This window comes from Podarcis gaigeae, assembly GCF_964106915.1.
Source record: "Podarcis gaigeae genome assembly, chromosome: W".
In the NCBI taxonomy this organism is placed as follows: Eukaryota; Metazoa; Chordata; class Lepidosauria; order Squamata; family Lacertidae; genus Podarcis; species Podarcis gaigeae.
The window spans coordinates 14,200,168-14,272,256 of NC_139695.1; the positions used below are offsets into that span (position 1 = coordinate 14,200,168).

Genomic DNA, 72,089 nt, shown 5'->3' on the forward strand with positions numbered 1-72,089 from the left:
TGTACAAATTGGGTTTCAAGGGGGAAAATGGCTGATTGTGGGGATCTATGCACCAAACGATAAGAAAGCTGAATTTTATACAAAGTTGAATGAAATAATGTTAGAGTATTTAGATCAGAAATTGATACTACTGGGAGATTTCAATGGAGTGGTGGTACCGGATTTAGACAGATTAACAAAGAGGCGAAATACATATGAAGGTAAACTGCCGAAGGCCTTCTTTGATATGGCCAATACATTGGGAGTAATTGATATCTGGAGATTAAGGAATCCAACAGTAAGACAATTTTCATTCCACTCTGAACCAAACCAAAGCTTCAGCAGAATAGATCAGATCTGGGTTTCTAAGATTCTAACACCGAGAGTAACTAGAATTGAAATCCTCCCCAAAACCCTGTCAGATCATAATCCGCTATATATGGGATTAAAAGGAAAGGACCCCTCTACACATAGATGGAGAATGAATGAGAGCTTATTTAATGACCAGAGAGTAGTGGAAACTGCAAAAGAGATAATAACAGATTATTTTAAATGGAATCTAAACAATCTAAACAAAGAAACACCAATTCGGAAGATAGCAGAGGAAGCTAAAGAGATTGCAACTGCAACTGACGAAAGACTGCCACCGGTCATTAAGAAGTTGGGGGACCATGATCTGGCGCTCTCGATGATTGAGATGCAGAGGAAGGAGAGGAATTTAAGGATCAGAGCAATACCCGAGAGCGAAGGAGACAACCTGGTGGATTATCTGACAAAAGAGTTTTCGGAGTTTTGGCAAAAGGACTTGGAGAAGGAAGAATTTAAGATAGAGAGTGCTTTTAGACTTGGAATACGGCAAAGAAGGAACAAACCAAGAGACTGTTTGATAACGTTAAGATCAAAAGAAGAGAGGGACAAAGTTTTGGATTTGCACTATCAGAGAACTCTGCAAATTGAGGATTCCTTCGTGGAAATTTTCAAGGACATTCCGAAGCAAATTTTGGATGCTAGAAGTCAGTTCCAGAATTTGGTGGTCCTGCTGAAAAGGAACAGTATACCATTCAGGTGGGAATTTCCTCAAGGCCTATCTTTTAAATATAAAGGAAAGAAAAGGAAAATAAAGACAGTGGAAGACAAAAATAAGTTCTTACACCAACACGAAGACGATCTCCGTAAGGGGGCAGAATCAGGACAAGACTATCCTGGAGGAGGAACTTTGGACAAAGACAACCTACCACATAGACTGAAACCACCGACAGAAGAAGAAGAACTACTAGGAGCGACAGGAGGAGAAGATAAATAGATTGACCATGGCTCTGCAACTTCTAAGTTGGAATTGTAACGGTCTAAACATTCCTCGAAAGAGAAAAAATGTTTTTCACATATTAAAAAAAGAGCAATTGGACTTGATTTGTCTACAAGAAACTCACGTGACGAGGTTACACAGGAAACTACTTATCAATAAAAGATTGGGACAAGAATTTATTTCATCAGATAAAGTTAAAAAAAGAGGAGTGGTAATATATGCAAAGGAAAAACTACAACCGAAATTAAAATTTAAAGATGACCAAGGAAGATATTTGGTTATCGAAATTCAAGTTCAAGGAGAGAAATTTTTGATCGTAGGAATTTATGCACCAAACGAGGGGAAAGTTGAATTTTTTAAGAAGTTGCATGAGACACTGATGGACTATATGGACACAAACTTAATATTGATGGGAGATATGAACAGAGTAGTATCGACCAACATGGACAAATCTCAAAGACAGGTAGTCACAAAAGATGGAAGACTGCCAAAAATCTTTTTTGAAATGACTGACAATATGGATTTAGTGGACATTTGGAGAACAACACACCCACTTGAAAGAGAGGGAACTTTCTACTCTGAAGCTAAAATGACATGGACTAGAATTGACCAAATATGGATTACTAGAGGAATGGCACCTAGGATAAAAAAAGTTGAAATCTGCCCAAAGACTTGCTCCGACCACAACGCAGTAAAGATGGTGATGAAGTTAACAACAACTGGTACCTTTAGATGGAGGATGAATGACACCTTATTTAGAGATGAACGAGTTTGCAAAAAGGCTCAGAAGACTTTAAAGGATTATTTTGAAATTAATATGAGGACCAATATAGAAAAAAGAATTATCTGGGATGCAAGCAAAGCAGTGATGAGAGGATTCTTGATACAACAGAATGCAATTAAAAAGAAAAGCCAGAACGAAAAAAGAGAGAAAATTTGGAAAAAATAAAAGAAGGGGAAAGGAAATTGAGATCAAAGCCAAAATCACAGGACATCTTGAAAGAAATTAAATTATATCAGACACAATATATGGAGCTGATGAACCAAGAAATAGAGTGGAAAATTAAGCAAATGAGACAGAAGACGTTTGAATCGGCTGATAAATGTGGTAAACTGCTGGCTTGGCAAATAAAGAAGAGACAAAAATTAAATACTGTTACAAAGCTAGAAGTGGAGGGAAAGACTATTTATAAACCAACAGAAATTAGGGATTGCTTCCAGAAATATTTTAGACAACTGTACAAACAAGGTCCTCAAAGCGATACGGATATAGAACAGTTTTTGGAGAAAAATGGATTGAAAAAGATCTCTCAGGAAAGTAAAAGGATTTTGAACCAGAAAATAACAGAGCAAGAAATAGAAGGTGCCATCCAAAACATGGCATTGGGCAAATCTCCAGGACTGGACGGATTGACTTCTAAATATTATAAGATCTTGAAAGAATGGCTAATACAACCTTTGAAAGAAGTTTGCAACGAAATTTTGGAGGGAAAGAAGGCACCAGATACGTGGAAAGAGGCTTTTATCACTCTTATACCAAAGACTGAGATAGAAAAGACTCAACTCAAAAACTACCGCCCAATCTCCTTATTGAATGTGGATTACAAAATTTTTGCTGACATTTTAGCGAAAAGACTGAAAGTAGTTTTGATGGAGGAGATACATAGGGACCAAGCAGGCTTTCTTCCGAGAAGACATTTGTCAGATAATGTAAGGAATATAGTTGATATATTGGAAAAACTGGAAGTGAATACTAACACTAAAGCTGTTCTGATATTTGTGGACGCTGAGAAAGCCTTTGATAATATTTCATGGAGTTTTATGATAAAAAAACCTTCGGGGGATGGGGGTAGGCCAAGGGTTTGAAAATGGTATAAGTGCGATATATTCTGAACAAAAAGCAAAACTAATTGTAAATAATGTGGTTACAGAAGAAATTCCTATTGAAAAAGGGACACGTCAGGGATGCCCAATCTCTCCATTACTTTTTATATCGGTCCTGGAGGTCCTGTTGAACATGATCAGAAAGGACCAGCTGGTTAAAGGAATACAGGTCGGAGCCAAACAATATAAATTGAGAGCCTTTGCAGATGATTTAGTACTTACATTGCAAGAGCCGGAATCTAGTACCAAAAGAGTATTAGAACTAATTCAAGAGTTTGGTCAAGTAGCAGGATTTAAACTAAACAAGTTTAAAACGAAGGTTTTGGAGAAAAATTTAACAACATTGGAGAAAGTAAAGTTTCAGAGTGAGACAGGGTTAACTGTGGTTAAGAAAGTGAAATATTTGGGGATAAATATGACATCTAAAAATCTGAATTTATTTAAAGATAATTACGAGAAAACTTGGACGGAAGTAAAAAAAGACTTAGAAATTTGGTCAAATATGAAGCTTTCCTTGTTGGGTCGAATTTCAGTTATAAAAATGAATGTATTGCCTAGAATGTTGTTTTTGTTCCAAACATTGCAAATAGTGGATAAGATGGATTGTTTTAAGAAATGGCAGAAAGATATTTCTAAGTTTGTCTGGCAGGGCAAGAAGCCTAGAATAAAATTTAAGATATTAACTGATTCGAAAGAAAGTGGCGGATTTGCCCTGCCAGATCTTAAATTGTATTATGAATCAGCAGGTTTTTGCTGGTTGAAAGAATGGCTACTTCTAGAAAATACTGATGTTTTGGACTTAGAAGGTTATGACAATCTTTTTGGATGGCATGCATACCTGTGGTACGACAAGGTAAAAGTTCACAAAGGTTTCAAAAATCATATTGTCAGGGTTTCTAATACAACAAAATACGATCAAGAAAAAATTCTGGAATGAAAAGAAGGAGAAGATATTGGAAAAAATAAGAGATGGAGAGAAAAAATTAAGATCTAGGCCAAAGTCGAAGGAGGTGCTGAGAGAAGTGAAATTCTTCCAAGCACAATATTTGAAACTGATAAATCAAGAGGTGGAATGGAAAATTAAACAAATGAAACAAAGATCCTTTGAATCAGCAAATAAGTGTGGGAAACTGCTAGCATGGCAGTTGAAAAAGAGACAAAAACTTAATACAGTTACAAATCTAGAGATTGAAGGGAGAATGGTTCAGAAACCTGAGGAAATTAGAAAGTGCTTCCAGAGATATTTCAAAGAACTTTATTCACAAGGGCCACAGAAAGATTCGGAGGTGGACCAATTTCTTAAAACCAACGGATTACAGAAAATACCTCAGGAAATGAGAACAACCCTGAATAGTAATATCACACAGCAAGAAATTGAAAGTGCCATTCAGAACCTCCAATTAGGCAAATCTCCAGGCCCCGACGGACTTACCTCCAAATACTATAAGGTTTTGAAAGACTATTTGATACAGCCTTTGTTGGAGGTTTGTAACCAGATTATGGAGGGGAGGAAGGCACCGGAAACGTGGAAAGAAGCCTTCATCACATTGATACCCAAACTAGAAACTGAAAAGACTCAGCTGAAGAACTACCGCCCCATCTCACTCCTAAATGTGGATTACAAAATTTTTGCAGACATTTTGGCAAGTAGGTTTAAAAAAGTGCTTAATGAAGTGATCCATAAAGACCAGGCTGGCTTTCTCCCTGGTAGGCATTTGTTTGGCAACACAAGAAACATTATCGACATTTTGGAACTTTTACAAACAAATCTAAACACTAGAGCGGTGTTAATTTTTATTGATGCGGAGAAAGCCTTTGATAATATTTCCTGGATGTTTATGAAGAAAAATTTGGAAGGGATGGGAGTGGGGCGGGGGTTTGAAAATGGAATAGAAGCAATATATTCAGAACAAAAAGCGAAATTGATAGTAAACAATGTGGTGACAGAGGAGTTTAAAATTGAAAAAGGGACACGGCAGGGGTGCCCCCTATCCCCCCTATTGTTTATTTCAGTTCTGGAGGTGCTATTGAACATGATTAGAAAGGACCGGTTGGTACAGGGAATTGAGGTCGGAGTGAAACAATATAAATTGAAAGCATTTGCAGATGACCTGGTATTAACATTGCAGGAGCCTGTCTCTAGTACTAAAAGAGTGTTAGAATTAATTTCGGACTTTGGTCGGGTGGCGGGATTTAAGCTGAACAAGCAAAAAACTAAGGTTATAGCAAAAAATTTGACAAGTACAGAAACAGATGAGTTTGTGAAGGAAACAGAATTAAATGTGGTTAAAAAAGTAAAATACCTAGGGGTGTATCTGACCTCCAAAAATTTGAATTTGTTTAAGGATAACTACGAGAAATGTTGGTTAGAAATCAAAAGAGATTTGGAAACATGGTCAAGATTGAAACTTTCCTTGTTGGGCCGAATAGCAGCTATAAAGATGAATGTATTGCCAAAAATGCTATTTTTGTTTCAGACCCTACAGGTCGTGGACAAGGTGGAATGTTTTGGAAAGTGGCAGAGGGATATTTCTAAGTTTGTTTGGCAGGGCAAAAAGCCCCGAATAAAGTTTAAGATACTAACTGATGCGAAAGAAAGAGGGGGATTTGCCCTGCCAGACTTGAGGTTATATTACGAAGCTGCAGCCTTCTGCTGGTTGAAAGATTGGATTTTACTGGAAAACACTGATGTCCTAGATCTGGAAGGGTTTGACAATGCTTTTGGGTGGCATGCATATTTGTGGTATGACAAGGTTAAAGTGCACAAATTGTTTAAAAACCACATTGTCAGGAGAGCAATTTTAATGGTCTGGACAAAATATAAAGACTTATTGGAGAGTAAGACTCCGAGGTGGCTCTCACCGGTGGAGGCCAAGGCACGTAAGAGACCTAATATGGAAGCCAATTGGCCTAAATATGGGGAAATCATTGAAAAGATTGGAGACAATTGGAGGTTGCAGAGCTTGGAAAAACTAAAAAACAAGGTGCGAGATTGGTTGCATTATGCACAAATTCAAGAGGTCTTCAAAGTAGATAAGAAGGTTGGATTCCAGGTGGAAAAATCGAAACTAGAGACAGAATTGTTAGAACCAAAAAGTAAACTACTTTCGAGAATGTATAACCTGCTGCTTAAATGGAATACTCAGGATGAGACAGTCAAATCCGCCATGATAAAGTGGGCGCAGGATTTGGGGCATAACATTATGTTTGAAGACTGGGAAAGGTTATGGAACACCAGAATGAAATTTACGGCATGTAGTGCCTTGAAGGAAAACATTATGAAAATGATATACCGGTGGTACATGACCCCAGTCAAGCTTGCTAAGATATATCACCTGTCTGATAATAAATGCTGGAAATGTAAAGAGGCGGAAGGGACATTCTTTCACCTCTGGTGGACCTGCCCGAAAGTGAAGGCCTTCTGGGAAATGATCCATAATGAACTAAAAAAGGTACTGAGATTTACCTTACCTAAGAAACCAGAGGCCTTCCTTCTGGGCATGGTGGACCGGAGAGTGTTTAAGAAGGACAGAACTTTTTTTATGTATGCTACTACAGCAGCAAGGATTCTGATTGCAAAATATTGGAAGACACAAGATTTACCCACACTGGAGGAATGGCACACGCAGTTGATGGACTATATGGAACTGGCCGAAATGACCGGCAGAATCCGAGACTTGGGAGAAGAAACATTCGAGGAGGATTGGAGAAAATTTAAAGACTATTTGGAAAAACATTATAAGTTGTATGAATGTTAAAAAAACACACCCTCTAGGAAATTCTAGCTTCAGTAATGTTAAATTAAAGAAATGGAAATTAAGGTACAAGGAGTCAGAGATAGAATAATGAAACAACTTTATTGTGTTAAAATGAAAATGTACATGATTTGGGTTATAATATATTTGAAATTGGGTAACATGATAAAAAGGAAGATATAATAAGTATTGAAACAAGTTAACAAATTGCAGACGTTATGCATCACAGAGAATGCAGGGTTGGGAGGACGTGGGGAAGTCCAACAGATTTGGAAAAAGGAGTAAGAAAAATTTGTAACCTTTCTTTTTTACTTTTATAATACGTTCTTTATTCTTTTCTCTGTATTATATAAAACTAATAAAAAATATTATTAAAAAAAACAAAAATCATATTGTCAGGAAAGCATTATATAATGTCTGGATTAGATATAAAGATTTGTTGGAAAGTAAGACTCCAAGGTGGTTGTCGCCAATGGAGGCAAAAGCTATTAAAAAACTAAATATGGAGGTTAACTGGCCGAGATATTGGGAAATTTTGGAACAAGAAGGAGACAGACTGAAATTGCAAAGTTTTGAGAAGTTAAAAGGGAAAGTGAGAGATTGGTTGCATTATTATCAGATAATGGAAGCTTTTAAACTAGACAGGAAAGTCGGCTTCCAGGTGGAAAAATCAAAACTAGAAACTGAATTGTTAGAACCTAGTACCAAGAACTTGTCAAAAATGTATAACTTGCTGTTGGAATGGAATACACAAGATGAAATGGTTAAATCTGCAATGATTAAATGGGCGCAGGATATTGGTCATGACATAATATTTGCTGACTGGGAAAAGTTATGGACCACCGGGATGAAATTTACGGCATGTAGTGCCTTGAGAGAAAATATTATGAAAATGATTTATAGGTGGTACATAACCCCAGTCAAGCTTGCGAAAATCTATCATTCGCCCGAGAACAAATGTTGGAAGTGTAAAGAAAGGGAGGGAACATTCTTTCACCTTTGGTGGACGTGCCCAAGGATTAAGGCTTTCTGGGAACTGATCTATAATGAACTGAAAAAAGTACTTAGGTACACTTTCCCTAAGAAACCAGAGGCCTTTCTCCTGGGCATAGTCGGCCAATTGGTTGTAAAGAAGGATAGAACCTTTTTTATGTATGCTACAACAGCAGCAAGAATTCTTATAGCAAAGTACTGGAAGACACAAGATTTACCCACCGTGGAAGAGTGGCAGATGAAAGTGATGGACTACATGGGCTTGGCAGAGATGACGAGCAGAATTCGAGACCAGGGAAAAGCAACGGCGGAAGAAGATTGGAAAAAATTTAAAGACTATTTAAAGAAATATTCAAAAATCAGTGAATGCTAGATTGATGTTGAATGAGAAAAATAGGGGTTAATAGCGATAATGGTCAAGTGGAAGAATTTGAACTATTTGTATAATCAATTTGAAAATAAGGGAGGGATTTGTTAATTAACTAATTCGACATGAGAATGCAGAAAGGGGAGGTATGAGGAAGTCGGGAGAGTAAGGATCATGAAATTAAGAGCCTGAAACACCAATTGAAACAGTCTGGGACGCGAGCAAAGCGGTGATAAGGGGTTTCCTGATTCAAAAAAACAGCTTCCAGAAAAGAGGGAGAGAGAAGAAGAAAGAGGAGATCCTATCCCACCTCATGGAGAAAGAAAAACAGCTTATAACAAAATCTAAAGATGAAATAATAAAACGAAATATAAAAATGTTGCAGTCTCAGTTCTCCATGGTGGTGGGACAGGAGATCGAATGGAAAATAAAAGCCATGAGACAAAAAAATTTTGAGTCGGCCAACAAAGTTGGGAGATTCCTGGCGTGGCAAATAAAAGCAAGACAAAAACAGAACACAATTTGTAAAATAAAAGATGGGGATAAAATGATTGAGGACCCGAAAGAAATTAGAAAAGTATTTCAGAGATTCTATAGAGATCTTTCTAGGAAAGATAAAGAAGACAATAAGAGAATAGAAAAGTATATCCATGACCATAAATTGCATCAAATCTCAGAAGAAGAAAAAAGAATGCTTAACCAGGAGATAACAGAACAAGAGGTCATAAAGGCAATAAAAAGAATGAAAATAGGGAAGGCCCCAGGACCGGACGGTATCTCAGCAAAATATTATAAAACACTATTGCAATACCTGACACCTGTTCTAAGTGAAGTAATGAATAAAGTCTTAAGAGAAGGAAGGATGTCAAACACTTGGAAAGAAGCCTATATTACACTGGTTCCGAATAAAGAGGTGGATATATTAGATGTAAAAAATTTCAGACCAATTTCGTTATTGAATAACGACTATAAGCTATTTGCGGATATACTAGCGAATAGACTAAAAATGGTGTTAAATAAGGACCAAACAGGCTTTCTGCCAGGGAGGCATCTAAGGGACAACGTAAGAAATCTGATAAATATAATTGAATACCTTGAAGTCAGAAATGAGAAACAGGCAGTATTAATGTTCATAGACGCGGAAAAAGTGTTCGATAATGTTTCTTGGCATTTCATGAAAGAAAATTTAAAAGTATTAGGAATTGGTAAAAATTTTTGAGAGGTATTGACATGATTTATTCGGACCAAAAAGCTAAGTTAATAATTAATAACAACATATCAGATAATTTTGAGATAACTAAAGGTACTAGGCAGGGATGTCCTTTGTCTCCCTTGCTATTTATTACAGTCCTAGAGGTCTTGAACAAGAGGCTAAGAGAATCATCAGAAGTCAGAGGCATTAAGGTGGGACGAAAAGAATTTAAGTTAAGAGCCTTCACAGATGATCTAGTCTTAACGTTGGAAGAACCAAGACAAAGTGTGAAAGAGGCAATAAAAAGAATGGAAGAGTTTGGGAAGGTATCAGGGTTTAAACTCAACAAAAACAAGACGAAAATGCTAGCAAAAAATCTGAAGAAAGAAGAGATGGAAGAATTACAAGTAGACTCAGGAATTGCGATAGCTAAAAAAATAAAATATTTAGGAATTTGGATGACAACAAAAAATATAAACCTGTACAAGGACAACTATGAGGTGGTATGGAAAGAAATTAAGAAAGATATGGATATATGGAGCAGACTAAAATTGACATTATTAGGCAGAATCTCTGTGATAAAAATGAATATACTACCTAGATTGTTATTTCTATTTCAAGCAATACCAGTGGTAAAAGGGATAAGACAATTTAAGGATTGGCAAAAGAATTTAGCGAAATTTGTCTGGCAGGGGAAAAGGCCAAGGATAAAAATGAAGATACTAGTAGATAAGAAAGAGAGAGGAGGTTTTGATTTACCAGACCTGACTTTATATTATGAAGCTTCGTGCTTGGTATGGTTAAAAGATTGGCTGACTTTAGAAAACACTGACCTATTAGATCTAGAGGGCCACGACAATAGATACGGTTGGCATTCGTACCTATGCTACAACAAAGTAAAGGTACATAAAGGTTTTCTAAACCATGTGATTAGGAAATCTTTATATGAAGTATGGGATCGGAATAAAAACCTCCTGGAAAGAAAGACACCGTGGTGGATATCACCAATTGAGGTGTTGACAACAAAAAAAGTAAACATGGAAGGGGAAAGAGTAATATATGAGGATATTACTAGGAAAACAGACCAAGGGATAAAGCTCAAACCATATGACCAAATTGAAAAGATGTTAACAGCGTGGCTGCAATACCACCAGATCAGTGACTTATTAAAGGAAGATAAAAAGAGAAATGGGTTCAAAGATAAAAAATCGAAATTCCAAATCGAGTTAATAGACTGTAAAGATAAAATTTTATCAAGAATGTATAGTTTATTGCTAGAATGGTATACAAAAGACGAAGAAGTAAAGGAATCAATGATAAAATGGGCAATTGATATTGGGCATAACATTGAATTGGATGCGTTGAAAAGATTATGGAAGGAGGGCTTGAGATTTACAGGATGCATGGCTTTAAAGGAAAACTTGCTAAAAATGATGTATAGATGGCATTTGACACCAGTAAAATTAGCTAAAATGTATAGGAAAAAAGAAAGAAAATGTTGGAAATGTAAAAAGGCAGATGGCGACTATTTCCATATGTGGTGGACCTGCGATAAGGTAAAAAAAAAATTGGGAATCAATTTATAATGAACTCCAAAAAATATTTAGATATACTTTCCCCAAAAGACCGGAAGCGTGTCTATTAGGCTTAATAGGAACAGAAATTAAAATAGAAGATCAAAATTTGTTCATGTATGCTACAGCTGCCGCGAGGACCCTTCTGGCCCAAAGATGGAAAGTACAAGATATATCAACTATTCAGGAGTGGCAGGCGAAGTTGACAGAATATGCAGAACTTGCCAAACTGTCAGGGAGGATCCGGGACCAGGGAGATCAAAGATACCAAAATAACTGGAGTAAATTTATTGAATATTTAAAGAAGAATTGTAAAGAGGTCAAGGCACTAGCAGGATTGACATAATACCTCCAATGTATAATAGTACTAATATGAGAATGATGTGCGTGATGGAAAGAGGATAAATATACCAGTTGTGGGGAGGGAGGGGGGTTCGCGACTCAGCAGAGTCAAAGGGAATGTATGGTGCTATTACAATTTGTTGGAAAAGAATATGTAAGTAAAACAATAAAAATTCACTTAAAAAAGAGAAAATAACAAAGAGACTATCTGGACAGAACTGGATAGAACTGTTTAATTAAAGCAGCAGCAAGAGTGATGTTTGGACCCCTTTCGGAGCTTGAAGTATGGGTACCCCCAACAATTTTTAAAAAAAATTTGGCTGTATAATTTGGAACTAATGTGATTTGGACTTCCGGAGGCGGCGCCATCGGTAATGGCGGATTCCCTCTGAATTGGAGGGAGAAGCTCCGCAGAAATCGGGTCCACCGCTGCAGCGAAGCGGAGGACCCTCAAAAAACCCGCAGGCGGGAGAAGCCTGGGGCCGTGGGACTCAGTGGGCACGCTTTGCACCCCCCCGAACTGTCAAAGAAGCTCTGTAAAGAGCTTCGGAGCGGAGCGGGGGTTTGGCGCTGTGCTGGGAGTCGATCGCTACTTCTGCGGAGCGAAGCTGCACAGCAGTTACCGGAGAGCGCTGACCTTTTTCCTGTGAAACATCGAGCTGAAACATCTACCCGTGAGTAAGAACTGGGGAAACTGGAAAGATCAAAGAATAAGACCCAATATAAGTGGACTTTGAACTTGACTTTGGCACTTTGATCGGGGACTTTGATGTGGAATTTGGAATTGAAATCGGCAAAGCGTAAACAGGAAGTCCGCTTTGCCGATCTTGTAAACAGAACGAAAGCAAGGGATAAAGGAGCTTTGAACCAAAAGAAACTGACTTACTTTAAAGAGCTAAATCTCACTGCCCGACAGACGAACCCCCCTCCCCCATAAACTGGGATAGGGGGGAAAAACCCACCACTCAATCCTTGACATCGGGCTGCTATAAACAACTTAAAGGCTATTGTGAACGCACCGCTTTATAGACATTGTAACTTCCATTGCAGATCTCTGCAGGAGAATGGCAACTTTTTAAGGGAACATTTGAGCCTGTAACTGTTTCTATTTGCGTGACATTGGGAAGTCTATGAAGTTACTGTATAACAATCATCACTGATGAAACATTTTGCTACTCTGCTCCCCTAGAGGAACTTTGTGTTATAGCTGGGGATTTTCCACTGCAGCTGTCACTTTTGGTATTGCTAAGAAACAAGCCTAGGAGTTGTGTGAGCTGTGTGAATGACCTTGACTCTTAGAGGCAAAGTAATGGATCAAGACAAACAACAAGATAAGCCTCAGGAGAAGTCTCAAGAGAAATCAACAAGAGCTAAAACTAGACAACAGCAGCAACTGCTGGTACAGCAACAACAATTGCACAGAAGAGCATCTGTAACAGGACTTCCTGCCCCACAAGCCATAGAAAGAGAAGAACCAAAAGGAGCAGGATCAGATCCCGCAACATTAGACAAGATTCTTTCAGCCCGACAAAATTTGACAGTTAAGATTGACTTAAACACTTCAACTATCAATAACTTGGGGCAGAAAGTGAATGATGTGGGGCAGAAAGTGAACTCTAATACTCAGGCTATCGACAGGTTGCTGCAGGAATCCAAGGAGACAAAAAAGACAGCAGAGGAAGCGAAAGAGAGGGTACTGGCGGTAAAGAAAATGATACCGCCAATAAATAAAAAATTGGATGATTATAGGGCACAATTCTCTCTGATTGAACTTAAAGAGAAACAGACTAATTTGAGAATAAGGGCGGTCCCAGAAACAGAAGAAGGAGAATTAATAGAATTTCTTACATTGGAATTTGAGGCTTTCTGGGGCCTAGATTCAGAAGAAGAATTTAAGATAGTGAGTGCTTTTCGGCTGGGAAGGGTTAAAAGGAAAAATAGAGCGAGAGACTGTTTGATTTCGTTAAGGTCAAAAGAAGAAAGAGATAAAATATTGAGTCTCCATTATCAGAAAGCACTCGAGATCGGAAGTGTGAGAATTGAAATTTTTAAAGACATCCCAAAATATTTACTTGATCTCAGAGCCAACTACGGAGATTTGGTAGGCCTACTAAGGAAAAACAGCATTTTGTTCAGGTGCGAATTTCCCCAAGGCCTCTCGTTTACATTCAAAGGAAAGAAAATAAGGATAAGATCAGAGGAAGACAAAGTGAGTTTCCTGAGAGACTTTGGTGAAGACCTACGAAGAGAGGCCAGAACAAAAGAATTGGAAATACTAGGATTGGGACCACCTGACCCAGGAAGAAACCCCTTGGGGCTGGATCAACTAGAGAAAGAGACACAGCCGTCAGATCAAGAGCAGCTCCTAGGAGCGGTCGGAGGAACATTACAATAATTACAACATGTCTCTGCAGATGTTAACCTGGAACATCAGGGGTTTGAATTCCCCTAGCAAGAGGAAGAGAATTTTCCATATGTTGAAAAAGGAACAATTGGACCTGATTTGTTTACAAGAAACACATATAACAAGACTCCACAGGAAACTATTGATAAACAAGAGACTAGGCCAAGAATTTATCTCATCGGATAAAGTTAAAAAAGAGGAGTTGTGATATATGCAAAAGAGAAATTATCACCAAAATTTATCTTCAAAGATGAATATGGACGATTTGTAGCAATTGAAATACAATATCAAGGAGAGAAATTATTAATAATAGGAGTCTATGCACCTAATGAGGGGAAATCAGAGTTTTATAAGAAACTGCATGAGACGTTGTTGGACTATATGGATCAAAGCATTATTTTGATGGGAGACATGAACGGCGTTGTGTCGACAAACATGGATAAATCTGAAAGACAGGTAGTTACAAAAGATGGAAGACTACCAAAGACCTTTTTTGAAATGACAGACAATATGGACTTGATTGACATTTGGAGAACAAAAAACCCTCTAGGTAGAGAGGGGACTTTCTTCTCTGAAGCCAACATGACTTGGACAAGAATTGACCAAATTTGGATTACAAGAAGGATGGCACCCAAGATTCGAAAGGTGGAAATCTGCCCAAAAATCTGCTCCGACCATAACCCCGTGAGAATGGATATGAAATTTACACCGATTGGTTCCTTTAGATGGAGAATGAATGACACCTTGTTTAGAGATCCAGAAATTATTAAGAAGGCCCAAAAAATTATGAAAGACTATTTCGAAATAAACTTGAAGACTACCGTGGAAAAAAGAGTAATCTGGGACGCAAGTAAAGCTGTAATGAGAGGTTTTTTGATTCAGCACAATGCTATAAAAAGGAGACTTCAAGAGGAGAGGAAAGAAAAGATCTTAGAGAAAATGAGGGAAGGAGAGAAGAGATTAAGGACCAAACCTAAGTCACAGGAGATTCTGCGAGAAATTAAATTATATCAGACACAATATTCGAAAATGGTTAATCAGGAGATAGAATGGAAGATTAAACAAATGAGACAAAAAACTTTTGAATCGGCTAATAAGTGTGGAAAACTGCTAGCTTGCCAGTTGAAGAAAAGACAAAAATTAAACACTGTGACTAAACTTGAAGTAAACGGTAGGAATATACAAAAACCACAGGAGATTAAAGACTGTTTCCAGAGATACTTTAAACAACTGTATGCACAAGGGCCACAGAATGAGATTAAGATTGAGAAATTTTTAGATACAAATGGATTACAAAAAATATCTCAAGAGAATAAATTAATATTGAATGACCAAATTTCTGAACAGGAGGTTGAAGGTGCCATTAAGAATTTGCAACTAGGCAAATCTCCAGGCCCGGATGGGCTAACCTCCAAATACTACAAAGTTATGAAAGACTATTTAATTCAACCGTTAATGGAGGTTTGCAATGAAATTATGGAGGGGGGGAAAGCGCCGGAGTCGTGGAAAGATGCTTATATCACGCTTATACCGAAAAATGACTCTGAAAAGACACAACTCAAGAACTACCGCCCCATATTCATGTTATTCTAAAGCAGCAATGCAGCAGCAAGCAAAGGCTCTAGCAGCTCAGTCAGCTGCTTGTGGCTGGAAAGCCAAACAGGAAGTCTGTGACTGTTGCCATGGGAACAAAGGGGCAGTCCATTCTGTACTGAGCACCGGATGTTAGCTCAGAGTGTGTGTCATATGACCTGTACTGGAAGTACATGGGTGGAGTTTATTCTTACTGCTGTTGAGTGCAGACATGTTTCTCTGTACTGATGTAAAAGACAGAAATAAAAGATGTAAATAGATTTCTGTCTGCTTCTTTCCCCTCCCTGGGGGACACCAAAGGGGAGAGAGGATGAACGGTGTGTTTTTCTCACAGCCTGAGAAAAATCGCCGAGACCTCGGCTGCTTATCAGCAGAGTGGAGCAGCGGGGAGGTCGCCAAGGAATATCTGCCGGTGCCTGGAAGACTGGCACATCCCTCTGACCGAGGCAGAATTCCAACAATCCCTTCTTAATGTGGATTACAAAATTTTTGCTGATATTTTGGCTAAAAGATTGAAAAAAGTATTAGCAGGAATGATACATAAAGACCAAGCTGGCTTTCTCCTAGGTAGATATATGTCAAATAACATGAGGAACGTAATTGACATTTTGGAAAAATTACAAGTCAATATTAATACAAAAGCTGTTTTGATATTTATTGATGCAGAGAAAGCCTTTGACAATATTTCCTGGAGTTTTATGAGGAAAAACTTGCAAGGGATGGGGGTGGGAGTAAGGTTTGGAAATGGTATAGGTGCGATTTATTCAGAACAAAAGGCAAAATTAATAGTGAATAATGAAGTTACAGAAGAAGTTAAGATAGAGAAAGGGACACGACAAGGCTGCCCAATCTCCCCTCTGCTTTTTATTTCAGTCCTGGAGGTTTTGCTGAACATGATTAGAAGGGACCAACAGATTCAGGGTATACAGGTCGGAGTTAAACATTACAAACTTAAAGCCTACGCAGATGACCTAGTACTGACATTACAGGAGCCAATCCCTAGTACTAAACTAAAAGAGCTTTGGAAATAATACAAGAATTTGGCCAGGTGGCAGGTTTTAAATTGAACAAATCAAAAACTATGGTTCTAGAGAAGAATCTAACGCCGATTGAGAAGGAAAGGTTTCAGGAAGAAACAGGTTTAACATTGGTGAAAAAAGTTAAATACCTAGGGGTGAATATGACTTCTAAGAATGTTAATTTATTTAAAGATAACTATGAGAAGTGTTGGTCAGAAGTGACAAAAGATCTTGAAATTTGGTCAAATTTGAAGCTTTCCTTACTGGGTAGAATCGCGGTTATTAAAATGAATGTATTGCCAAGAATGTTGTTTTTGTTTCAGACGTTACAAATCATTGACAAGATGGACTGTTTCAAGAAGTGGCAAAAAGAAATTTCTAAATTTGTCTGGCAGGGCAAAAAGCCCAGAATAAAATACAAAATTCTTACTGATGCAAAGGATAGAGGGGGGTTTGCCCTGCCGGACTTTAAGTTATATTATGAAGCAGCAGCTTTTTGCTGGCTGAAGGAATGGCTACTTCTTGAGAACACAGATATTCTTGATTTGGAAGGGTATGATAATGTTTTCGGATGGCATGCATATTTGTGGTATGGTAAGGACAAAGCACATAAGGCGTTCAAAAACCATATTGTCAGGAAAGCACTGTTTAATGTCTGGGTCAGATATAAAGATTTTTTGGAGAACAAAACCCCAAGGTGGCTTTCACCCATGGAAGCAAAGGTCTTTAAAAAATTAAATATGGGATCGAATTGGCCAAAATATTGGGAAATTTTGGAGCAGGAGGGGGACAAATTGAAATTGCAGAGTTATGAGAAACTTAAAGATAAGGTACAGGATTGGTTACATTACTTTCAAGTAAGAGAGGCCTATAATTCAGACAGGAAAAATGGCTTCCAGGTGGAAAAATCAAAGTTGGAAACAGAATTGCTAGATCCCAGTGTTAAGATATTGTCGAGAATGTATAATCTGCTGTTGAAATGGAATACTGAGGATGAAACTGTCAAATCTGCTATGATAAAATGGGCACAAGATATTGGTCATAATATTATGTTTGCTGACTGGGAACGGTTGTGGACCACCGGTATGAAATTTACGGCATGTAATGCCTTAAGAGAAAACATTATGAAAATGATTTATAGGTGGTACATGACCCCAGTCAAGCTTGCAAAAATTTACCACTTGCCCGATAATAAATGTTGGAAATGTAAAGAAATTGAGGGAACATTCTTTCACCTTTGGTGGACGTGCCCAAAGGTTAAGGCTTTCTGGGAAATGATTTATAATGAACTGAAAAAGGTATTTAAATATACCTTTCTTAAGAAACCAGAGGCCTTTCTCCTGGGCATTGTCGGCCAATTGGTGCCAAAGAAAGATAGAACATTCTTTATGTATGCTACAGCAGCAGCAAGAATACTCATTGCAAAGTACTGGAAGAGGCAAGATCTACCCACCTTGGAAGAATGGCAGATGCAAGTAATAGACTATATAGAACTGGCAGAAATGACTGGCAGAATCCGAGATCAAGGAGAAGAGCAGGTGGAAGAGGACTGGAAGAAGTTTAAAGCTTATCTACAAAAACATTGTAAAATTTATGAATGTTGAGGGCATTGAAAATGAAATGAAGGGGTTCTAGTGATTAAGATAAATAAGAGTATAAATGGGAGGGATAAAGGATGAAAATGAATAATGAATGATCTTGCTGAACTAATTTTTAAAGTGGAATACAAGAAAGGAAGGCGGGTGGAAGTAAGAAAAATAAGGTTTTGAAGGTTATTAAATTGAAAGAGAGTTTTTCTTTTTTCATGCTAAGTTTTCTTTCTTTATGTTTTCCTTTTTTCTGTTTTTTCTGTTTTGTTTGTATTTTTGATGTTTGTTGTTTGTTGTTTTAGTGACTTTTGTTGATTTTTGTTGGTTGTTAATCTTTTGTAAAATCTAATAAAATATTATTATAAAAAAAAAAACTAATGTGATTTGGAATTGATGTGATATGATTGGCCTGTTAATTAAAATTATATTTTTAAAAAAAGAAATAAAAACATCATCCTTGGTAATATGTTCATCTTTATTACCAATATTTTCCCTAGTAAGGAAAGATTTAATTTCCCCCATACTTGCAAATCCTTTTTTATTTCATTCCATGTTTTCCCATAGCTCTCATTACTTAAATCTATAGTATTTGTTGTTAAATTTATTCCAAGATACCTTCTTTTCTTTTAATTTTCCAATCCTGTAATTTCTTGTAATTTCACTTTATCTTTTTCTTCCATATTTTTCACTAGTATTTTGGTTTTCCCATAGTTTAATTTGAATCCTGCTAATCTGCCATATTCGTTTATACATTCCAATATTCTAGGTGTGCATTGTAAGGGATTTTCTGTTGTGATCATAACATCTGCAAAAGCTCTTAATTTATAACTTTTTTCACCAACTACTATTCCTCTTATTTGGTTGTTCTGCCTTATTTTCTTTAACAGAACCTCTAATACTATTATAAACAACATTGGGGATAGGGGGCATCCTTGTCTTGTACCTTTAAAGATATTGCTTTCTTCTCCAAACTCTCCATTAATAATAATTTTTGCTTTCTGTTGGTTATATATTGCATTTATAACTCTTGGGAATTTTTCACCTAGACACAATTCTTTTAATAGTTTTTTCATAAATTCCCATGAGATTTTATCAAAAGCCTTCTCCGCATCAATTGAAATCAGGGCTGCTTGTTTATCTCTTCTTATTTGTAAATATTACATTATGTCTATTATATTTCTAATATTATCCTTTATTTGTCTTCCTTCCACAAATCCAGCCTGATTTTTATGTACTATTTTTCCTATTATTTTTTTCAACCTGTTAGCCAATAATCCTGCATAAATTTTATAATCTGAATTTAACAACGAAATGGGTCTATAATTTGAGACAGATTCCAAGTCCGTACCTTGTTTTGGCAGGAGCATTATATATGCTTGAGTCCAAGAGTCTGGAATATTCCCCTTCTCTATCGCTTCCTCTATTACTTCTTTTAGTGGGTCAATTAATTCATTTAACATTTCTTTATAATATTCTGCTGGTATGCCGTCTGGACCTGGGGATTTCCCTATTTTTAATTTTTGAATTGATTCCTTAATTTCTACGGTTGATATTGGTTCATTTAATAATTTATGGTCTTCTTCTGCTATATCTATTAATTTATTTTTCTTTATATATTCCTCTATTTATTCTATTGACGCTTCATCTTTTTGATATTTTTTTAATAATATTTTTCAAATTCTTTTTTAATTTCTGTAATATCCCCTATTGTCCTCTCTTCTAAGGTACCCCTGCCCGTACGGGCCAGTCGTGTCCGACTCTAGGGTTGTGGCGCTCATCTCACTTAAGAGGCCGGGAGCCAGCGCTGTCCACAGACACTTCCTCATTTTCCCCACAGCGTTCCTTATTCCTTTGTCTTTGTCTTTCCTTCAAGGACCTTCAGTTTCAAAGCGGCTGCTTTACTCCACCCAGCTCCAACAACAGGCAGCCTGCACCGCTTTGCACTTTGTAGTAAGTCCGTTTCAGATAGTATGCTTTTCAAATGGTTTAATTGCAATGTGAGTGATTTCTTTACACTCTCTTTATATTTTTTTTGTTCTGTCTTCCATTTACTTTTGTGGTAGCATTACTTCCCCTCCGCTATTTTTACTCTTTATTTTGTTTTGGGTTTACTCACTCCGTGAGGGATTCCCCCCCCCCCCGAGTTCCCTCCCCCCCCTTGTCTTATTTCCTTTTAGGTTTTATTGCTGCTGCTACCACTTTACGTTTATTTTAATATAGAAATAGAGATTTTACCATCTTGTCGCTGCTTCAGTGATGTGAGGCTTTTCTGTTTGATGTTCTTCTCTGTGCCTGGATTCCCCCCCACCCCAGCCTTTTGGCGAGGGTTGCCAGGACTCCAAAAAGACACTGCCAAAGTTCCTTTGGCTTGAGCTTCCTTCCAAGCCTTTTCAGGGGTCGTTTAGCCAAACGTTGCCCCTCACAGTACCGGTGTACTTGCTTACTGCGATCAGAGCTCACACTGTTGCAGCTGTGGTAAAAGCGGAAGTCTCTCGAAAGTCTTTCATCGTCTTACCGTATTTGCATTTTGTTAAGTTGTAACATCAAAATTTGGTACTCTAGGTCATTCTGTCTATTAGAGATACCTCCAATAGCCCCCATAGCAGCTCCCTGATCTTCTTTTAATTGTTCCACTTCCTCAACTGTTTTTTCACATTTTCCTGTTTTTGATTCCAAATTTTTTATTCTTCCACCTAATTTTTCAGTTTTCTGGGAGAGTATATTCATACTATTCTCAATATCAGTTTTTACTTGCTGGGACAACCCATGCAGGGTCTGTGCCATCTCCTTCCGGAATTCTGCAAATTGAAGTGAAAGAAGTTCAGCAAAATCAGCCTTACCCATTTTTTCTGAAGAGGTTTCGTCTTGAACAGCAGCCCCCCTTTTCGCTTCACCCACAGCCACAGCTTTTTTTGTTGCCACTGACATTTCTGGTTTATTTTTATCCATGTCTGTTCTCAAAACAAATGCTTCAGTTTAACTGTACTCAAGGTCACAGTTGCAAATTCACTGATTAGCTCAGCAATGGAAAATTCTACTCCTAGGCCAACCAGTTGTACATTTCTATACATAATCACCTCCTCCCTCACAGAACCTACGCTTAAAACAATACACTATGAAAAACGAATCCCCCCCCCAAAAGAAATAATACATATCAACATAAAAACTCAAGAGACTTATACTTTGCTGAAGGAATTATGAGCAAGAGTAAAGGCAAGAGTAAAGGCAAAAAATAATAAACCATAGGAAGATGCTAAAAATACTTAAGAGTACTAAATATACTTGTGATTGCTCAAAGTCATCAAAATTATTGAAAGCTGTTAACCTTGTTAATGGCTTCTTCTCCTGTATGGCTGGTGTAGATAATGTGATGAGAAGGTCCCTCCTATTCCAAATCTCTAAACAAATTATAATCCAGTCTTTTCTTTTCTTCGGTTTTACTGCATTTGCTTTATTTTGTAAATCCAAAATTTCCACAGATGTAGTTGTAATCCAAATATTGCTTTTCCCCAATGAGTAGCAAATATCAATATTCCAATTAATATACCCTGGTCTTCAGTAATCGTATAAGATTAAAAGCCAATCTAACTCCAGCTATTCCAGGCACTCTGCTTCCTCTGGGTTAACCCCCAAAGTTAGCTGAGTGTTCTCCTGCCAAGCTTCAGTTCCAATTGTGAAGTTCCAGAGTCCTTTAAATCAGTAGAATTCCACTATATGCCAAAATATATTTCACTGCTGTTTGCTTTCTATTTTTGCTTTCTCAACCTTTCTGTTAACAGAGCTGTTTGGTTCCAATGCACAAACAGAGAAAAATAGTTCAAGTTCAAATATATTCATCCAATTCCAAAAGGAGGGAGAAACAGTAATATTCCTAAAATGCAGTTAAGATGTTAAAGTCACTCCAAAGGCTGCGAAAAAAAGAAAGCTCCTCTCACATTCACAAATTGCAGCTTGCAGAGCCTGTCATTCAGAAAATGGAAGTTGACTTCCTGTTTCACTCCTTTTTTGCCAAATTAAACTTTTAAAGTCCAAATTCTTCTCAGCTGAATTTTGGCAATTGATTATCTTAATTGGAAGATCTGTTGCTTACCAGTGGCGGCTTGTGGCTACAGCTGATGGGTGTGTTGGAGCCGTGAGCAGACTCAAGCCGCTTTTGCTCCCCCCCCCCCACTCGCTGCCGAGGCAGCCACGGGCTGCAGAGAGGTCGCAGCGAGTTCTCCCACTCTGATGGTCCCCTCAAGACCCCACTCTTCCATGGGTTTTTTTAGGGGGGTATCTAGCCCTGATACTCTCCTCTGTAGCCCGAACAGCTTGAACCGGTTGTCTTTTTACTCAAACAACACAGAACAAGCTGCCATTCTGCTCCCGCAACAGACCGGAAGTCCCAATGGAAGCAGACTTAGGCATACGTAGCATCTGAGGTCCCCGGTCCTAAGGAAGTCAGATTAGCCTCAACCAGGGCCAGGGCCTTTTCAACACTGGTGGAACGCTCTGTCTCATGAGACCAGGGCCCTGTGGGATCTGATTTCTTTCCGCAGGGCCTGTAAGACAGAGTTGTTCCACCTGGCCTTTGGCTTGGAACAAGCCTGATCCCCTTCCCCTCTTTCCTTTTCCTTCTGTGATGAAACCCCTATTTGGGGACTCCCCTGGTTTTTCTGGCCCACGTAGAACCAGCCTTGGTGAAGATTTGATGTTTTCTCACCCCAAACAGTTTTTGATCTGGGCTTCCACTGAAATGAGACTGCATTTTAAGTAGTATTTTAATCAATTGTTTTTATACCTGATGTTTGTTGCCCAAAGGCTGGTCTTGGCCGGGGAATAAAAATAAAAATAGCAGAGCCCATACAGGCAACCCACCGTTTCCAGCTGGATGAAGATGTCTGGCAGCCATCTCTGTGCCTGGTGTCTCTCAATCTGCCTGGCTGCAGTCAGCAAAAGACGTCTTTTTCCTTTTCTTTTTTGTGCTGCCACACTGCTGGGTGAATCGGGTGTTTGGAAGTGTAAAGGAAGGTGCAGGGGAATTGGCATAAAGCTGTTTGGAGCATTGAAAGATCCTCTTTCCACCTCTTGCCTCTTTCCCCCCCTCTCCTTCCATCAGGCAAAGCTCCCCCCCCCCTTCCCTGAAGAACTATTAGTGGAGCCGATTCCCCCCCCCCCCAGAAGAACTAAAATAGAGGGTCAGTGTAAAAAACAGGCATAATATATGTCAAGCTCAAATTGCTCTGCAATAAATAATAAAGTGGCAAAGGGGCCTCCCTTCCCTGTGAGCTATCATACTATCATATCAGCGATGGTAAAGCTATGATGTTTGGACTATTTGGATGGAATATTTGGACCGAATTTTGGTTTCGGGACATCTCATATTTCACTTGAACATGATTGTGGTACTGTATATGTTATGTAAAGTATATATTTAAAGAAATGGACACTTGGTGGAATATAAATGTCTTATTCTTGCATTTTGTCATTGGGAATTTCTATAGAATTGCATAGAGTTGTTTGAGATGAATCTTTACTTGTCAGGATGGCAACAATGTAACAAGCTGTATTATTTATATATAAAGTTCAACACAATTTGTTTCTGTCCCATGAGCCCAAGAGAGGGTTTAGTCTTCTTGCTCCAACAACACAGTCTTTTGTAGCACTGCATAAATAATTAGTCCATAGCTTGCCTGTTTTCATAAACTCTTTCAGACAGAGTCTACTTGAAGTCTTCATACTCCCATGTTCTCAGTCAACAAAGCAATGGCAAGACAACCAGCCAACCCTCAACTCCCACATTTTGTTCTAACACTAACACACACACACACACACACACACACTTACTTTTAAAGGCACTTAACAAGGCAATGATTCAGCATGTCTGTGACCTTGATTGGAGTCACAGGCTTTGCAGAGGTTACAGTATATATGTTTTCTTTTCCCCAGTACAATTATTTGTAAAATACATTTTCTAACTAATACAGTACAAATACTAGCAGTTACTCCCATGTGTCATCAGGTCTTTGATTGGCTCCTCTAGAAACCCACAGCACCTCTCAGAACATAAATCATGTCACTCAGTTTTACCTGGATTGGTATCTTCCCAGTTTGCACAATATACTGAAGCAGATTCATGTCATTTGGTTGAGTAACCTATACACACAGATGTGTTCCACATATGGTAGTACAGTTGTACCTCAGAAGTCGAAGGGAATCCGTTCTGGAAGTCCATTCAACTTCCAAAATGTTCAGAAACCAAAGTGTGCCTTCCAATTGGCTGCAGGAAGCTTCTGCAGCCAATCGGAAGCCGTGTCAGACATTCGGGTTTCAAAGAACGTTCACAAACTGGAACACTCATTTCCAGGTTGGTGGCATTCAGGAGCCAAAACATTCGAGAACTAAGCTGGAAGCATTTGCTGGTTACCCCTAGTTCCAAGAACATTCATGGTGACAGTATGCTTTATTTCCTCTACTATGAGTGTGAAAACATTACCCCTGCATCTTTCCATGGGACCAGCAGGAAAACATACTTCACTGCATTCTTCTTCTGTCTTTACATCTCCTTTGGGATGAAACCTTCCAATTATTTGTAGAAGTATGTTTGCTTAACTCACAATCTGTTAGTAGGCTTGTATCCTTGCCCTCTCCCTCAGCTTCATTCACAGCAACCATGATGATGTGTCTCAGCAAAGACTTCACTTTTTTATAATAATAATATAATAATAATTTATTATTTATACCCCGCCCATCTGGCTGGGCCTCCCTAGCCACTCTGGGCGGCTTCCATATATTTTATATATATTATATGCTTGCACAACCTGAGCCATACCCCTTAAGTAGAAGTAGTGAGTTAGATGATGCTGACCTCAAAGATAAGGCCATTTTGCCATCAGATTAATCATGTGTGCTACATCATTCCTGATGTAGCAATAGGGCAAATTTGGCAACCAATCCCCGATTTTCATTCAAAATCTTAGCACACTCATTCAGGTAGCCTGACAGGGATGGAAACTGTGTGAATGCCTGGATACAGGCAGACATGAGAGCTGGGGACATGTCCACAACAACCTCCTTAGGCTATTGTGGCATCTGCATAAAGGTGAACAGCACTTGCTGACAGGTTTTCAGTTGCCTTTTTTTTTAACAGCTCTCTCTCTTGAAACACTGGACAACTTTCTTTTTTGCAGTTCAATCTTTATTGGTTTATAATCAACACAGACACACAAGGAAAACTTTAAAAAAAACCAACACAAAACACAGCACATAACTCAAAAATAAAAAAAGAAAATAGAACAATACAATGCGAAAATACAAAAATATTTCAGCCATCAACTTCTGACCTCCTTGGTGTGGGTTCTTTGTTTCCTTATTACTTGCCTCTGTTTTCAATAAACTTAGCCTCTATTAAATCTTATTTGTGTTATTTTTACCTTATGTAATTCCAAGAGTTATTCAAAGCATTCTAAAGTTTTTATGTGGGTACAATGTTCTTTTAAATATTGCCTATAAATTTCCAATTCCCTTTGGGTTGCTCAATCCCTGGTCTTTTCTGTCATATTTGCTAGTTCCATTATTCAAGCAGTTTTACTTGCCACTCCTCTTCTACTTTTTTGTTAAATAATTTTTATTAGTTTTCAATTACAAAAATCCAATATATGCCATGTTGTATCAATACCAGATTACCCCACACATTTCTCATTAACATTAAAAAAATAACCAAAAAGAAAACATTTTTACACCCCCCCCCCAAATCCCCAGACTTCCCTCCACCCCCTCTTCTGGTTCTTTAAATAAACCAAATCATCTTACATTCCAGATCCCTTTACCCAATTTTCCAACTACTAAACAAACTTGTGCTATACTGCACAGATATTTTAAACATTCAAACCGCTTTCTACATTACACATCTATGCTTACGGACGATTTCCGCTTTTAAAAATATCCTTATTGTTACTTTTTGCAAGTGTTTAATCCGTGTCTGATGATGTCCCGATTTATTTACAACCACTGCCCCCTTAATAAAAACCATTTCCCAGACTGTTACCCATTCTTTTTTCTTACTTTGGCATATTTAAATCTCCTCTGGAAGAGGCTTCCCATTAGGACAATTCCCAATTTCAGCCCTCCTTCCTTCCAAATTTCTCTGTCTCCATGGTTGTGATTTCACCAAAAAATTTCTATTTCCTGTCTGTACTCATATTTAAAGCTCCTCAAGAATGTCAAGGATTAACAAGCAGCTCTCTTCACACAGAAGGCTGGACACTCTGACAGTTTTATAGTCTTAGTTTTATTATTATTTACACAAGAACACCACCACACTCGTAATCAATCCTCACTGGAGCTAGATGTTGGCATGATTAGCCTCTTTTTACGACCCCAGCATAAAGAGCTCCACCCTTTTCCTGCTTTGCGACATGCGTCACATTTCCCCCTTATTCTCCCTAAACAACCTGCATGAGGGGACTCATAAACAGTAACATTGCTAGAACTTTAACTCCTGCCCTTCTTCTGCTTGCTTGTTTTCACTGACAGTGTTTCTCTCCCCCCCTTCCTCCCCCTCGCTTTCATTTTCTCTCTCTGCAGCTGTCTCTCCCTCCTGCTCAGAATTTTCATCTTGGCTCATGTCAGGGAAGGCAGGAGGCTCCCTGACAAAGAAGCTGCTACCAGTTAGGACAATTTCCAATTTTAGCTCCTCTTGTCTTAACATTGGTGATTTTACCAATACTTCCTCAAATGTTTTCTGTGTATGCTGCCCTTCAAATCCCCCTGCTCTTTCCTTTCGGTTTTTCTTCATAACAATTAGCCTTTCCACCTTTACAAACTTTCCCTCCTGTCTTTGCCCAAGAGTCTCCCCTGTGTCTATTCTCATTTCTGGTTCTTCCGCTGTGTTGTTATATTGATCCAATCTGGTACTGATGGTCTCAGATACCTTAGCCATAGTTTCCATAAATTCTCTTCTCCATTGGTACAAGAATGCCACAATTTCAGCATCTGAGTTCATCTCTGGCTGCCCTGCCCATCCTTCCAATGTTTTCAGAGCAGCCAGATTCCTCTATCAGACCTGATTAAGTCCAAGGCTATTCAGTAGAGTTTCCCAGTAAACACCAGGGAGATCCAGTACTTTTCCAGAGGAAGCATATTAAAACCACTTGTCCACTTTTCCAAAATGTCTCAGAGTGGGGTACAAAGTCACTTGCAAATTGTTCCTTAAAGTCTCAGTTGTGTTTGTGGAGCCAACTTCAAGCTTCTTCCTTCTTTTATTCCTCCCAGCAGGATATCTTATAATCCTCAGCAGAGCTCTTCATATATTTAATCAAAGTCTCTTCTGCCAAGTTCCTCAACACAGTACAAAAATAAATTCCCAATTTTATAATCCAATAGTGATAATATGCAATTATGAATAGATTTCAGTTGCTAAGAACTTTCCTTTCCACAACCATAAGGGAAAGGTTTGAGAAAGTGGTGTTAGGGCTCCCTGATGCTCCCAGAAGTCTGGCACTACCTTCCCTTTTCTGTCTCTCAATACAGCATCGTAGCCACTTTTAAAATCTCCTGATACTGACAATCAGTGAAGGATGGGTTTTGGTGGCTCATCAACAGGCACTTGACCATATGTTTTTAGTAAAATAAGTTATCCTACTTGCAACTTTTCTCCATGCAATGTAATTTACCCAGAAAGTGAAGGGTGGACCTCCTGTTTTAACCCTTTGTATATCGCCAAATTCAGTCTAATTAAATCCAATCTGATTATATTTCTTTCTTCAAGCAAAACTGTAGAAGATGCAGAATTCTTCTTACCCTTTTATTTCAGCTTGAATATTTTTAGTTGTGAATCTCCTGCTGACAGCAGGCAGCTCGAGAGTCAGGTACATCTGAGAGTGCTCTCAACCGCTCCCCCCCCTTGCCCTTCGGCAGCGGTTTTTTCAGGGGGGGCGGGAGATTGGCACTCCGCTGGACCACTTGACACTCCACACACCTTTGCGGAGCTTGGGGGCGCCTTGGCACGCTCCCCTCTAACCTCTGTGGGGCTCAGGTCTGCCCGGAGATCAGACTCCTCTTTTGATGGAATTTTATCTCCTTTCCAACCCTTGGCAATCAGCATCCTTACTGACGTTGTTGCATACAAAAAGATCCTCCTTTTCTCTCTTGAGATGTCTGATGCCATAATGCCTAAGAGGAAGGCTTCAGGTTTTTTGATAAACGTTATTTCGAACAGTTTTTTTAAAATTCATTATATAAGTTGCCAAAAGCTCTTTGTTTTTTTTGCAAGCCCAGCGCATGTGGTACATTGTTCCCTCTAATTCTCTACACCTCCAGCATAAATTTGAGTTGGTTTTCTATATTTTAGCTAGTTTGCTGGGGGTGATGTACCACCTATATAGCATCTTCATAAAGGTTTCTTTTTTATAGTAAAACAAGCCATAAATTTCAGCTCCCTTCTCCATAAATTTTCCCATTCCACCATCTGTATGTTATATCCAAAGTCCATCGCCCACTTAACCATAACCGATTTTACCTCTTCTTCTATTTCCCAGTTTAGTAATAGTCTGTACATTTTGGAATGCAATTTGTCTCTATTTTTTAATAGACCTCTCTCTAATTCCGATATTTCCGTAGCAAAACCAATTTTTTATCTACCTTAAAGATGTCGTTCAATTGGTGGTATTGTAACCAGTCTGAGATGATGTCTTATATCCTCAAACTTTCTCAGTTTTAATTGATTTTGTCCTCCTCTAACAGTTCCTTATATGTTGCCCAATTCTTATTTATTTATTTTTTCTTTACTGAGAAGGCTTCAAGTGGGGATAACCACCAGGGGGTTTTCTGTTCTAATAAATTCCTATATTTATCCCATACGCCATATAATGCTTTTCTTATCACATGATTTAAAAACCCCTTGTGGACCTTCACTTTCCTGTACCACAAATAAGCATGCCACCCATATAGGTTATCAAATCCCTCAAGAGTTAATAAATCAGTATTCTGTAAATTCATCCAGTCTTTCAACCAGCAGAGACAAGCCACTTCATAGTACAATTTTAAATTCGGTAATGCAACCCCCCCTCTAATGTCAATCAGCAATTTATGTTTTATTCTAAGTTTTTTTCCTTGCCAGATAAATCTCAGTAAGTCCTTAAATTTCCCTGCTCCTCCTACCACTGGAATTGATTGGAAAAGATGTAACATCTTGGGTAGTACCATCATTTTTATTATGGATTTCCTCCCCCATAGTGAGAGGCTCAACCTATTCTATATCTCTAGATCTTTTTAAATCTCTAACCACATTTTAAAGTTGTTGTTTAGTCATGTCCGACTCTTCGTGACCCCATGGACCAGAGCATGCCAGGTTCTGTCTTCCACTGCCTCCCGCAGTTTGGTCAAACTCTTTAAACAGGTTTATATTTTTCATTGTAAACCAAATTCTGAGGTATTTTACTTTTTTGGTAATTGAGGTTTTTTGCAGCTTCTCTTTAACTTGTTCTGACATGTTCTTCACTAACACCTTAGTTTTAGTTTTGTTAAGTTTAAATCCTGCCACCTGACAAAATTCTGCAATTCTTCTTAACACTATGGGTAGGCTTTCCATTGGATTTTCTGTTGTAATTACTAAGTCGTCTGCAAATGCCTTCAATTTAAATGATTTGTTTCCCAGTACGATTCCTTTGATCTCACTGTCCTTTCTTATTTTGCTCACCAAAACTTCTAATATCAGGATGAACTGTAGTGTGGACAATGGACATCCCTGCCTTGTACCCTTTGTTATCCTAAAATTTTCTATTAGTCCGTTGTTTATAATTAGTTTGGCTCTTTGATTCTGATATATCACATTTATTCCTCTATTGAAGGTTTCACCTAGATCCATTTTCCCCATCATTTTTAAGGAAATCCCAAGATATATTATCGAATGCTTTCTCCGCATCAACAAACATTAATATTGCTTGCTTATCACTTCTCATTTCCAAATATTCCAGAATATCAATTCTCATTCTTATATTGTTCTTCATTTGTCTGCCTGGTAAAAAACCCCACTAGGTTTTCCATTTATTATGTCCTTTAATACCCTTTTTAATCTGGTTGCTAGAATGTCTGCAAATAATTTGTAACCATTGTTCAGGAGCGATATTAGTCTATAATTTTGTACCGACTTTGGGTCTAGACCTTGTTTAGGTATTAGAGTTATGAATGCTTTTTGCCAAGTTTCTGGTAGCTTCCCTTTACTTAGAACAACTTTATTTTCAGGTTGGGTGGATGATTATCATTATCCTGGAACCCCAATTTGATGTGTTACTTGCTGTGCTTTTTGGGGGGTGCTGTAAAGCATGGGGTTTGCACTGCAAAACGATGCAAAACAATTGCAAACAGCTGAAAGTCTATAATTTTTGATAATAAACCTGATTTGCAATGGGGGTTGAATAATTTTGATTGTAACTGTAATATTCTTCCTACCAGTAACTGAACTGCTGGTGGTCAAGGAGTGGGAGTACACAAGTCTGAAGCAGTTTCAACACAGGACAAAAAAGAGGCACATTTTAATATTTACAAAGCATAGAATTTGGGCTATAAAGGTACCCAACACAGCTAAAAAGAAACACCTGCTCCTTCTTAGTTACCTATCTTTCCAAACAGTGGTATACACACATTTAAGGTCACAAGTGTCCCAGTTTCAAAGGAGTAAGACTCAATCTTGCACAACATCTTTAACTCAAGTAGTCCTTTCCTAGACCATCATGCTCCTTTCTTGGGGAAGTGGAAAAGTAAAGCTTTACTAAAGTTTTAAAATGGTTCACTGGCTGGGTTGACGCTGAAATAACTTTCTGTTTTGTATTTATATATATATATATTGCTGCTGCAGGGAACCTTGTTAAAAGCAGAAAGATTTAGAATATTGTCAAGAAGTTTTAAAAATGTAATACTATTTATTTTTGCTTCAAAAACATTTCCGCATTCTAAACATACAAAAAACCCCAACATAACGTTTTTTGAAAATTTTTGTTTAACTTTTTAAATACAGGGTGTTTTTGAACTTCAATTTTCTGTGCCCTCTCTTCACATTTTAAGCTGAAAATGAAGAGATCTTCAGTTTCCATTTAAAAATTACCCCACTTAATTAAAAAAGGAAAGAAAAGTATCCATACAATTTCTCATGCCAGCTGAAATCCCCCCCCCCTTCTGCAACTAAGAATGGCAGCAGAATGCTAGTTTCACTATATACAGAAATAAAACTTTAGGCTAAATGGATGCCCACTGTACTGTAAATAGCTCTAATTTTGCAGAGTGTGCTTTGAGATACGACCCCTCTGTCCCTCTGTGGAAGAGTGTTACAACCTTCAGGGAGTTACTGCCCATCCCCCTCTGAGGCATCACCACTGAAAGCATGAACCACAAGAATCTGTCTAGTTTTTACAAACTATAGATATGTACAGTTTTATAACCCAGGATTTTCTAACCAATAACCATATAGTTAAACACCACCTTACAAATTAAAAAATAAGATGCTTGAGAAACATTTATAAATGCTTTGTTACACCAACAGGAAAAGTGCACAGAGTTGAGGAGAACACAAGAGTGTCTTGCTTCCACCTTTTTGTTTTAAAAATGCTTGGAAATATGTACAACTTTGTTACAATTTCAGAGTGCCTATGGACACTTAATATAAACCATGGTTTGGTTATATTTAGTTTTTCTTTCCTGGATTTTCCTACAGTAACTTTATTTAATTTAAGCTCCCACTGCTGGTGTGGTCAAAATTTAAATTATGTTATTAAACCTAATAAAAAGGGCAAATAAGACACCCTCTTAAATAAGAAGTGCCTGTTTATTTTCTCTTTTCCAAATGGTGTTTCCCCTACTCTATGGTATTCACATGGAGACAAGTATTATACAGTTTCTCATTCCTCCTCCTCCTCCTCGTCTTCCTCCTCCTCGTCTTCGTCATCCTCCTCCTCCTCTACCTTTTTCCGAGCTGCAACAGCCGCTTTGGCCACTGCACTCTTTGCACCATCAAACTTGCCTTTAGACTTGTAGTCTGCGACATCCTGCAAGAGCAAGAGGATGAGTTTCACTGGCCTTTGTGTTATCAACCTATCTGCCTTGTTGGGGGGGGGGCTTTCAAAATAGCCGATTTCACATGAAATAAGCTAAAGGCACTATTTCACTTATCACTATTGAACACCTTGGGGGAGGTGGGGAGATACGAAGGATTAGACTGATTTATTTTTTTTAAGCCAGTAAGGAGGGTTATTTTATTACATTGCCACTTCCTCAGTTGGAAACTGGTGGTGGTTGTTAGCAAACTGCAACTATTAACACTTGCAAAACAATGACTTAGCTACATAGAACTGTAGGTGTGATGTTACTTGAACAATGGGCCTCCAGTCTCTTGCACCCCGCAAAATTCCACTTCCCATGGAGCTGTACATAATGCAACACAGGAGGGAAGACCCACCTGCACAGCATGAGAAACCCCCTCCGATTCACACAAGCAGCTCTATGCATTAAGCAAGTGATAATCATACTCATTCTGTGCTTTTTAAAAGTAAAAATTCAGTGCCAAAGTAGCCAAAACTCTGTTCCCCCCAAAAGTAGGAGTAGCCCCTCTTGGATGTAGTTGAACTAAGAACTCCCCATCAGTCCTGAAAATGGACTGTGCTAGTTAGGGCTGATGGGAGTTGGGATCCAACAACATCTGCTGCAAGTTCCATGGGACCTGCCTCTTTCCACCAGGCCTAGGGTGGGGCCCTGACAGACTACAAAGCACTGGGGTTGCCCAACAGAGAACACTGTTTACACTGGTAAACTGCTTGTAATTGTTTTAATAATTTTAATGATTTTAAACTAGTTTTGTAAGGGCTCTTTGTGGGATGTGCCTGGGAGGAGAGGAGCAGGGGGGGTGGCAATTACAGTGGTTCAGGGGTAGGGGGAGGTATGGTGTGGGAAGAGGGGCATGTTGTGTAAGGGGCAGTTCGTGATTTTTTTTCCCATTTGGATTCCCCCCCCCTGTTTTTGTTTTTCTTATATTTTCAAAACATGTGCCTGAGAGGAGAGGAGAGGAGCGTGGAAGAGCAGGGGGAAGCCCAGTTACAGTGGTTCTGGATAGGGGGAGGTATGGTGTGGGAGGAGGGGTAGACCAGGTTAGTAGCACACGACACAGGCAGCTAGTGACTGTGCCGTGTGCCAGCCCCTCCTCCAACCTGGGGAATTGTGGTTGTCGTATCAGTCAGCCCTCAGGTCTGAGAATGCTGCTGTTGAATGCCAGGTCAGCCCAGAATAAAATCTCCCTCATCCATGATTTGATTATGGATGAGGAGGCTGATCTGGCATGTATCACTGAAACCTGGGTGGGTGAACAGGGTGGAGTTGGTCTCATCCAGCTGTGCCCACCTGGGTACTCAGTGCAGCATCAGGGCGGGAAGAGGGTGATTTGAAAGTGGGGCACATTGACATCTGTCCCCTTTCATGGTCAGATCTCCTGTTGAGATTTAGGCTGTCATCACCATTTCCCCTCCACAGAAGTGGGGGACCTATTAGGAAGGTCCGCCCTTGGAGGCTGATAGATCCAGTGGGATTCCAAATAGCTCAGGTCATTGACACGATCACCCCTGAGTATCCTCTCCCACTTTGTGTTGCCCCTTTGGCCCCCTGTAAGCCCCCATAGCTTAGAGCGAGGAAACAAGCTGGGAGACGGCTTGAATGCAAGTGGAGGAAAGATCTGAATGAATGCAACCAAACACTGGTAAGGGCTCATTATCAAGCCTACCTAGTGGCAGGGAAGGCAGCAAGGAAGGCATACTTTGCTGCCTCCATTGCATCCTCATTATGCCGTCCGGCAGAGCTATTCCAGGTAGTATGGGGCCTTTTACAGGCTGTCCCAAAGGAGGTGGTGGAACCAATGGTAGCTTGCTGTGACTTGTTTGCAAAGCATTTGGAGGATAAAATCATTTGCATCCACAAAGATCTTGACTGTTGTTATAGCAGAGGAATCTCATGGGGTGTCCAGAGCATAGAATAGTCCTGTTGTTTTGGTTGAATTTCTAATAATAAATAATAATAATAATTTATTTATACCCCGCCCATGTGGCTGGGTTTCCCCAGCTACTCTGGGCAGCTTCCAACTGAATATTAAAAACAATACAGCATCAGACATTAAAAACCTCCCTAAACAGTTGTCTTTTAAAAGTAAAATAGTTGTTTATTACCTTGACATCTGATGGGATGGCGTTCCACAGGGCCGTAACCACTACCGAGAAGGCCCTCTGCTGCTTCCCTGTAACCTCAGTTCTCGCAGTGAGGGAACTGCCAGAAGGCCCTCGGTGCTGGACCTCAGTGTCCGGGCTGGATGATGGGGGTGGAGACACTCCTTCAGGTATACAGGACCGAGGCCATTTAGGGCTTTAAAGGTCAGCGCCAACACTTTGAATTGTGCTCGGAAACGTACTGGGAGCCAATGAAGATCTTTCAGGACCGGTGTTATATGGTCTCGGCGGCCACTCCCAGTCACCAGTCTAGCTGCTGCATTCTGGATTAACTACAGTTTCCGAGTGACCTTCAAAGGTAGCCCCACGTAGAACACATTGCAGTAGTCCAAGTGGGAGATAACTAAAGCATGCACCACTCTAGCAAGACAGTCTGCGGGCAGGTAGGGTCTCAACCTGCGTACCAGATGGAGCTGGTAAACAGCTGCCCTGGACACAGAACTAACCTGCGCCTCCATGGACAGCTGTGAGTCCAAAACGACTCCCAGGCTGTGCACCTGGTCCTTCAGGGGCCCAGTTACCCTATTCAGGATCAGTGCGTCCTCCACACCAGCCCGCCCCCCCATCCCCCAAGAACAGTACTTCTGTCTTGTCAGGATTCATCCTCAATCTGTTAGCTACCATCCATCCTCCAAGCGCCTCCAGACACTCACACAGGACCTTCACCGCCTTCACTAGTTCTGATTTAAAAGAGAGGTAGAGCTGATGATCTCTCCCAGCGGCTGCATGTAGATGTGAAAAAGCATGGGGGAGAGGGCGGAACCCTGAGGCACCCCACAAGTGAGAGCCCAGGGGTCTGAACACTCATCCCCCCCCACCACTTTCTGGACACAGCCCAGGAGAAAGGAGCGGAACCACTGTATAACAGTGCCCCCAGCTCCCAGCCCCTCAAGACGGTCCAGAAGGATGTTATGGTCGATGGTATCAAAAGCAGCTGAGAGATCCAGCAGAAATAGGAAACAGCTCTCACCTTTGTCCCTAGCCCGCCGGAGATCATCGACCAGTGCGACCAAGACAGTTTCAGTCCCGTGGTGAGGTCTAAAGATGTTTTTTTAAGAAGCGGTTTAATGACCGCCTTTCAGTGGGCCTGGGAAGGCTCCCTCACAGAAGGAAGCAATCACCACCTCACAGAGCCCATCGCCCAGCCCTTCCCAGCTTACGTTTATCTGCCAGGATGGACAAGGATCAAGGAGACAGGTAGTTGGTTTCGTTCGTCCAAGCAGTCTGTCCACATCCTCGGGGGTAACAGATTGAAATTGATCCCATATAATACCAGAAAGAAATGGATGTCTCGTATACCCCAGGTAGTGTGGTTGCCGACCTTGAGCCAGACATCCTGGAGAGTGAAGTCAAATGGGCCTTAGAAAGCACTGCAAATAACAAGGCCAGTGGAAGTGATGGTATTCCAGCTGAACTATTTAAAATTTTAAAAGATGATGCTGTTAAGGTGCTACACTCAATATGCCAGCAAGTTTGGAAAACACAGCAGTGGCCAGAAGATTGGAGAAGATCAGTCTACATCCCAATCCCAAAGAAGGGCAGTGCCAAAGAATGCTCCAACTACCGCACAATTGCACTCATTTCACACGCTAGCAAGGTTATGCTTAAAATTCTACAAGGAAGGCTCAAGCAGTATGTGGACCGAGAACTCCCAGAAGTGCAAGCTGGATTTAGAAGAGGCAGAGGAACCAGAGACCAAATTGCAAACATGCGCTGGATTATGGAGAAAGCTAGAGAGTTCCAGAAAGACATCTACTTCTGCTTCATTGACTATGCAAAAGCCTTTGACTGTGTCGACCACGGCAAACTATGGCAAGTTCTTAAAGAAATGGGAGTGCCAGATCACCTCATCTGTCTCCTGAGAAATCTCTATGTGGGACAAGAAGCTACAGTTAGAACTGGATATGGAACAACTGATTGGTTCAAAATTGGGAAAGGAGTACGACAAGGCTGTATTTTGTCTCCCTGCTTATTCATCATGCGAAAGGTTGGGCTGGATGAATCCCAAACCAGAATTAAGATTGCCGGAAGAAATATCAACAACCTCAGATATGCAGATGACACAACCTTGATGGCAGAAAGTGAGGAGGAATTAAAGAACCTTTTAATGAGGGTGAAAGAGGGGAGCGCAAAATATGGTCTGAAGCTCAACATAAAAAAAACGAAGAACATGGCCACTGGTCCCATCACCTCCTGGCAAATAGAAGGGGAAGAAATGGAGGCAGTGAGAGAGTTTACTTTCTTGGGCTCCATGATCACTGCAGATGGTGACAGCAGCCACAAAATTAAAAGACGCCTGCTCCTTGGGAGAAAGGCGATGGCAAACCTAGACAACATCTTAAAAAGCAGAGATATCACCTTGCCAACAAAGGTCCGTATTGTAAAAGCCATGGTTTTCCCAGTAGTGTTGTATGGAAGTGAGAGCTGGACCATAAAGAAGGCTGATCGCCGAAGAATTGATGCTTTTGAATTATGGTGCTGGAGGAGACTCTTGAGAGTCCCATGGACTGCAAGAAGATCAAACGTATCCGTTCTTAAGGAAATCAGCCCTGAGTGCTCACTGGAAGGACAGATCGTGAAGCTGAGGCTTCAATACTTTGGCCACCTCATGAGAAGACTCCATTGAAAAGACCCTGATGTTGGGAAAGATTGAGGGCACAAGAAGGGGACGACAGAGGATGAGATGGTTAGACAGTGTTCTCGAAGCTACAAACATGAGCCTGACCAAACTGCGGGAGGCAGCGGAAGACAGGAGTGCCTGGCGTGCTCTGGTCCATGGGGTCACGAAGAGTCGGACATGACTAAACGACTAAACAACAACAACAATATGACTAGACAGGACTCTAGCACTCTCCCGCCCTGGCCCTGCTCCCACAGTGGAGTCTACCTCCTTCCGAATCTGAGCAACTTTATCTGCAAAAAACTTTGCAAAAGCATTGCATGAGATCTTGGGGTCCCTACCCGGCCCCGATGATGAAGGTGGCTCTGATAGATTGCGAACCACCTGAAAGAGTCTCCTCCTGCTGTTTTCTGCAGATGCAATAGAGGCGGCAAAGAAGGTCCTCTTCGCTGTCGCCATCGCCACTTGGTAGGCTTGACGTTGAGCTCTAACCTGTGTTTGGTCCAATTCAGAGTGAGTTTTCCGCCACCGGCGTTCTAGCCATCTCAGCGATTGTTTCATCACCATCAGCTCCAGGGAAACCATGGGGCTGTCCAGGCTCCATGCAATCGGAGAGGATGCTTCGGAGCCATGGTATTGGTAAGCCTCGAGGATGTGGGCAAGGTGCTTTGATAGGTCAGGGCAACCACTTGTGCTCCAAACCCTTGCCCCTCTTGCTGATATAAACCAGCAGGGAGGGAACAGCTGCCTGGGCCAGGGAGGTAATCAATGCCTCTTTGCGAGATGGGGTGGTCCCTGCCTGTTTGAAGGAGGCAGTGATAAAACCACTCCTTAAGAAACCTTCCATGGACTTAGAAAATCTAACTAACTACCAGCCAGTTGCTAATCTCCTTTTCCTGAGCAAGGTTCTGGAGCGGGTGGTTGTGTACCAGATCCAGGCACTGTTGGAAGACACTGGTTTTGTAGATCCATTTCAACCAGGGTTTAGGCCCAGAAACTGCTTGGATCGCCCTTTATGATGAGCTGTGTCATGAGAGAGATGGGGAAAGGTGCCCCTGTTAATTCTCCTTGACCTATTGATGGCTTTCAATATTATCAACCATGGTATCCTTCTGCAGAGGCTGTCTGAGTTAGGGGTGGGTGGTACTGCTATGCAGTGGTTCCAGTCCTGCTCGGATAGTCATTCCCAGGGGGTGTTGCTTGGGGAGTGCTTTTCAGTCCTGTGGAGCCTTCAATGTGGGGTTCTGCAGGGCTCGATCCAATCCCCTATGCTGTTCAACATCTACATGAAACCGCTGGGTAGGGTTATTCGGAGGTTTGGAGTACATTGTCAGCTGTATGCTGATGATACTCTGCCCTACTTCTCCTTTACATCTGCAAGTGAGGCAGTGGAAGTGCTGGACCGTGGTCTTGCCTTGATAATGGACTGGATGAGAACCAACAAACTGAAACTCAATCCAGCTAAGACTGAGGCACTGTTGGTGGGTGGTTCCCTAGACCAGATTTGGGGGGGGGGGGTGTCGCCTGCTCTTGATGAGGTTTCACTTCCTCTGAAGGAGCAGGTTCGTAGCTTGGGGGTACTCCTGGATGCTTCGCTGTCACTTGAGGCTCAGGTGGTCTCAGTGGCATAGAGTGCCTTCCATCAGCTTCAGCTGGTGGCCCAGCTATGACCCTATCAGGACAGGGATAGCCCATGTACTGTTGTCTATGCTGTTAACCTTGAGGTTAATGACTGCAATGCGTTATATGTAGGGCTGCCTCTGAAGACTGTTCGGAAACTCCAGCTAGTGCAGAATTCAGTGGCCAGGTTGCTCACCGGGGCAAAACGGTTTGAGCATATTACACCAATCCTGACCCGATTGCACTGGCTACCAATTAGTCTCTGGGCCCAATTCAAAGTGCTGGTTTTGACCTATGAAGCCTTAAACAGCTCAGGACCCCAGTACCTTAAGGACTGCCTCTTTCCATATGAACCTACCCAGACCCTGAGGTCATCTTCTGATGCCCTCCTTAGTGTCCATCCTCCTCGAGAGGTCCGGAGGGTGGCAACACGAGAGCGGGGCCTTCTCTGCTGTGGCTACCCGTCTCTGGAATGCTCTCCTCAGGGAGTTTTGCTTGGTGCCTTCATTATACGGCAGGCAAAAACATTCTTCTTTAACTAGGTCTTTGGCTGATTCACACCCAATGCCCTTTTAAAATGTGTTTGGGGTGGTGTTATTGGGTTGTTTTTGTTTATGTGTGTGTGTGTGTGTGTGTGTGTGTGTGTTTATATTGTGATCTTATCCTGTGAACCACCCTGAGACCTGCAGGTATAGGGTGGTATAAAAAATTGATAAATGATAATAATCATCATCATCATCATCATCATCTGTGTGGCCACAGGTTTCTCATTCCTACCATACAGGCTTACACAAGGTAAGGAAAGTTGCATGCTCTCCAGCCCTAATAGTTAGGGAAAAGAGCAAAGGGGTCCTGGAACTCTCAACCCCATAACATCTTCACCCTTTGCCCCTTTGCTTACAGAAGGCACCGCCAACTTTCAAACTTGAGTTTAGCATAAGCGCCACAGAAACAATTTCCTGTGGAGCTTAGTTCCTGGTATGTTTCCCAACCCACTTCAACATGCTGGTGCTAACTGGGTTACTTTAAGACCGTCGCTTTACCCATATGGCCTTGCCTATACACTGAGATCTGCTTTGGCGGTCTTGCTTTGACAGGCAAGGTACACACAAGAGGTGGCCCCTTCCAATTAACCTATGCTTGTTTATACACTTGTGTGATTTCAAACACCTCTCCTGTAGTAATTTTTACACCTAACTGATGTGCCTAAATAATCTTATATCATTCCTCCTATACATGGACGTATGCTACTTTTAAAGGTTTGTCCCTAAAAAGCCCTTTATAGTTTTTTGGGAAATGAGATTAGTTTGTGAGATAAGAACTCTGTATTATCAGTTCCACCCCATCCCCCCAATCTATACCAGCAGAACTGGTTTCAAATTATTTGTACCCTGCTCAGTAGTCTCCCACTGAATTGGCTTTCCAAGTGCAATTCAAGATGGTGTTATTACCCATAGGGCTCTCTCACGTGAATCTGCCCATCCTCCAAGTTTGGGTTTTACATATCTCTTGCATGCACCATTGGCTTCTGAAGTAAGGCATCCCATATGTGGAATTCCCTGCCACAAGAGGCAAGGTTATCTTTCTCATTTATTTGTGTTTGTCCAGCAATTGAAAACATTCCTTTTAAAAACAAACTTTTGATTATGTGCTGATGTTTAAATGTATTGATTTACAACAAATGCTAGTACTTGTATCTTTTACTGCTATTTTTAGTTTTGATAATTTGCATTTTAAAGATGGAAGCACTGCAATCTGTATGCTTGCTTTTATATTTGTAAGCTGCTATGAGCAACTCCTTTGTTGCTGTAGTATATATTTTTTTAAATTAAAATATTATGCCATAGGATACAGCCCAGCTACCTCTCTAGAATTTCTTTGTATTTCAGGACAGACAAAAGGAAGCACTTCTTCACACTGCATAGTTAAACTAGGGAATTCACTCCACAAGAGGCAGTGATACCAGCCAAGATGGATGGATTTAAAAGAGTCTTATCCTTCATGATTTTGTCTAATCCTATGTATGTCTACAAGCTATGGTGGCTATGTTCTACTTCCACTGCAGGAGGCAGTGGAGACCAGCTATTGGGAATCATAGGTGGAGAGAGTTCTGTTGCGCTCAGGTTCTGCTTGTGGGCTTCTTATTTGTATCTGGTTGGACCACAGGATGCTGGACTAGATGCACATTTGGCCTGATCCAACAGGGCTTTTCTTACATTCTTAGTTCAAATTATGAGCTTTTTATGCCTTTTAGCAGAGCCCATCACTGCTAATTTGCAATGGCTGATGCCAGAGGAGAGAGAGAGAAAAAGAAGTTGCATCTTTACAACATAAAAACACATAAATTAATACAATATTCCTGCTTGGGCTGGCTTCTGAGACAGGGACAAGTTTGGAAATGGCAGGAAAGCTTTACATATTTCAGTACCGAGAGTGTTACAGTATTTTGTTTCAGTTATCTGCTCTGAAACTCTGGGATGAGGTGGGATAATACACTTCCGATCTAGCAAAAGGAAGGTATGCCAAGGTTTCCTCCAGTGACATAAAGACAGCAAGATAAACATGCCATATCTTGTCAGTGTTAATAGTTAAAAGGCCTTGGAGTCAGCTGAAATCCCTTTAAGTAAATTGTTAAGCACAGTTTCCTGATAAACATGCACTCACCAATGTTACTGGAATTTGTTTCCAGTGAAGGAACTATCAGTAGGCTTGGAATGCCCTCTTAGCTGGGAAGTACTCCACTGATTTGGAAACACCACATGTGTTAGCACAGTTTACATTTAAAGCAGGTTTCACCAACCTGGTGCACCCTCCAAATGCTGTCAGAACTCCCAACTCCCATCAGCCAGCTGCGCTAGCTAGTGCTGATGGGAACTGGTAGTCCAACAAAAGATCTGGAAAGTGCACCAGGTTAAAAAAAGTCTGCTTTAAAGTGTCTGTCATGAGACTGATGTTTCATTTTTGGAGCAAATGTAAGCAAGAATTTGCAGCATATGGACAGAAGCCACCTGAGCCTTACCTTCTCATACTTCTCCTTCAGTTTCGCAGCCTTGTTGTTGTAAGGCTGTTTCTCCCCATCACTGAGGTTGTTCCACATTTCACCCAATTTCTTTGCCACGTCTCCAATGGAGATGCCAGGATTAGTGGATTTGATATTGGGACGGAATTCTGAACAGAACAGGAAGAATCCAGACCTTGTGAAGGATGGGAGGGAGAAGACAAACTGCAATTGAGAGCTGGCATGGTGGCCAGGGGTTTATTACCTATACTACAAGCAAACTAGTTTTTAACAATAAACAATAGTTATTTGGTTCAGATGCCACACTACAGTTTAGTGTTACATGCACAAGTCTTGGACTTGAATGCTCTCCTGGCGTGGCCACCAGACCACTGGAAGCTCCAAACCACAGTTTATCTGGGCTCAGACATAACAAGACACTGCTGTTAGAAGCAAAAGCTTTCAAGATTTCAACTATCTCCTCCTTGCATGCCATACCAGCAGAGAAGTGGGGAGTTAATGAGAATGAGGCTTGTACAAATAGTACTAAAACAGCTTTCTCCAGCCTGGTGCACTCCAAATGTTGCTGGACTACAACTCCCATCATTCCTGACTACCAGTCACATGGGGTGGGGCTGATAGGAGTTACAGCCCAGCAACCTTTGGTTGGCACCAAGTTGGGGAAGGCTGCCAGCTAAACCATTTTAACATTGCATTCAAATGAGCTCAGTGTGAAGGTAGCACTAGGGATTCAAATTTTTCCAGTGTTACAGATCCAAGGACTCTCGGTGGGGGATAGAGTGGCAGAAAACCACAACAGTTTGACTGATGTGAAACCAGTTAGAAAATATAACCTAGGCATGAGCTAGTAATTCCCCAATTTAAATTCAACTCAAAACTCATTGGGGGACCTTGGCAAGCCACTAGCCCTCAGCATCAGCACCCCCACCTCCAAGCTGTCTTATGAAGATACTTTCAGTTCAACATCTGGCTCATCTTCCAGGACAGCTGTAAGCATTAATGTTATGTGAAACACCAAACACGCCAGAGTGCTATTAAATAAATAACAGAATTAGGAGATCAGGGTCATTAAGTGAAGACAAATTTCAAGCTTCTTTCTCCCACCTCCAGGATACTCACAGAAGTGGCAAATGGTGCCACTCTCAATCAACTACTCAGTGCCAAGATTTAGGTGATCAGGTAGCCTTCAAAAGCATTAACTTTTTTTTATTAACAGTTGTACTGCTATCTTGAAAACAATCAAGTCTTTCCAACAGTTTGTTAATAGGTTAACTCTCACCCAATGCAGCAGACTGAGACTCTGAAGAGGTTTGTTTAAAAGTGCTTTCTTCAGTTGTTTAGCATGCAGAAGGTCCCGGGTTCAATTCTTAGCATCTCTAAGTAGGTCTGGGAAAGACACCTGCCTGAAACCTGGAAAGCCACTGCCAGTCAGAATACAATACTAACCTAGATGGGGCAATGGTCTGATTTGGTTTAAGGCAACTTCTCACTGTCAGATCTACTTCTTTCTTACTTACTTTGTTTAAATGCAGACTTGCAATGTTCCACCTAACAAATATGCGAATAAGTTTATGTACACAATTATGTAGGGAAGTTACTTACGGTGGCCGTTTGGGGGCATTGGGATCCTTCTTCTTCTTACCACCCTTTGCTGGTCCATAATCCTTCATTTCTCTCTCATACCGTACTTTATCAGCTTTAGCCATTTCATCAAATTTACCCTTCTCTTTGTTTGACATGGTCTGAAAGGCAAACAGTTACTCATGCACCTTCCCAAAAAGAGTACACAAGCCACAAACTAAGGCAGGAGGAAAGGACCATAGCTGAAGAGGTAGAAAAAATGCTTTGCAGGCAAAAAGTCCCAAATAAAATTATTTTTGAAGAGACAGACTTCTACCAGAGACCTTGTGGAGATGCTGCCTGCCCAAGTAGGCAACACCAGACCTATGTTCCAAAAATACAGCTGAGTTGCTCTCAACCATCTGAAATAGAACCAAGCACTCCCTGTCAAAGCCCAAGTCTGTAAGGCCATTCGTTCACCCTTGCATGCTTTAGTTCCAAGGGAAACAGACTCAAAATTAAGACCAGATACAGTGGCTTGTATCTTCCGTCTTCTGTATGTTACTCCCAAGCTTCCCAGATAAAGATAAAAGCAAATTTTAAGAGCATATTCTTGACAGATCAACTATAGCTATACCTGGACACGGTGTTAGAAACTGAGATAGAAAAGCTAGGAGCCAAATGGCCCCTGGAACATGGGTTACAGGCGCAAAAACAGAATGGCCAGTTGCCACCCCCCCCCCAATTAGCAGCACCTTCTATTTATTTTTTCAAACACATGAACTGATTCACAATTCATATCAGTGATACATTGTTAATATCACACTTTAATAGCAATTCTTTATTGGAAACCACAAACATAGGTCAACTCCTGCAATAGCAGCAAAAACCATAAGTCATTTGAATAATTAATATGTTCAAATACCAGTCTCTCTCTGTGTGTATATGTGATGTGTTATGTAAAGTACTGCACTACATTTGAACTAACATGCTTTGGGTGGGGAGGAGAGGCAAAGCAGCACATGGAAGGCAGCAGCCAGTGATCTAACAGCAATCTCATAATCTCATAGAAACTTACGAGCTCGAAGGGACCCAAGGGTCATCTAGTCCAACCCCCTGCAATGCAGGAATATCAGCTAAAGCATCCATGCCAGATGGTCATCCAACCTCTGCTTAAAAACCTCCAAGGAAGGGGTGGGCAGGGAAGGCAAGGTGAGGCGAGGCATACTTGACAGAGATGATGTAAGGATTAAAAGAATACATACTTGTAGTATCTGAACACTTGGAACACAATGCAAAAACTTATTACTGTTACTATATTTAATTTTTAATTGTTGTTTTAACTCTTAACTGTTGCATTGTTTGAATGTGCTTGCTTTACTCTATTTTTTATACGTGGATGCTTATTTTAATGTTTCAATGGAATTATTTTATTGTGCACATTTATTACATGCATATATATTATTTCGTAATTGGTTTTATACTTCTAAGCTACATAGAGGCCAACTTTGACAATTAAGCAGCATATAAATTATTACTACTATTATTACTGAACTTGAAAGAAATTTGAGAGAGAAAATGAAACAAATGTGCAACTACTAGATTATTTGGAGAGGGACTGTGAGAAGAGGAGGAAGGGGGAGTAGAAATATAGTTCTATGAGCAGTTCCTCCTAAATAATGGGGTTGGGGGAACAGATGATGTCTCAAATCTCTCCAAAGCAGCCTTCCAGCCTTACTTAAACATGAAAGGAACTTGCCAGCCTCTCTCTCTCCCTCCAACTCCCAAAGCAAAGCTCATTTTGCTTTAAAAAACACACACCCATACACACCCCTTCTCTTCTGACAAAAGGGGGGTGGCAAAGTGGGGTGGGGGAGTCAACTGCCTGGAGAAGAAGGAAGAAGCAGAGAGAAACCAATCCACCCCTTCTCCGAAAACGGTGCCCCTTTAAAAGAGGAGCAAAAGACTGCTGGCTTAAACACAAGCAGCTCTGGATTGGAGGTGTGGGGGTGGGCTGAAAAACCAGCTGCTTCAGCCTGAGGAACCAGCGCGGAGGAGGGGCTGTGTTTTTGCTATGACAGACCACTTGCTTTTCAGCTTATGCAAATAGTACCACAATGGAGTAAGATTTATTCTTCCTGCAGAGTGTCTTAAGCTCAACAACCTGATCACAGGTTTTCAGCTTTTGTGCTCCCTCTTACGGACATTGCCCTCACTGGAGACTTTAGTCACAATGGTTGTGACAGGAAATCTAAACTTGGTCACAAGGTAGGACTATTGAGTCTCAAAAAGCGCCTATTCTGTTTGAACCCTGCCTGTGCAAATACGGCTGTTCTAGACAAAGCAGCATGGGTAGGCAACATGATGCCCACCAAATGCTTAGGACTCCAATTCCCATCATCTTCAGGTGCCATGTTGGCTACTCAGAGATCCTGCATCCTCTACTTTAGGTGTGGGGAACCTGTGTCCCTGCAGATGTTGTTGGACTCAAACTCCCATCGGCTCCAATCAGCATGGCCAAGGTCCATAGAGGGTCATGGCTTCCCTGAAGTAGATGATGCAGAATTCATCTTCCTAAGAACTTTCTTTTTTTTTTAAAAAAAAGAAAGTTTGTAGTCCCTATGATTCCAACAAATGCTTTAAAGTGTGCTGGCAATGCCCAGTGAATTCTCAGATGCTAAAAGGGACATAAGCTGGGTTTTAGACTCCTTCATTGATCTGTAACTCCTTGACTTGGGCTGCAAATCTCTATTCAGTAATTTGAGATAATGGCAATAAGCTTAAATGGCAGAGGGGGACAGTAATTAACAGAATTAAGGACAGTTGATTTTGTTTTAAAGTTGAAAGTGTGTTCATGCAGTGAACACATAGCTTTCTCTCACTAGGCCATTGTCTTTATAGCAAGTGTGAGGAATTGGGTCTGGGAGACAATACCTTCCACCTCTCTGAGCACTTCTTTGAGAACTCTGCAAAGTTGACAGGAACTTCTGGATTCTTCTTCTTGTGTTCTTCACGGCAGGTCTGAACAAAGAAGGCATAAGCAGACATCTTCCCCTTTGGCTTTTTCGGGTCACCTTTAGCCATTTTTACTCTCTGGAAAGGTATTTTAAAAGATCACCACTTACCATTCCAACAAGCAATTTATGCTGTGTACACTAGGCAACCAAACTTATAGTCAGGCTACCCTTCGGTAGACTGACTTTCGCATACATCTTAAGATCTTATCAGCCAAAACCAGATAATTTCTGTCCACTGGGAAGTTGGGTTTTTTTCTTGAGCTGACATGGACATTGTGCAAGTTCTCTACTGCCACAGCCAGTGGCAAAGGAAGGAGAACCGGCACCCAGGGTGACAAACCTCCCACCATGCGCGTGCGCCGTACGTACTGCGTATGAGCGTGCGCCACTACGCAACGCGCATGTGTGTGCCGCTACGTAACGTGCATGCGCCATACGTACCCCGGCGGGATCCTCTGCTCGTGGCTGCAGTGACGGCGGAGGGATTGTTGGGCGGTATCCCACCGCCGCCCATATGGCACGTATATGCGTGGTATGTAAGCGGCGCAGATACCGCTGCCATCCATACAGCACTCGAGCGCTGCTGTTCATGCAAGGTACGTATGGCGCATGCGCCACTGGGCGGTTTGCCAACAGCGCTGCTCGAGTGCTATACGAACGGCGGTGGAGGGTGCAGCCACGAGTGGAGGATACTCCGCACGTGGCGGCGGTGGCACGATGGCGGTGGCTAGCACCACCGTGCCCGAAGGGGTGCGAGCCCCCTGTGGGGTGCCTTTTTGTCACCCCCGCTCAGAGACGGCACCTGGGGTGGATCGCCCCCGCCCCCTTCCTCCGCCACTGTCCACAGCATTATTGCATAGTTTTTCACTTGACTGAGCTTATTTGCTTACATTTGATGGTCAAGGGCTGTAGCTCAGTACTAGAGCATCTGTTGTACATGCAGAAGGTCCCAGAGTCAGTCCCCAGTGGCATCTCCAGGTATGGCTGGGGAGAGACTTCCTCTCTGAAACCCTGAAGAGCCTGTGCCAGTCAGTGTAGACTATACTGAGCTAGATGGACCAATGGGTTTGACTCAGTAAAAAGCAGTTTTCTATGTTCCAGTGTCAAGCACATGCTTGAACCAGCCCATAATACTAGAGGGAGGTTTTCAACCTTTTTGAGTTCAAGGCTCCCTTGACCAACTACATTCTTTCTGCTGCTCCCCTGTGGTGAAACATACTCTGGGCCTCAGAATCCCAGTTATGTTACCCCTTTCCTGCACAGCTGGCAGCCCCTCACCCCTTTTCAATCACCCTCCCTTGTGGAGTGTTCCCTCAGCCTCCTCTCCTTTCCCCTCTTTGAAAGTCCTCCGGGCAGCAGCTGCCATCTCCCCGGTCTCTGAGCACCTCCCCCCCAACCCAAAGAGAGGTGCCTCTTCATGATGCCCCACAGGGGCCTGGGAAGAGGATGCTCCCAGCCTTGATGGCCTGGCAGAGACTGGCCAAGGGTGAACATGAGGCCAGTGCCTTACCTTGGGAGGCAGCAGTGGCAACAGCGGGCACCGCCAAGCCTGCATGGTGAAAAGGCTCCCTTTCCACACCAGACACTCAGCTCCTAGGCAGGCATTGCACACAGCAAGCAAAAGAAAGGCCAGTGTGGCACCTGCCTGCCCAGTCTCCCACTTGTCCGTCCATTTCCAGCAGCAAGGGCTGGTGGACTGGCTGGCTGGGCTCCCTCACCCACTTACTTCCTTACTCTGAGGCCACCTCAGCTCCTGGCAACCAGAGGCACCATTCGCCTTGTAGGCTGCTGCAACAAACAGTCGTGCAAGCCTTTGGGAGGCAGAGACACAAGATGGCATCAGAGGTAAGGAAACTATCATTCAAGGCACCCCAGAGTGCCACGGCACATTGGTTGAAAACTGTACTAGAGTATTAAAGGGTTAACTAATACACATAGTTGTGACTTGTAGTCTTTGGCTAGCCTTCAATAGGAAAACTCTCCTACTTCTTCAAGACTTAAAAAATGCATTTCATGTCAGAGTATCTGTCATGCATCTCATATGGACACCTTTTACTTCAGCATTATAAGACCAGGTCTCTGAAATTAAACATATTTAAACCAAAGAGTTTATTGAATAAAAGCATGACTTATAAGACTGATGTTACTCCACCAAGGGATCTATAGTTTTGATGTCAGAGTGGTCACTATTTATTAATTTTAATGCCCAGAACAGCTGCTAACTTTTCAGATATGAAAGCATCTTTCCCACCTCATCTCCTGAAAAAGCAAGTATTTATGAGGTTAAAAGCAGGGGTGGGAAATTTGCTCATGATGTTTTTTTAAATGTATTTAAATGAACATTGGTAATAAATATCATTAAAAGTTTAAATTAATTTTGTTATTGATTTCTTCCTCTCCAGGAAAAAAGATCAACAACCACTTTTCTTAAAAATCACACCTAATCCTCACATTTCCCTTTCTTCTAATCAATAATCCTATTTCAATAGGATTCAATAGGCGTGACGGGGTGTGTGTGGCAGGGATCTTCTTCCTTTTTCACCTTACTACATTGGAGCAATTTGTTTTTTAAAAGCCCTTTTACTGCCTTCACAAATACAGCTGGGATATGCCCGGGGTCGCTATATACTTGCTGGAGTGACTCCGAGAAGCTGAGTGAAAAGGCGGGGTGGGGGAGAACTGACGGGTCACTAAAGACACCAATAATTCATCTTCCATTTTGTGTAATGCTTACTCATGAAAGAAAGTGCCCCGCAAATAAGCCCTTCGGCTCGCCTTTGGCCATAAGGGTCAAAGTTGGCTGGAGCTGGGGCAAGCTGTGGGGTTCTTTGCCCTTGCTATATAGTTTTGATGCTTTGCTAAGGCAGGGATATGGAGAGAAGGGTCCCCCCCCCCCCGCCCATAGCCAGCCAGCTCCATACGCTAAAATGGCTTCTCTACAAGGCACCGAGACTGGTATCCCTAACAAAGCCACCGGCACCCGTCTGCTCGGATGAAAACTGCAGGAAAGGAAGCCGAAACACCCGGGCTCCCGAAAACCAACCAGCCCCGTAGAAAAAGCTGTCCTCTTCCCTATGAGGCGGGGTCCGGGAAATGGTGGGGGCAGCTTTGAAGCAGTCTCCCACCCCCATTTCCCTGTTCAGCTCAATAGTCTGTAACAAAGACTGCCTGTCATGAAGCCATTACAAACCCTGGCTAACGCGCCGAAGGAGGAAAACTGCAAGAAAGCCGAATCCGGCCCCCAACCACCCCACCACGGGCGTGAACTGATAGAAAGGAGGGGTGGGGGTCTTTGCACCCCCCATTTCCCCCCGCGTCGCTCCTGTTTCCCGCCTCTCTGTTGCCTTTACGTTTTTCTTCCTTTAGTCGTACCACTAAAACGCCAGCCATATTAACACACACAAGACCTCAGCTCAAGCATATGGCAAAGGGCGGGGGAGAGGGGCGGTTCAGGGCTTAGTGGCGGTCACAAGGGGACGAGGGACACATTTATGTAGAGGGTAAATAAAAATATTGAGGAAACGAAAGGCTTGGGGCGGATCAGAAGGCGAGGAGAAGACATGGTGGGGAAGAAAGAGGGATGCGAGGGAGAAAAGAGGCGGGGTGTTTATGTCCTGGATGCGCAGAGATTATCCTTTTCAGATTCTAACGCGGCAGCCATTACTAACGCAGAATAAACACCAGGCACCAGAACAGCCCACTGTCCCCAAGAAGGCGAGACAAGGTGAGAGGCAACACACGTGGAGAAGCGGAGATGGGGCTGACATGACAGTTAAGCGGGAGGTCCCCCGCCCATGCGGGAAAGTTAATGTACCAGCCACATTCTACTGTAGCAGCAGAAAACCCATGTGTGTGGACTTACTAATTTTCCCTGCAGAATAAGAGACACCCCTAAATGATAATGGCTGTATGTGTGTGTTTTTAAGCGCCTATCTGGGCGTCGTCGCCCACGCACCCCTAATCAGAAATATAAAAATAAGCCTAGCTCCATTTACACCAGGATCCGGGACAAGTCTCGATTTCCCACGCCTACTTAAGAGGAAGGTTTGGGAAAGCCAAGTTAAAGTTGATCGGAATACATATATACAGACAAAAATTAAAAACTGAGAAACTTCTTTAAGCAAAAGGATCCCCCCCCCCCCAAAAAAGAACAATTAAAACTGTTTTTCTTTAAAGGGGGGCATTTAAAAGGGCGAGCAGAACAGCCGCCCCAAAAACAGTTGCAAAGTGCTCCAGAAACCTACCTGTATTGTTCGCTTTAACCTAGGCGATAAGCAAGGAAAGTGAGCAAGGCGCACGCAGAGGACTCAGCGCTAGTAGCTGCGGCTCAGCCTCGCGTTGGCTGCCTACGAGAGCGGCCTGATTGGCTGTAGGGCTCTGCCGTTTAAAACAACCTCCTCGCCCTGCCACTGGCCTAAAGACTTATGAATATTAAGCATAGCCCCACGCCTATTTGGTTAGAAGTGGTTAAGTCATTCATTCACAATAACACCCTCTAGCAAAAAAAGGAGCACACAAACGCACAAACCACTTTGGAGAAAGAAAGAAGGGGGAGAGGAGATTGTGGAGTTACAAGCTTGGTGGATCCGAGATACTGTGGATATAGTGTATCTTGATTGCAGTAAGCAGGACACCCACCTGTCACCATCCTCTGTCTGCCTCTGTCTAGCAGATTCAGAATGACATGTCTCAACAATAGATGTTTTAAATTACTCTCTTTTGACCCCAAGTGCTCAGAAAAATCTGTCAAAATCTTCAGTAATTTGAAAACTAGGATATTAGATTAAAAAAATTAACACTTTCATGCGGTTAACGAATATATTTTACAAAACTACAAAGAACACACCTTTTTCATATTATTTTAAAAGAATCTAAACTAAAACAAGTTTCTTTGGATTTGCTGAAAACCTTTTCAGCACTTCCTTCTCAAATTCCTCCTTTTTCCAATTCTGTTTTTCTGTGCACACACAATAAGCATAGCCTATTGAGACGCTCCCCTGTCATCTCAACCTTAATCAGGTATTTACTCTCTGCAAGGCATGGGCATAGCCAGGATTCATGTTGGGGGTAGCAGGATCACTGTTGGGGATGGGCAGAACCCCCTCCCCAACATGATTGGTCAGTTAGTTAAGTACCGTATGTTTATTTACTTGATTTATTTATTTACTTGAGGCATGGGCATATTCCCCCTCCCCCAACTTGGATATGCCCATGCCTCAAGGTACTGAATGACCGTTCTACGGTACAAGTGATGCGTGGCTGAGCAAGAGAGATGAGCAGAGCCTTTCTTGTGGTAGGTTAAAAGATTTCTGCCTCTTTTACTAGGTCTGCTATGTTCAGCTTTTTTAACTGCTCTTTGCTGAGTTTCTTCTCCTTCCACATGCTGTGCCATAGTGCAGCTTTGGAGTCAAAGTCTTGCAACTTATAAAAACTTGAGAACTGCTTGACTTTCATCTTGAAGTATTGAATGGTCATCTCCAACATGATAATAGGGTATAAGTGAAAAAGTGAAAAAGCAGGCAAATGCTCTTCTGAGAAATGTTGCTCCAATGAAGAGTCCAAGTAAGGAATTACTAGGGAACTCTTCCAGTACTCTAAAGGGCTGGACACCGGAGTGCTAGAATGCACAACATCATCATCCAAGTGACCTCAGCAAGCACTGGATGAGGTAACTGTTAGGTGGATTTGTAGCTGGCTGACTGACAGAACCCAAAGAGTGCTCACTTATGGTTCCTTGTCATCCTGGTGAAAAGTGACAAGTGGGGTCGCACAGGGCCCATTGTTTTTCATCATCTTTATAAACGATTTGGATGAAAGAATTGAGGGGATGCTCATAAAATTTGCAGATGACAGGGAGGAGCAGCTAATGCCACAGAAAACAGAATCAGGATTCAAAATGACCTTAAGCCAATTGGGAGAACTGGGCAGAAACTAGCAAAATGAATTTCAATAGGGACAAATGTAAGGTTCTGCACTTCGGCAGGAAAAATCAGCTGCACAGATAATGTATAAGATGGAGGACACCTGGTCAGCGGCAGAGCATGTTCCAACGGTGCCCGGGGCAGGCACGGGTGCCCACGCCCGACACCCCTGGAGCGCTCTGGGAGGGCAGAATGAGAAGGATGCAACAGCCATGAGTCCTTCAATCTCAGGCTTTGATCAAAAGGTGGGGTCGGAGGGCACTTTGCAAGGAGTGTTTCCATGGTGGGGCACGGAGGGTGAATGGAGCCTGCTGTGCCAGGCCAGACCTTGAAATCAAAGTGACACCAGCTGCTGGAGCTACACCGCCATGTGCCCTTGGGGGTCCTTATCATGCCATCCTCACCAAGCAGCTTTGCAAGGCCAGCTTCAAATAGCCACGCAGGGTTGGCTCGGGGAGGGTGGTGTGAGCAGCTCTTCCCCCCACGCACCTGGGGCAATCACCCCAGCTGCACCCCCCCTCCCACTGCGACCCTGCACCTGGCTTGCCAGTAGTATATGTGAAAAGGATCTAGGGGTCTTACTAGACCACAAGCTTAGCATGAATAAACAGTGTGATGCAGTAGAAAATGTGACCTACTCATCATGCAGCCTTTCTGGTCTCCCCAATTGCATCCAAACCTATTGGTTTTGGGTGGGTTTTTTTGGCATCTATGCGAACTCCCATCTTCTCCTCTTACATTTTTTCTAAATGTGTTTTCATAGAATCATAGAACTGTAGAGTTGGAAGGGACTCCAAGGGACATCTAGTCCAACCCCCTGCAATGTAATTGATAAAATGTTGGGTTGAAGTCGAAAATGCAAATATAGATGGTGATGGTACTGAAGTTTTAATGTAACTGAAAAGAATTCTTCTAGATATTGAGAAGAAACAAACATTTACACACACATCAATGTAGACATACATACAAGCATCAGATGCACATATCAATACACACATACACTTTTTAATTATTTTTAATTATTCAGTTATTGAGAAAAGTATTTTCAGCAGTTAAAGTTGGAATCACTAGAACCTACAAGTATTCAAGAAGTACAATGTGTAGGCAGTAGTGAAAACAGAATAGACTCGGAAATGTGGAAGCTTTATGTCTGCAGATTCCATATTTTTAAAAAGCTGTGGAGACATCATTTAGAAATTACAACATACTATAAACTTGAGTCTCTGGGAAGATAGTGTGGGATGTGAAACACAAGAGCAGTCAGGTACAACATTCCTAGAATGAACATGTTTAGACATGGGGAGGGATGTTTGTCCAGCCAGCAGGTAAACTTCCTGTTTCCCTCTGGGCTGGGACAAACTTCCTCTACATGTGACAAGAGGTGGGTGTGGCCTCACCTGTGCAGGTAATGACAAAAGCACAGGGCAGGGCAGCCATCTCTCTCTCTTTCACCACATGCATCGAAGAAGCAACATCTACTGAGTGAAAGATGCACTCTTGGCTCCCAGCCAAGAGAGGACAAAGGGACTGTTTTCTTATAAGATAGATTTCAAATGTATGTTACTTCATTAAGCTTAAGTCTGCCTTCTGGGATCTGATTGTGAACAGAATGTGAGTAAACTCTTTTTATACTTTTGTGAAAGACTGTGTTGTCTCTTCTATTTTATGAGGGAATAAGGGGAAATTACCAGAATAGTTATTATAGAGGCTTTAGCGAGCCTGAGCAAATGCTGCCGTTGCAAACTTAAAATAAAGGGGAATGTATTACTCTGCTGAAATTGGGGAACTTGTTAACACAAGATGGATAAGGATATAATCAGACAATATATCCTCTCCTGCATCCCTGAACATTCCCACAGATAGCATGTTTAATGGGAACATCCAATGACAATATTTCATGGCTCAGTTGCCAAAGCATTTCTGTTTTCTAGCTTCATAAAGATACAAAAAGCTTACTACCAAACTTGTATGTTTCTATACACTGTAAATCAGAAGACGACAAATGATTTGTTTTTACTGCATAATGACTTCTTGTTCCCTAGGTTATCCTATTCCTACCACAGGTCAGCATGTCTCTGACAATATGCCACATCATGCCCCACATAGGAGCCAACTTCTAGGGGCCAAGGGGGCTTTAGGCTCCCCCCATAAAATATTTGAGGGGGCATGGGCCCCAAAATTGATGGACATATCCATTCAAATGGTTTGTGTGCACTGTGTCATGTGATTGATTATGCAGGCCTCGGCTTCCCTGGGCCCGCCCAATATTTTATTCAAGTTGGCACCCCTGGTGCCCCATGGCATTCACAATGGTTGATTGACTACCCCAGAAGCCCACAGTACTTTTAAGAACATAAGTCATGTCATTCAGTTTTACCTGGATTGGCATCTACCCAATTTGCACATCTGCTGTTTCCTTTCACACTTGGGATATTGTTATGTACTGAGCTGAATCCTAGAACAATAGGATCCAGAATGCAGCAGTCTGATTGGTCTGCAGGAGCCACCCAATCCAACTCTAGGTGGAAGTGAATCAGTGACCTGATTGGCCTACAGGAGCAGCCCGGAATTAGCCAATCACATGGGGCCCACTGTGTAAATAATGTATATATAGCTAGATGTTTTCCCCTTCATGGATCACTGCTTTGCCGTGGCGAAGGGGCTTGAATAACTCGGAGAAGCTATGAACTATGCCGTGCAGGGCCACCCAAGATGGACAGGTCATAGTGGAGAGTTTTGACCAAACGTGATCCACCTGGAGCAGGAACCGGCAAGCCACTCCAGTATCCCAGCCAAGAAAACTCCATGGACAAAGACAACAGGCATATAAAAGTTATGATGCTGGAAAATGAGCCCCTCAGGTCGGAAGGCGTCCAACATGCTACTGAGGAAGAGCGGAGGACAAGTACAAGTAGATTCAGAGCTGATGAAGCGGCTGGGCCAAAGCCGAAATGTCGCTCAGTTCAGATATGCCTGGAAGCGAAAGGAAAGTCCAATGCTGTAAAGAAAAATATTGCATAGGAACCTGGAATGTAAGAACCATGAACCTTGGTAAGTTGGATGTGGTCAAAAATGAGATGTCAAGAATAAATATTGACATCCTGGACTAAACTAAACTAAAATGGACAGGAATGGGCGAATTTAGTTTGGCTGTCCATCATATTTACTACTGCAGGCAAGAATCCCGTAAAAGAAATGGAGTGGCCCTCATAGTCAACAAAAGAGTAGCGAAAGCTGTACTGGGGTGCAATCTCAAAAATGATAGAATGATCTTGATACGAATCCAAGGCAAACCTTGGTAATCCAAGTTACTTCCGGTTCAGCACGGACATCAAAGAGAAGTGTGGAATGACCGCTCTGGTAATTCCGAGCAGCATGGTGGTTTTTTTGAGGTTTGTAAGGGCTCTACAGACCTCAAAACCTCAAGGGGGATACCTTGGGAGGCAGAGCACCCAGCGGTGCCAAAACTTGCTCTCCTGCTTCTTGGGGTTTTAGTAAGAATCTGAGGATGGAATAGAGCTGCAGGCACAAAGGGGAAGCACCTAACTCACGCTGTGCAGTCTCAGGCTTCTGATGAGAAGTGCTAAACTTCCATGAGGAACTTGAATTCCAAGAAACAAGATATATTTGAAATCTGACTACTGGAAGGAGTTCAAAGATTTTGGTCAGCTGAGGGACATAAGAAGGGAGTCCATCCCGGCTGAGTAATTGCAAGCTGAAAGTCCTCAGAGGCAGTGTTCTGAGGCAAGTATCATTTTACAACGCTGGAAGAGAGATAAGAGTTCAAAAGGAACTTTGTTTTTCTTCCTCTTTTGCGAAAACTTGGTAACTTGGCTGGAGAAAAAGCGTTTTAATCCTCAGCCCAGAGATTTAGATACTTTGTATAAGTCATTATATAATGCAAAGGGGGAGAAGTTGGCAACATCCATACCTATGTTTTTCCACATCCCTTTGATTAAACAGATATAGAAGAGGCTTGAAAATAAATTGTGACTATTCTCATATCCCCATTGGAGTACGAAGGGAGAAAGAAAGATTAACTGGGGAAAATCTTCCTATATTTAAACACTCTGTGAGGATTAAGCCTTCAAGTGGCTAGAAAATTAACATTCTGGCCCCCTGATTGGATTACAGTTATATTTGGATTTATAGGGACTTGTATGGATTTTTATTTGGACTCATATGTTGGATTGAGCCCACAAGAGGTGGAAGAAAAGAAGAGGACAGAAGAGGATCCTTAAATTGAAACAGTATCTGAGTTATTACCAGATGGTCAATCCATGCTGGAATAAACATTTAGGACTGAGTTGATAAATGATGAAAGTGTAGAAGGGGACATTTAAATTGCAATATTATTTGGGACAATGTCTATATATTTTTGATGTGTGTCATTTCCTGTTTTTCTCCTTTTCCTTTTCTTTGAAAGAATATTTGATATACAGTTTGAAAAAAATATTTTATATACAGTTGATATATGTTTAAAGGGGTGAATGTTGAAGTGTGTGGTTAAGACAAGAACTAAAAGCCACTGTGAAGAGAAGGGAAAGAAGGACCCCTAGGGGCCATTGGTTAAACTATAATTGGTGACAAATACAATTTCTAGCTCTTTGGCGTAACTGCTCCCCCTAGTGGTGAAAGTATACAGTTTGGAAAAATATTGGATATACAGTTGATATATGTTTAAAGGGGTGAATTTTGAAGTGTGTGGTTAGACAAGAACTAAAAGTCACTGTGAAGAGAAGGGAAAGAAGGACTCCTAGGGGCCATTGTTTAAACTATAAGTGGTGACAAATACAACTTCTAGCTCTCTGGTGTAACGGCTCCCCCTAGTGGTGAAAGTATATAACATTGAGTTATCTGTTTAAAAATGTCAGGGAAAAATGGGGAAAAAATTGTAGGAACCCCAGGTGACCGAAGACAGTCAAAACAGGACGAAATTAAGGATTTGGATATACTTTGGCTAAAAATAATGAAGAATTTAAACAAAATGAACAATACATGGAGAAAAAATTGGCAGAAGTGCAAGAAACCCTGGATAAGAAAATAGAGGGAGTGGTGGGGGAATTGTCAAGTAAAATCAAAGATTTGACGGTTAGATCTAAAACAACAGAAGAATTAGCTAAACGAACTCAGAAAGAAGTCAAGGAAAATAGAAAAGAGACAGATAGAATAAAAGAGGATCTGGTTGAGGTCAGCAAAATGCAAGAACAGATCTGGGACAATATGGCTCTGATGGAGATGAGGCAGAAACAGAAAAACTTAAAATTTAGAGGGATTATTGAAGAGCCAAATGAGGACATTAAAACAAAAATGATTGAGGAGTTGGCAAGATGGAAGGACACGAAGGAAGAAGAAATTGAGTACAGAATAGAGAATGTTTTCAGAATTAAGGTGAGATCTGTAAAGGCCAAAACCAAAAAATTACCTGGAGACTGTTTAATGATCTTTAATTCATTAGCGATGCAAAATGCAATTTTGAAGATGAGCTATAACAACAGGTTATTAATTGATGGCAGACCAATTATCATTTTTAAAGAGGTTCTTATTAGACTCCTACGAAAAAGAGATGGATATAAACAATTGGTGACTTTATTGAAGAGAAACAGAATCCAACATAGATGGGAGTTTCCTGAAGGAATCTCTTTTTACTATAAGGATAAAAGATTCAGATTAACAGATCTGCAAGAGGTAAAGAAATTCTCCAGAAGATATGAGAAAGAATTAGGCAAGATAGAAGGAAACCTTGTCGGGTCCAGAGCCACTGGAGCAGACCTCTATGGGAAAGACGAAAACAAACAGAAGAAAAAGAAAGAATGAAATAAAGAAGAAGAAGGAGAGGGAGAAGACGAAGGAGAGGGAGAAGAAGGGGAAGCTGAAGGAGGAGGAGGAGGAGGAGGAGAAGGAGGAGAAGGAGGAGGAGGAGGAGGAGGAGGAGGAGGAGGAGGAGGAGAAGGAGAAGGAGGAGAAGGAGAAGGAGAAGGAGAAGAAGGAGAAGGAGAAGGAGGAGAAGGAGAACCAGAACCAGAACCAGAACCAGAACCAGAACCAGAAGAACCAGAAGAAGAAGAACCAGAAGAAGAAGAACCAGAAGAAGAAGAAGAACCAGAAGAAGAAGAAGAACCAGAAGAAGAACCAGAAGAAGAAGAAGAACCGGAGGACGAACAGGTCACTAGCAAAACCACGCAAATTTAACTTTCTCTATCTGTAACAAATAAGAGAAAGAGATGACGCTGAAATTGATTACTTGGAACATTCGTGGACTTAATGAAAAATCTTAACGAAGTAAAGTTGAACATGTTTTTTTAAAAAAGAATGTTGATATAATCTGTTTACAGGAAACACACAAACATATTTTGATTAACAAAAGATTGGGAAAAGAGTTTGTAACTTCTGATGTTTAAAAAAAAAAAGAGGGGTGGTGCTATATATTAAGGAGAGATTAGATCCCAAATTGATTTGCAAAGATGAGGAGGGGAGAGTGATTGTGGTGCAAATTACATTACAGGGTGAGAAGATAATTATTGTGGGAATATATGCCCCTAATGGAAATAAAGCTGAATTTTTTGGAAGATTAGAGGAAAGACTGATGGAGTTTATGGATCAGAAGATGATTTTGATGGGGGGTTGTAATGGAGTGGTAAGGCCAGAAATGGACAGAATTTCAAAAAGAAAAAATATAAATGAGGGTAAGCTCCCCAAGACTTTTTTTGAATTGGTTGAAAATTTTGGTCTAATAGATATTTGGAGGTGGAAATACCCAACCACAAAACAGTTCACTTTTTTTTAGATTATATCTGGGTTTCTAAAGAATTGAATTCCAGAGTAAACAAAATTGAGATTACCCTGCAAACTCTATCGAATCATAATTCGATTTACATGGAATTAAAAGGGAAAGAACTATCCTCATTTAGATGGAGGATGAATGACACTTTACTTGAGAACTCATAAACAGTAGAGAAAGCGAAAGAGACAATAAAGGAGTATTTTAAATGGAATTTACATAAAGAAACTGACTTAGATATTGTGTGGGACGCGAGTAAGGCTGTCATGAGAGGCTTCCTAATTCAGCAAAATAGTCTTAAAAAAAAGAAAGGGAAAAGAAAAAAGAGGAAATTCTGGTTCAACTCATGGAAAACAAGAAAAAAATGACAATAAAACCAAAAGACGAATAAATTAAACAGACTATTAAAATGCTACAAATTCAGTATTCTATGTTGGTTAATCAAGAAGTGGAATGGAAAGTAAAATTAATGAGACAAAAAATTTTTGAATCAGCAAACAAAACTGGGAAGTTATTGGCATGGCAGCTGAGAAAACGTCAAAGTCAAAATTTAATCAATAAAATCAGGATAGGGGAACAGTTGACTGAAGACCCAAGAGAAATGAGAAGAGCCTTTCAAGGATATTACAAGGAACTCTATAGGAAAGAAAAAAAAGATATAAAAAGAATAGAAAGATATTTGGAAACTCATAAAGGAAAACAGATATCTTCAGAGGAAAGAGAACAATTAAATGCCCCAATAACAAATCAAGAAATCCAAAAGTCAATAAAAAAGATGAAACAAGGTAAAGCTCCAGGACCGGATGGGTTAACCTCTAAGTATTATAAATCACTTGATGAGCAGCTAATACCGGTTCTGGGGGAAGTAATGAATGCTATTTTACAAGGGAAAGGAAAAATCCCAAACTCCTGGAAGGAGGCCTACATAACGCTGATCCCCAAACAAGACACGGATCATCAGAGTGTTAAAAATTTTAGGCCGATATCATTGCTAAACAATGATTATAAACTTTTCGTGGACATCTTAGCCAACAGACTGAAGATAATACTAAATGCTTTAATTCATAAAGATCAGAGAGGTTTCTTGCCAGGTAGGCAATTGAAGGATAACGTGAGACATATTATCAATACACTGGAATACCTAGAAGTAAGAAATGATAAGCCAGCTGTACTGATGTTCATTGATGCTGAAAAAGCATTTGATAATGTATCCTGGTCATTTATGAAGTAGAGTATAGAAAGGATGGGGATTTGCGGCACCTTTTTAAACGGAATTGAGCCAATTTACTCAGAGCAGAAAGCGAAATTAATCGTGAACAACATCTTAACAGACTCATTTGATATCACAAAGGGCACCAGACAAGGGTGCCCATTATCTCCATTGTTGTTTATTATAGTATTAGAAGTATTATTAAATTGCCTGAGAGGAAAAACAGAGATAAAAGGGGTCAAAATAGGTGCCAAGGAGTTCAAACTTAAGGCCTACGTGGATGATTTGGTAATAACCCTTGAAGAACCTCAAGAAAGTGTTAAAATAGCACTGGAAGAAATGGGAAAATTTGGGCAATTGGCTGGGTTTAAACTGAAGATAAAGGCGAAAATGCTAGGGGAAAAGTGAGATAGAAAGGTTGGAACAAGAAAGTGAAATCAAGGTGGTCAAAAAAGTCAAGTATCTGGGAATTTGGATGTCGGCAAAGAATATAAATCTTTTTAATGACAATTATCAACCAGTCTGGAAGGAGATTAAAAGAGAATTAGAAATATGGGACAGATTAAAGCTATCAATGACGGGAAGAATGTCTGCGATTAAAATGAATTTACTACCGAAAATGTTGTTTTTGTTCCAGACAATTCCAATAATAAGAGGTTTAAGACAATTGAAAGAGTGGCAAAAAACCCTCTTGTGTTTTATATGGCAAGGGAAAAGACCAAGAATTAAATTTAAAATATTGACAGATAAGAAGGAAAGAGGGGGGTCTCTTTTGGGGGGACTTCCGGTCAGCGCCATCGCTTAATGGCAGATTTCCCTCGGAGCTCCTGAGGGGAACTGCTCCGTGGGTTCGGGTCCTGCAGCTACGTTGAAGCGGGGACCCCTAAAAATCACAGGCGCGAAGCCTGTGAACTGGAGACTTGGTGGGCACCTTTTGCGCCCCCCAAAGCTGTGAAGGAGCCTTTTTAAAGGCTTTGGAACAGCAGCGGGTGAGTGGCGCGGTCCTGAGAGTCGTTTACCCAGCCTGTGGAGTGAAGCCGCATCGCCATTAGCGGAGAGCGCTGATTTCTTCCAGAGAATCGGAATTAAAAGAAACTACTACCCGTGAGTAGGATAAGGATTTAAGGATTAATTTGACGCTAAATTTAAAGAATTTCGGCACCGAGACGGCAAAGGTTTAAAGAGGAAGTCTGCCTTTCCGCTCTGCAGAAAGATCAAAGCAAAGAGATCGCTAAGCTGTAACTGTTTGAAGATCTTGCCTTTGGATAAAAGCAATCCACTGTTAAAGAGATTGAGATTCTTCCCCCACAGGCAGGAGTGGGGGGGGGGGGGGAGGAAATTGTACTTTATATGCCTGCATAAAGAGAAGGGAATTGGAATTTGTACCGCTGTTTTGCAACCCTGGGAACGGACTGCCGGGGAAGAGAAGCCGGCTGTGGACTGTCAGCACGTTAACGTAAAAAAGCAACTTGGGACTTAACTTTCTGAGTTAAATCTTTGGAAGGATACATTATCCCTGGAATATATCTAGACTTTGTTGCATTTGGACTGATTTTGAAGGGTATCAACATTGTGGCTTTTTAAGAGACCTTTAAGAGACTTTTAAGAGACTTGGGGACTTCTTCCTTTATAAAGAACGTTTTTATGTTGAAAGTTGCAAAGGGAATTCAGAAACTTCTCCCTCTAGAGGAGACTTGGCTGGTTACAATAACAATTGGGCTACAGTCTGCTGAGCCATTGGGAAACAAGTTTATGAGTGTGGGAATGACCTTGACTTGGTAAGATAGTGTTATGGCAGATGATAAAGAGAAAGGAGAATTACAGGAAAAAAAATTGAGATCCGGCAGACAATACAAGACTGACATTTTGAAACAAAGAAGGGCCTCAACATCCGGAGCCACAGGAACAGCTGCTGTCCCCGATTTTCAGAAAAAACCGACTTAAATACCAGAAGCATAGTTGAACTTGGAAACAAGGTGAATTCTAATACAGAGTCAATTGGAAAATTACTTGAGGAATCGTCCACCACTCGAAAGATTGCTGAGGAGGCTAAAGAAATTGCGACTGCTACTGAGGAAAGGATTCCACCGGTCCTTAAAAAACTGGAGGACCATGATTTGACATTGTCCATGATTGAGATGCAAAGAAAAGAGAGAAATTTAAGGATCAGATCAGTACCTGAAAGTGAAAGGGATAACCTGGTGGACTATCTAACAAAAGAGTTTTCAGATTTTTGGCAGCAGGATTTGGAGAAGGAAGAATTTAAGATAGTGCATTTCGACTTGGTACAAGACAAAGTAGGAACAAAGCAAGAGATTGCTTGATAACCTTAAGATCAAAAGAAGAGAGGGATAAAATTCTGAATCTGTACTACCAAAGAACTTTACTAATTGAAGATTCCTTTGTGGAGATTTTTAAAGACATCCCGAAGCATATCTTGGATGCAAGAGGCCAGTACAAAGATTTGGTGGTATTATTGAAAAGAAACAACATACCATTCAGGTGGGAATTTCCTCAAGGCTTATCTTTCAAATACAAGGGGAGGAAAAGAAGAATAAAGACAGTGAGTGATAAAGACAAGTTTTTAGGAGAACACGAAGAGGATCTTCAGAAGGAGGTGGACTCGGGACAAGAACCACTTCCTTCAGGAAAAGGAATATTAGATATAGCAAATCTACCATACGGATTGAAACCACCGACAGAAGACGAACAACTACTTGGAGCTGTAGGAGGGAAAAACAAATAACCCCACCATGGCTCTGCAACTTCTAAGTTGGAATTGTAATGGTCTAAACATTCCCCGGAAGAGAAAAAGTGTTTTTCACGTATTAAAAAAAGAACAATTGGACTTGATTTGTTTACAAGAGACGCATGTGACGAGGTCACATAGGAAAATACTTCTTAATAAAAGATTGGGACAAGAATTTATACCTTCTGACAGAGTAAAAAAAAGAGGAGTGGTGATATATGCAAAGGAAAGATTGCTGCCGAAATTAATTTTTAAAGATGACCAAGGAAGATTTTTGGCAATTGAAATTCAAGTTCAAGGAGAGAAATTTTTGATTGTGGGAATTTATGCACCGAATGAGGGGAAAGTTGAGTTTTTTAAGAAGTTGCATGAGATATTGTTGGACTATTTGGACTACAATTTAATTTTGATGGGTGACATGAATGGAGTAGTATCGACAAATATGGATAAAGCACAAAGACAGGTAGTCACAAAAGACGGAAGACTACCAAATTTTTCCCCCGGAATGACTGACAATATGGACTTGGTTGACATTTGGAGAATAAAACACCCCCTTGAAAGAGAGGGAACATTCTTTTCTGAAGCCAAAATGACATGGACTAGAATTGACCAAATTTGGGTTACTAGAGGAATGGCACTAAAGATAAAAAAAGTTGAAATCTGCCCAAAAACCTGCTCCGACCACAATGCTGTAAAGATGGTGATGAAGCAAACAACAGCTGGCACCTTCAGATGGAGGATGAATAACACCTTATTTGGAGACGAGGAAGTTTGTAAAAAGGCCCAAAAAACCTTGAAGGACTATTTTGAAATTAATATGAAGACTAACGTAGAAAAAAGAGTAATCTGGGACGCAAGCAAAGCTGTTATGAGAGGATTCTTGATACAACAAAATGCAATAAAGAAGAGAAGCCAAAATGAAAAGAAAGATAAAATTCTGGAGAAGATAAAAGATGGGGAAAGGAAATTAAGATCAAAACCAAAATCGCATGAGATTCTGAGAGAAATTAAGTTATATCAAACACAATATATGGAATTGATGAATCAAGAAATAGAATGGAAAATTAAACAAATGAGACAAAAGACTTTTGAATCAGCAGATAAATGTGGTAAATTGTTGGCTTGGCAAATAAAGAAAAGACAAAAATTGAATACGGTTACAAATTTAGAAGTGGATGGAAAGAACATTTATAATCCAACGGAGATTAGGAACTGCTTCCAGAGATACTTCAGACAGAAATGTAAATGTTGAAAAGCATGGGGGAGAGGACAGAACCCTGAGGCACCCCACAAGTGAGAGCCCAGGGGTCTGAACACTCATCCCCCACCACCACTTTCTGAACACGGCCCAGGAGGAAGGAGCGGAACCACTGTATGACAGTGCCCCCAGCTCCCAGCCCCTCAAGACGGTCCAGAAGGATGTTATGGTCGATGGTATCAAACGCCGCTGAGAGATCCAGCAGAACTAGGAAACAGCTCTCACCTTTGTCCCTAGCCCGCCGGAGATCATCAACCAGTGCGACCAAGGCAGTTTCAGTCCCATGATGAGGCCTGAATCCCGACTGGAAGGGATCCAAATGGTCCGCTTCTTCCAGGCGTGCCTGGAGTTGTTCAGCAACCACTCGCTCAATCACCTTGCCCAAGAATGGAAGGTTTGAGACTGGGCGATAATTGGCCATCGTGGCCGCATCGAAAGATGTTTTTTTAAGAAGCGGTTTAATAACCGCCTCTTTCAGCGGGTCTGGGAAGGCTCCCTCACAGAGGGAAGCATTCACCACCCCACGAAGCCCATCGCCCAGTCCTTCCCGGCTAGCTTTTATAAGCCAGGATGGGCAAGGATCCAGGAGACAGGTGGTTGGCTTCACTCGTCCAAGCAGCCTGTCCACATCCTCGGAGGTAACAGTTTGGAATTGATCCCACACAACTTGACTAGACAGGACTCTAGCACTCTCCCGCCCTGGCCCTGCTCCCACGGTGGAGTCTACTTCTTCCCGAATCTGAGCGATTTTATCTGCAAAAAACTTTGCAAAATCATTGCAGGAGAACATGTGGCCCGTACTGGGCCCCGATGTTACAGGTGGTTCCGCTAAATTGTGAACCACCTGAAAAAGTCTCCTGCTGCTGTTTTCTGCAGATGCAATAGAGGCGGTGAAGAAATTCTTCTTTGCCGTCGCTATCGCCACTTGGTAGGCTCGACGTTGAGCTCTAACCTGTGTCTGGTCAGATTCGGAATGAGTTATCCGCCACCGGCGCTCTAGCCATCTAAACGATTGTTTCATTGCCCTCAGATCCGTGGAAAACCATGGGGCTCTCCGGGCTCCATGCAATCGGAGAGGGCGCTTCGGAGCCAAACAGTCAATAGCCCTGGTTAACTCCACATTCCAGCGGGCCACCAGGGAATCGGCTGAAAGGCCATCAACATGGGATAAAGCATCCCCTACCACTCTCTGGAAACCATTTGGATCCATTAAGTGGCGGGGGCGGACCATCCGAATCGGTCCCACCTCCCTGCAGAGGGGATGGGTCGCAGAGAAGTCCAGTTGCACCAGGAAGTGATCTGACCATAGCACTTCTTTCATTTCGCTTTTACTTAGTGTCAGATCACCAACATTCATAGAGGTAGACACCAGGTCCAAGGCATGTCCGCGGCTATGGGTTGAGCCAGACTTATTCAGGGACAGCCCCATGGAGGCCATGCTTTCCACGAAGTCCCGAGCGGCCCCTTGTAAGGTCGTGTCGGCATGGATGTTAAAATCCCCTAGGACAACCAAGCTAGGTGTCTCCAGGAGAACATCCGCCACGACCTGAAGCAGCTCGGGCAGGGAATCCTTGGTGCAGTGGGGAGGTCGGTACACCAAAAGGAATCCTGTACTGCCCCTATTGCCCAACTTCCAGAACATGCACTCGGAAAACCGTGTCTTCCCAATAGGACGCCTGGTGCAAACTAATGACTTCCTAAAAATCACTGCAACCCCCCCTCCCCGCCCACATGACCTGGGTTGCTGTGCGTAAGAGAAACCTGGTGGACAAGCAGCGGCAAGGACAGGCCCATCTGCTTCATCCAACCAAGTCTCTGTTACACATGCCAGGTCAAGTCCTCCATCCATGATCAAGTCATGGATGGCAGTGGTCTTATGAATCATTGACCTGGCATTGCACAGCAACACTTTCAGGTCATGTGGGTATCCCTTGCTGATTCTAGTATCCATCCGGTCAGGACCAGACCCGGAGGCAGGGATAGTCCTCAGACAACGACTAAACCTGCCTCCTCTGTAATGGCATGTGCTGATCTTAGCGTAACTCCTCCTCCTACCCGTGATCACTGAGATCGGTTGTCCCAGTGCATCCCCCCCTGTAGAACATGCCCCAGCCATTTCGTTGGCTGGGACCTACTCCCCAGCAGCCCTGAACCCTCCCCTTAAGAACAAAATTACACCTAAAAAAAAAACAACGAAATAAAACAATACAAGCAAAAAACAATAAAAATTACAAAAACATAAAATTAAACAAATTCCCAGGCCCAATAAACATCCATCCCACCCCCACCCACCCCCACATACAAGTGGGGGTGAATGTTAGAATGATGCTGGATTAGAAAATATGTGGTTATTAGCGGTAATGGATAAGTTTAAAAGAAAAAGAAAGGTTAAAATTAAGTGAAAAATAAGGGAAGGATTTGCTGAAGAATAATTTGGAAACTGGAATACAGGAAGGGGAGGCAAGAGGAAGTCGGGGAAGTAAGTTATAAGAAAATAAGGGTTGAAATTATATTTTTTTTAATATTTTTTGTTTGTCATTTTTATTGTATTGTTTTGTTTTGTTTGTGTTGTTATAAAAAAAACTTTTGAAACTTTAATAAAAATTTATATATATATATATAAAAGAATATAAATCTTTTTAATGACAATTATCAACCAGTCTGGAAGGAGATTAAAAGAGAATTAGAAATATGGGACAGATTAAAGCTATCAATGACGGGAAGAATGTCTGCGATTAAAATGAATTTACTACCGAAAATGTTGTTTTTGTTCCAGACAATTCCAATAATAAGAGGTTTAAGACAATTGAAAGAGTGGCAAAAAACCCTCTTGCGTTTTATATGGCAAGGGAAAAGACCAAGAATTAAATTTAAAATATTGACAGATAAGAAGGAAAGAGGGGGGTTTGCAGTACCTGATCTGAAACTCTATTATGAAGCGGCATGTTTATGTTGGACAAAGGATTGGATAATTCAGGAGAACCTAGACTTGTTAGATTTGGAGGGGTTCAACAATAGATTTGGATGGCACTCTTATCTTTGGTGTGGTAAGGCAAAAGTGCATAAGGGGTTTACAAATCATGTGATAAGAGGTGCCTTATTTGAAGTCTGGGAAAGAAACAAGAATTTGTTGGAAAGGAAAACACTGTGGTGGCTGTCACCAATTGATATATTAACAGTTAAAAAACTGAACATACTAGGGAGAGGGGCCACATATGAGGAAATTTTGATGAAGGCCAAAAAAGGTTGGAAATTAAAGCCCTATGAGTGTATTGCTGAAAAATTGACAGGATGGTTGCAATACCATCAAGTCAATGATGTCTTTAAAGAGGATAAAAAAATAGGATTTGAGGACAAAAAAAATCAAAATTTCAAATAGATATTTTAGAGAGTAAATCCAAGCTATTATCAAAAATGTACAGTCTCTTACTAGAATGGAACACAAAAGATGAATTTATAAAAGAGGCTGTGATAAAATGGGCTATTGATTTAGGACATAACATAGAATATGATGTATGGGCCAAACTCTGGAATGAGAGCATAAAATTCACTGCTTGTTCTGCCTTAAAAGAAAATGTTATGAAGATGGTTTATCGTTGGTATCTCACTCCCACCAAATTGGCAAAAATGTATAGAACAAGTAGTAAAACCTGCTGGAAGTGCAAGGAAAAAGATGGCGATTTCTATCATATGTGGTGGTCTTGCAATAAAATAAAAGAGTTTTGGGATGTGGTTTACAACGAGTTAAAAAAGATGTTTAAGTACAGTTTTCCCAAAAAGCCGGAAGAATTTTTGCTAGGTTTGGTGGGAGAAGGGATAAAAAAGATAGATCAAAGATTATATTTATATGCAACAACTGCAGCCAGAGTTCTGATAGCTCTAAAGTGGAAGCAACAGGAGATGCCGACGATAAGAGAATGGCAGACAAAGTTGGTTGAGTATGCTGAGATGGCTAAATTGACACACAGAATTCACAATCAGGAGGAGACAAAGTACCAAAAAGAATGGAGTAAATTTATGGTTTATATAAGTGAGAATTGTACAAATATGAAAATGTTGGCAGGATTGAAATAAATCTCATGTCATGGTATAATTTATAATTAAAGAATCTGTAAATTATAGAATGGAATAGGATAACTGGTGGAAGGGAAGGACAGAAGCTAATGGACCTATGAAACACAAAGTAGGATACATGTAACAAGATGTGATGTTTTGGTGTTGGGTGATGGGGGTTGATTGGTGATTGTAAATTTCAATAAAAATCATTTAAAAAAAAAAGAAAGAAATTGACCAATTCTATGAAGACTTACAACACCTTCTAGAAATGATACCAAAGAAGGATGTTTTTCTCATTATAGGGGATTGGAATGCTAAAGTAGGGAGTCAAGAGATAAAAGGAACAAAGCAGGGCAAAGGCTAATAGAGTTCTGCCAAGAGAACAAACTGGTCATCACAAACACTCTTTTCCAACAACACAAGAGACGACTCTACACATGGACATCACCAGATGGGCAGCATCGAAATCAGATTGGTTATATTCTCTGCAGCCAAAGATGGAGAAGCTCTATACAGTCAGCAAAAACAAGACCTGGAGCTGACTGTGGCTCAGATCATCAGCTTCTTATAGCAAAATTCAAGCTTATACTGAAGAAAGTAGGAAAAACCACTGGGCCGGTAAGATACAATCTATCGGAACAGGTTTAAGGATTTACCATATTTTTCGCTCCATTGGATGCAGTTTTTCCCCTCCAAAGATTGAGGGGAAATGTGTGTGCGTCCTATGGAGCGAATGCAGGCTTGTTCCATAGCCGTGTGCAACCCCTACGGCAGGGAGAGGCTGCACAGGGCTATGGATTCTTTAGCTCCACACAGCCTCTCCCGGCAGGGAGAGATTGCACAGGGCTAAAGAGGAAGCCAGCGGGATCCATCCCGCTCACTGCCTTGGCTTGTTCCATAGCTGCACGCAACCCCTCCGGCAGGGAGAGGCTGCACGGGGCTATGGCTTCTTTAGCCCTGCGCAGCCTCTCCCGGCAGGGAGAGATTGCGCGGAGCTAAAGAGGAAGCCAAAGCAGCCAGAGGGATCCATCCCGCTGGCTGCCTTGGCTTGTGCCATAGCCGCTCGTAACCCCTCCGGCAGGGAGAGGTTGTGCGCAGCCTGTACGCTGCTCTTTGAGGCTGGGGGGGGGGGAGATTTTTTTTATTGATTTCCCCATCTAAAAACTAGGTGCGCCCTATGGTCCGGTGCGCCCTATGGTGCGAAAAATATGGTAGATTTGGTGGACAGAATGCCTGAAGAACTATGGATGGAGGCTCCTAACATTATACAGAAGGCAGCAACAAAAACCATCCCAATGAAAAGGAATGCAAGAAAGCAAAGTGGCTGTCCAACGAGGCCTTACAAATAGCGAGGGAGAGAAGGCAAGCAAAATGCGAGGAAGATGGTGAAAGATATAGGAAATTGAATGCAGATTTCCAAAAAATAGCAAGGAGAGACAAGAAGGCCTTTTTAAACGAGCAATGCAAAGAAATAGAGGAAAACAATAGAATGGAAAAAACCAGAGATCTGTTCAAGAAAATTGGAGATATGAAAGGAACATTTCGTACAAAGATTACCATAATAAAGGACAAAAGTGGTAAGGACCTAACAGAAGCAGAAGACATCAAGAAGAAGTGACAGGAATACACAGAGAAATTATACCAGAAAGATATGAATGTCTCGTACACCCCAGGTAGTGTGGTTGCTGACCTTGAGCCAGACATCCTGGAGAGTGAAGTCAAATGGGCCTTAGAAAGCACTGCTAATAACAAGGCCAGTGGAAGTGATGACATTCCATCTGAACTATTTAAAATTTTAGTTTTAGATGATGCTGTTGAGGTGCTACACTCAATATGCCAACAAGTTTGGAAAACTCAGCAGTGCCCAGAGGATTGGAGAAGATCAGTCTACATCCCAATCCCAAAGAAGGGCAGTGCCAAAGAATGCTCCAACTACCACACAATTGCACTCATTTCACACACTAGCACACACACGAGCTGATTATAGAGAAAGATAGAGAGTGCCAGAAAGACATCTACTTCTGGTTCTTTTTTTTTAAAATATTTTTTATTGCTTTTTAACATACATATCATACATATCACAAACATACTTACACAGCCAAGAAAAAAGGAAAAAAGGGGGAAAAAAGAAAAACGAAACATGTAATACATAAAAACATAGACAACTCAACTTACATTGACAAACACTCATCGACTTCCCTTTATCTCGATTTCGGAATAAAGTTATCATATTTTTTATCCGCAGTGTCTCATGGTCCTCCAATTTCTTAAAGACCGGTGGTATCTTCTCCTGGGTAGCAGTTGCAATTTCCTTTGCCTCCTCTGCAATCTTTCGAGTTGTAGCTGATTCCTCTAAAAGTTTTTCGATAGTCTGTGTATTAGAGTTCACCTTCTTTCCCAGTTCATTTATGCTTGTAGTATTTAAATCAATTTTTGCTGAGACCTCAGGTACCTGTTTGTTAGTTTCTGCAACTTGTTTACTTGTCTCTGCCCCTTGTTTTGTTAAATATTCCAAAGATTCATTAATTTTGCCAAGTGCCTTTGCCAATGCGTCTTCAGATGACATAGTTTTTTATTTTATTTGTGAGGCAGCAGCTGCTCCTGTGCCTCCGGATGTTGAAGCCCTTCTTTGTTGTGAAATATCAGTCTTGTATTGTCTACCGGACCTAAGACTTTTTTCCTGTACCAGCTCTACTTTCCCTTTACCATCTGCCATAACACTCTCATGCCAAGCCAAGGTCAGTCTCACACTTGTAGATTTGTTTTGAATAGGAAATTTCCAGTGGCTCAGCTGCTAGTGGCTTAGTTGTTATTGTTGCAACAAAGTCTCCTCTAGGGGGAGAAGTTTCCAGCTTCACTTTACAATTTTTGAAACAAATGTATTCTTTAAAAATCCCCCATATCTCCTAAAGAGCCACAGTTTCTTTTTTTTAAATATTTTTTATTGCTTTTTAACATACATACATATCATACATATCACAAACATACTTACACAGCCAAGAAAAAAGGAAAAAAGAAAAAAAAGAAAAACGAAACATGTAATACATAAAAACATAGACAACTCAACTTACATTGACAAACACTCATCGACTTCCCTTTATCTCGATTTCAGAATAAAGTTATCATATTTTTTATCCGCAGTGTCTCATTTTTCAAGCAATTTTTACGTAGTAAGCGTTATCTCATACCTACTGTGATTTTTCAAATATATATTTGTTTTTTATCAACATTTTTATTTTCCTTTTATTTCTGTTTCCATATATAACTTAAATTTATCCCATTCATTATTAAATTTTGTACTTTTTTGATTTCTTATTTTCTGTGTCAATTTTGCCAGTTCTAAATAGTCAAATAGTTTAGATTGCCACTCTATTATCGTTGGGATTTTAGACGTTTTCCAATACTGTGCTATGAGGGTTCTGGCAGCCACTGTTGCGTATTGAAAAAATGTTTTATCTTCCTTTTTGATTTCTTCGCCAATTATCCCCAGGAGGAAAGCTTCAGGTTTTTTGCTAAAGGTGTATTTGAGGACTTTTTAAAATTCATTATAGATAGATTCCCAAAATTTTTTAAGTGTCTCACATGACCACCACATATGTATAAAGTCGCCCTCCTTACTCTTGCATTTCCAACACATTTTATCACCTGTTTTATAAATTTTATCCAATTTTACCGGCGTCATGTACCATCTGTACATCATCTTATACATGTTCTCCTTGAGTGTTGTACATGCCGTGAAGTTCATACCTTTACACCATAAAGCCTTCCATTTGTCAAACTCTATATTATAACCCAAGTCCACTGCCCACTTCACCATCACCTCCTTCACTTCCTCATCTTTGGTGTCCCACTCAAGTAACTGGTTATACATTTTTGATAGTAATTTTGTTCTTCCTTCTATTATTTCAATCTGAAATCTAGATTTCTTCTCATTTATCCCAATCTTTTTATCTTCCGTCCACATGGAGTTAATTTGATGATATTGAATCCAGCCAGTCAACTTATTTTTTATTTCTTCATATGGTCTGATTCTCCACCCGGATTCA

The 72,089-nt window shown here is 41.1% G+C and overlaps 1 protein-coding gene across 3 annotated transcripts; it reads right to left on the reverse strand.

Moving 5' to 3' along the window:
• Positions 1–26,247: 26,247 nt before the first annotated feature.
• Positions 26,248–50,424, reverse strand: LOC310835971 (high mobility group protein B3). Of its 3 annotated transcripts, none has more exons than XM_083720940.1 (5): positions 50,313–50,424; positions 45,986–46,144; positions 43,094–43,233; positions 41,492–41,666; positions 26,248–27,315 (listed from the first exon to the last, which is right to left on the reverse strand). In XM_083720940.1, the coding sequence occupies exons 2-5, from the start codon at positions 46,133–46,135 to the stop codon at positions 27,289–27,291; spliced, it is 492 nt and encodes a 163-aa protein (XP_083577066.1). In that variant the 5' UTR covers positions 46,136–46,144; positions 50,313–50,424; the 3' UTR covers positions 26,248–27,288. The 3 variants fall into 3 exon arrangements, with proteins under 3 accessions (XP_083577066.1, XP_083577064.1, XP_083577065.1); XM_083720938.1 differs by lacking the exon at positions 26,248–27,315 and adding an exon at positions 30,821–32,015; XM_083720939.1 differs by lacking the exon at positions 26,248–27,315 and adding an exon at positions 30,821–32,015 and having other exon boundaries at positions 45,986–46,140; positions 50,309–50,410.
• Positions 50,425–72,089: the final 21,665 nt, after the last annotated feature.

What these genes read in the sequence shown, in the direction of transcription:
- LOC310835971 (XM_083720938.1), bottom strand. Translation starts at nt 46,135, where the DNA reads ATGGCTAAAGGTGACCCGAAAAAGCCAAAGGGGAAGATGTCTGCTTAT. An exon ending in AGTGCTCAGAGAGGTGGAAG is followed by an intron (nt 43,234 to 45,985) that starts GTATTGTCTCCC and finishes TTTGCCTTTCAG; the next exon opens with ACCATGTCAAACAAAGAGAA. An exon ending in TGAAGGAGAAGTATGAGAAG is followed by an intron (nt 32,016 to 41,491) that starts GTAAGGCTCAGG and finishes TTGCTCTTGCAG; the next exon opens with GATGTCGCAGACTACAAGTC.